Raw genomic sequence first — 72,089 nt, 5'->3', positions numbered from 1 at the left:
AAAGTCATCACATCAGCTGAGTGCCTCACTCAACAACAAGGTCATTGGAAATGTCCGGGAGATCTGGACCACCCACTGACCACTGAAGTAAAACTGCCCCAAAGGCAGATCTGAAACCTCATTTCAATTGTCCATCGGGACATTTACAGGGCCCACATTTCAGAGCAATAGGTGGAGCTGATTTTTATATTTGAAATTGTTCCATTGCTCCTCAATCCTGTAGAAAAATAAACTTACTACTATCTGGGTAAAGAACCTACCTCTGACATCTGTCTTATATCTATCTCCCCTCAATTTAAAGCTATGTGCCCTCGTGCTAGACATCACCATCCGAGGAAAAAGGCTCTCACTGTCCACCCTATCCAATCCTCTGATCATCTTGTATGCCTCAATTAAGTCACCTCTTAACCTTCTTCTCTCTAACGAAAACAGCCTCAAGTCCCTCAGCCTTTCCTCATAAGATCTTCCCTCCATACCAGGCAACATTCTGGTAAATCTCCTCTGCACCCTTTCCAATGCTTCCACATCCTTCCTATAATGCGGCGACCACAACTGCACGCAATACTCCAAATGCGGCCGCACCAGAGTTTTGTACAGATGCAACATGACCTCATGGCTCTGAAACTCAATCCCTCTACCAATAAAAGCTAACACACCGTACGCCTTCTTAACAACCCTCTCAACCTGGGTGGCAACTTTCAGGGATCTATGTACATGGACACCGAGATCTCTCTGCTCATCCACACTGCCAAGAATCTCACCATTAGCCCAGTACTCTGTCTTCCTGTTATTCCTTCCAAAATGAATGACCTCACACTTTTCTACATTAAACTCCATTTGCCACCTCTCAGCCCAGTGCTGCAGCTTATCTATGTCCCTCTGTAACTTGTAACATCCTTCCGCACTGTCCACTGGCTTGTCTTAGCAAACCACTCAGTTCCAGGGCAATTAGGGTCGGGCAACAAATGACGGCCCCGCCCAGCAACACCCACATCCCAAGAATGAATAAAAAAAGATTGGAGCTGGAGTAGATCAATCAGCCCCTCCAACCTGCTCCATCGTTCCATTAGATCATGTCTGATCAAACTGTGGCCTTAACTCCACTTTGCTGCCTGTCCCCATAACCCTCGACTTCCTTTCCCACCAGAAACCTGTCTAACTCAGGCAGGGGGGTCAATGCTGAGTGTGTGAACTGGAATCAATAGTGAAATATCTGCCCCGGGCGGTTCACATTTCCTGTCTAACTCAGGCAGGGGGATCAATGCTGAGTGTGTGAACTGGAAACAATAGTGAAATATCTGCCCCGGGCGGTTCACAGTTCCTGTCGAACTCAGGCAGGGGGGTCAATGCTGAGTGTGTGAACTGGAATCAATAGTGAAATATCTGCCCCGGGCGGTTCACAGTTCCTGTCGAACTCAGGCAGGGGGGTCAATGCTGAGTGTGTGAACTGGAATCAATAGTGAAATATCTGCCCCGGGCGGTTCACATTTCCTGTCTAACTCAGGCAGGGGGGTCAGTGCTGAGTGTGTGAACTGGAATCAATAGTGAAATATCTGCCCCGGGCGGTTCACAGTTCCTGTCGAACTCAGGCAGGGGGGTCAATGCTGAGTGTGTGAACTGGAATCAATAGTGAAATATCTGCCCCGGGCGGTTCACATTTCCTGTCTAACTCAGGCAGGGGGGTCAGTGCTGAGTGTGTGAACTGGAATCAATAGTGAAATATCTGCCGGGGGCGGTTCACATTTCCCGGTAAACGGCATCACAGAGATAATAATAATCTTTATTATTGTTACATGAAGGCTTACATTAACACTGCAATGAATTTACTGTGAAAAGCCCCTAGTCGCCACATTCCGGCGCCTGTTTGGGTCACAGAGGGAGAATTCAGAATGGCCAATTCACCAACAGCATGTCTTTCGGGACTTGTGGGAGGAAACCGGAGCACCCGGAGGAAACCCACGCAGACACGGGGAGAACGTGCAGACTCCACACAGACAGTGACCCAAGCCGGGAATCGAACCAGGGACACTGGAGCAGTGAAGCAACAGTGCTCTAACCACTGTGATACCGTGCCGCAAGTAATTTCTAAATGGTTTCTAAATTCCAGGCTGTGATCAAAACACCAAAAAACATTTCCATAGTTAATAAGCTGGGCGGTTCTTCAACATCTGATGTTCCCGTAGCTAAACTTTATTCAAAATCATCCCCTTAAAACTGTATAAAAATCCCTGAGCTCTCTGCTCAAACTGCAGATCGAGCTGAAGGTGCTGAGGGTCATTCAGTGAATTCACCAGTGACCTGTACCGACACCAAGATGCTGAGAATCTTCTTAACCGTGTCTGTCCTCTTCTGGAACCAACTCGCTGCACAGGATGCGGTAGACGAGGTGATCGGGGTCTGTGGAGAAAATGACTGCCTGAAACCCGCAGTATTCATTCAGGAAAAGGTAAGGATAATTAGAACAAGAATAATCTTTATTAGTGTCACAGGTAGGCTGACATTAACACTGCAATGTAGTTACTGTGAAAAGCCCCTAGTCGCCACATTCTGGCACCTGTTCGGGTCACAGAGGGAGAATTCAGAATGTCCAATTCACCTAATGGCACGTTTTTCGGGACTTGTGGGAGGAAACCGGAGCGCCCGGAGGAAACCCACGCAGACACAGGGAGAACGTACAGACAGTGCGCTAAGTCGGGAATCGAACCTGGGACCCTGGCGCTGTGAAGCAACTGTGCTAACCACTGTGCTACCGTGCTGCCCTTCAGAGTTTACTGCATTGTGTAACATTCGTACCAATGGAAATTATTTAATGCCTGTGTTATTGGGTCGAGTCCCCTTTACTCTCTTTACTGTCAAACATCTGTCTGACTCAGGCAGGGAGGATTGTCAATGCTGAGTGTGTGAACTGGAATAAACAGTGAAATATCTGCCCCGGGCGGTTCACACATCCCGGGACCCGGCACTCACACAGTTAATGATTTCTAAATTCAAGGCTGGGATCAGGAAAGTATTCTGAGGAGCAGAAACTATCGGTACTTTAGACACGGATTAATCAGGGATAGTCAGCGTGGAAGGTCTTTCTTGACAAACACAGTTGAATTATTTGAGGCGGTGAGCAGGAGTGTTGATGAGGGGAATGCATTTGGAGTGGTCGATATGGGCTTTAGCCAGGCTTTTGATAGGGTCCCTCGTGGCAGACTGATCCAGTCAGGGCCCATGGCACCCAAGGCAAAGAGACCCACAATTGGCTGAGAGGCAGGAAGCTGAGGGTGGTGGAGGGATGATTCTGTGACTGGAAGGGCTGGATTCTGCGGCCCGGGATATCCGGGATGTGTTCCCCAATGGGACGGAGAATTGGGGTAACATTGGGATTGGTGACAACGGGAACGCGATGCTCTGACCCCTCAGTGACGGTGGGAACGGGTTCCATGTCGCACGCCAGCGGGAGCATAAATAAATGGGAATGGATGGGAATGACCCCTTTGCTCTGCACTCCCGGGATTCTCTCTCCCCGGGAGTCACATCGGAGCGTTTGCCCCATTGGTGAGGCCCACCACACCTGGGCCGAGATTGTAGTGACCAACTGAGCCCATCCACAGCCCCCCCCCCATCAGCCCTCACCCTCCCTCCCCACCGCACAGCCCCCCCCCATCATCCCACACCCTCTCTCCCCACCACACCGCACAGCCCCCCCCCATCATCCCACACCCTCTCTCCCCACCACACCGCACAGCCCCCCCATCAGCCCTCACCCTCCCTCCCCACCACACCGCACAGCCCCCCCCCATCATCCCACACCCTCACTCCCCACCACACTGCACCCCCCCCATCATCCCTCACCCTCTCTCCCCACCACACCACACAGCCCCCCCCCATCAGCCCTCACCCTCCCTCCCCACCACACCGCACAGCCCCCCCCCATCATCCCACACCCTCACTCCCCACCACACTGCACAGCCCCCCCCATCAGCCCTCACCCTCCCTCCCCACCACACTGCACAGCCCCCCCATCATCCCACACCCTCCCTCCCCACCACACTGCACCCCCCCCATCATCCCTCACCCTCTCTCCCCACCACACCGCACAGCCCCCCCCCATCATCCCTCACCCTCCCTCCCCACCACACTGCACAGCCCCCCCATCAGCCCTCACCCTCCCTCCCCACCACACTGCAGCCCCCCCATCATCCCTCACCCTTATCCCCACCACACTGCACCCCCCCCCATCATCGCACACCCTCCCTCCCCACCACACTGCACCCCCCCCCCATCATCCCTCACGCTCCCTCCCCATCACACCGCACAGCCCCCCCCCATCATCCCTCACCCTCTCTCCCCACCACACCGCACAGCCCCCCCATCATCCCACACCCTCCCGCCCCACCACACCGCACAGCCCCCCCATCATCCCACACCCTCCCTCCCCACCACACTGCACAGCCCCCCCCCCATCATCCCACACCCTCTCTCCGGACCACACCGCACAGCCCCCCCCCATCATCCCTCACCCTCCTGCCCCACCACACCGCACAGCCCCCCCATCATCCCTCACCCTCCCTCCCCACCACACTGCACAGCCCCCCCCATCATCCCTCACCCTCCTGCCCCACCACACCGCACAGCCCCCCCATCAGCCCTCCCCCTCCCTCCGCGCCAGGACCGCACAGATCCCCCCCATCATCCCTCACCCTCCCTCCCCACCACACCGCACAGCCCCCCCATCATCCCTCACCCTCTCTCCCCACCACACCGCCCAGCCCCCCCCATCATCCCACACCCTACCTCCCCACCACACCGCACAGCCCCCCTCCATCATCCCTCACCCTCCCTCCCCACCACACCGCACAGCCCCCCCCATCATCCCACACCCTCCCTCCACACCACACTGCACAGCCCCCCCCCATCATCCCTCACCCTCCCTCCCCACCACACTGCACAGCCCCCCCCATCATCCCTCACCCTCCCTCCCCACCACACTGCACAGCCCCCCCCACATCATCCCTCACCCTCCCTCCCCACCACACCGCACAGCCCCCCCCCATCACCCCTCACCCTCTCTCCCCACCACACCGCAGAGCCCCCCCCATCATCCCACACCCTCCCTCCCCACCACACCGCACAGCCCCCCCCATCATCCCTCACCCTCTCTCCCCACCACACCGCACAGCCCCCCCCATCACCCCTCACCCTCTCTCCCCACCACACCGCACAGCCCCCCCCATCATCCCTCACCCTCCCTCCCCACCACACCGCACAGCCCCCCCCATCATCCCACACCCTCTCTCCCCACCACACCGCACAGCCCCCCCCCCACCCACCCTCCGGACCACACGTCAGCCCTGACCCCTCCCACCCACCACACCGCACTGCAGCCCCCAACCCCCTGGTTTGAAACGGGTCTCTCCTGACCCACACGTACAGGGGTGACCCAACCCCCTCCCCCCCACAGACATCCCTGTGATAGGGAGACCCCAACAGGGACCCCTTTGATAGGGAGACCCCCCCCCCCAACAGGGACCCCTGTGATAGGGAGACCCCCCACGGAGACCACTCTGATAGGGAGAACCCCCCACAGAGATCCCTGTGATAGAGAGACCCCCCCCCACAGAGACCCCTGTGATAGTGAGACCCCCCCCCCAACAGAGACACCAGTGATAGGGAGACTCCCCCCACAGAGATCCCTGTGATAGGGAGACCCCCCCCAACAGGGACCCCTGTGATAGGGAGACCCCCCACGGAGACCACTCTGATTGGGAGAACCCCCCATAGAGATCCCTGTGATAGAGAGACCCCCCCCACAGAGACCCCTGTGATAGGGAGACCCCCAAACAGAGGCCCCTGGGATAGGGAGACCCCCCACGGAGACCACTCTGATAGGGAGAACACCCCACAGAGATCCCTGTGATAGAGAGACACCCCCCACAGAGACCCCTGTGATAGGGAGCCCCCCCCCCCCGACAAAAACCCCTGTCATAAGGAGACCCCTCCCACAGAGACCTCTGTGATAGGGAGACCCCCCCCACAGAGACGCCAGTGATAGGGATCCCCCCCCACAGAGACACCTGTGATAGGGAGATCCCAACAGGGACCCCTGTGATTGGGAGACCCACCCCCACAGGGACCCCTGTGATAGGGAGACCCCAACAGGGACCCCTTTGATAGGGAGACCCCCCCCCCAACAGGGACCCCTGTGATAGGGAGACCCCCCACGGAGACCACTCTGATAGGGAGAACACCCCACAGAGATCCCTGTGATAGAGAGACCCCCCCCCACAGAGACCCCTGTGACAGGGAGACTCCCCCCCCCCACAGAGACGCCAGTGATAGGCAGACCCCCCACAGAGGCCCCTGGGATAGGGAGACCCCCGCACAGAGACCCCTAGGATAGGGAGACCCCACAGAGACCCCTGTGATAGGGAGCCCCCCACAGGGACCCCTGTAATAGGGGGGCACTAACTGACCCTGTTTGGACTGCTCTGAGCTTCCAGGCAGGGGTGGGTTCATCTTCTGTGTGTCTGTGGGGGGGGGGGGGGGGGTCTTTATGTGGGGAGGCGCCTGTGGAGGGGATTCCTGCAGGAAGGGGGTCAAAATAGGGGGGTCACCCTATCACAGGGGTCTCTGTGGGGGTCTCCCTATCACAGGGGTCTCTGTGGGGGTCTCCCTATCACTGGGGTCTCTGTGGGGGTCTCCCTATCACTGGGGTCTCTGTGGGGGGGGTCTCCCTATCACAGGGGTCTCTGTGGGGGTCTCCCTATCACTGGGGTATCTGTGGGGGTCTCCCTATCACTGGGGTCTCTGTGGGGGGGGTCTCCCTATCACAGGGGTCTCTGTGGGGGTCTCCCTATCACAGGGGTCTCTGTGGGAGTCTCCCTATCACTGGGGTCTCTTGGGGGGGGGTCTCCCTATCACAGGGGTCTCTGTGGGGGTCTCCCTATCACAGGGGTCTCTGTGGGGGTCTCCCTATCACTGGGGTCTCTGTGAGGATCTCCCTATCACAGGGGTCTCTATGTGGGGGTCTCCCTATCACAGGGGTCTCTGTGGGGGTCTCCCTGTCACAGGGGACTCTGTGGGGGTCTCCCTGTCACAGGGGTCTCTGTGAGGGGGGGGGGGTCTCCATATCACAGAACATGAATACTGCTCCCACACCTGGGAACCGAGGACAGTTCCCTCAACACTGATGTGTTTTGGTGCGAGTTCAGTTGTGTCACATGGTGATGGATTTTATTTTCTTGTTTTAGAATTACCTTGAGGTGCAATTCAAAGAACGCCGGAGGATTGAAACTGACGTTGATGCCGTGGATATTAAAAGTGCGCTGGCGATCGGTCTGGACAAACTATTCAGTTATGCACGTTGTGGGAATGTTGCAGGTATGTCAGATGTTCCTTCAAAGTAACAACAGATTCTAAAACAGCCACTCACTCTTTAACCTGTCACGTTTGAAACTTTCTGTACAGACTGACACACTGAGCAAAGAATTGTCAATCCCAGAGCGTTCCGCGGTCACATGTGACCAGTGGGTTGAGGCGCTGTTTGGGCTACTTACACACATAGAAACAAACCGGGAAAATAGAAGCAGGAGGAGGCCATTCGGCCCTCCGAGACTGCCCCGCCATTCATTCTGATCATGGCTGATCATCAAGTTCAATACCCTGATCCCACCTTCCCCCATCTCCCTCGATCCCTTTCGCCCCGAGAGCAAATCTAATTCCTTCTTCAAATTCCACAGATTCCCCGCTCTCTGGGGCGAGGGTGAGATCCCCTCTTGTCGGAGATGGTCATTGCCGGGCACTTGTGTGGCGCGAATGTAACATCTTTGGAAAACCCTCTCCAAATCCAACTCTGGGGAGGCCGGAAGTCACGGGAATGAACTGGAAACAAATGCAAGGCTAAAATTCAACAGAGAAATGTTTAACGAATGGGGAAAGTGAAGAGAGGGTCCGTGCAATTAAATGGATCAGTCCAATAGAGCAATGAGACCGACCTCACTCACAGCTCTGTTAAACCAGGGACCCCATTCTCCCAATTCTCTTCGTGCCGGCTGGATGCGGTGAATCTGGTGGGAGCCAGACCGTCGAATACCCGCTGGTGTAAAATTCCGTTACAAGTCTCCCAATGGCGGGTTAATGGTGATGAAGGCTGGCGTGAACAGGGGGCTCTCGGTTCACCCGAGATTTGAGGTGAATGCAACACTGCCACAGTGCTGCGTCGCTTCTGATGCATCGCTCACCACACTTCCTGCCCTCCGTCTCCATGCCCAGCTAGTCTTCATGGGCAGCACCGTGCTGCTGGACACATGGACACGCCTGTGTCACCGTTTCCCGTTCAGTATTGTGCCAGGGCTGCGAGTACAGGAGTCTCCTTCTCCCCCTCCAGCAGTGACACACACCAATGTCTATCTGGACAGCTCTGTGCTGTCTGTCCCTTCCAGCAGTGACACACCCCAGTGTCTATCTGGACAGCTCTGTGCTGTCTGTCCCTTCCAGCAGTGACACACCCCAGTGTCTATCTGGACAGCTCTGTGCTGTCTGTCCCTTCCAGCAGTGACACACGCCAGTGTCTATCTGGACAGCTCTGTGCTGTCTGTCCCTTCCAGCAGTGACACACACCAGTGCCTATCTGGACAGCTCTGTGCTGCCTGTCCCTTCCAGCAGTGACACACACCAGTGTCTATCTGGACAGCTCTGTGCTGTCTGTCCCTTCCAGCAGTGACACACACCAGTGTCTATCTGGACAGCTCTGTGCTGTCTGTCCCTTCCAGCAGTGACACACACCAGTGTCTATCTGGACAGCTCTGTGCTGTCTGTCCCTTCCAGCAGTGACACACACCAGTGTCTATCTGGACAGCTCTGTGCTGTCTGTCCCTTCCAGCAGTGACACACACCAGTGTCTATCTGGACAGCTCTGTGCTGTCTGTCCCTTCCAGCAGCGACACACACCAGTGTCTATCTGGACAGCTCTGTGCTGTCTGTCCCTTCCAGCAGTGACACACACCAGTGTCTATCTGGACAGCTCTGTGCTGTCTGTCCCTTCCAGCAGTGACACACACCAGTGTCTATCTGGACAGCTCTGTGCTGTCTGTCCCTTCCAGCAGTGACACACACCAGTGTCTATCTGGACAGCTCTGTGCTGTCTGTCCCTTCCAGCAGTGACACACACCAGTGTCTATCTGGACAGCTCTGTGCTGTCTGTCCCTTCCAGCAGTGACACACACCAGTGTCTATCTGGACAGCTCTGTGCTGTCTGTCCCTTCCAGCAGTGACACACACCAGTGTCTATCTGGACAGCTCTGTGCTGTCTGTCCCTTCCAGCAGTGACACACACCAATGTCTATCTGGACAGCTCTGTGCTGTCTGTCCCTTCCAGCAGTGACACACACCAGTGTCTATCTGGACAGCTCTGTGCTGTCTGTCCCTTCCAGCAGTGACACACACCAATGTCTATCTGGACAGCTCTGTGCTGTCTCCCCCTTCCAGCAACGACACACACCAGTGTCTATCTGGACAGCTCTGTGCTGTCTGTCCCTTCCAGCAGTGACACACACCAGTGTCTATCTGGACAGCTCTGTGCTGTCTGTCCCTTCCAGCAGTGACACACACCAGTGTCTATCTGGACAGCTCTGTGCTGTCTGTCCCTTCCAGCAGTGACACACACCAGTGTCTATCTTGACAGCCCTGTGCTGTCTGTCCCTTCCAGCAGTGACACACCCCAGTGTCTATCTGGACAGCTCTGTGCTGTCTGTCCCTTCCAGCAGTGACACACACCAGTGTCTATCTGGACAGCTCTGTGCTGTCTTCCCCTTCCAGCAGCGACACACACCAGTGTCTATCTGGACAGCTCTGTGCTGTCTGTCCCTTCCAGCAGTGACACACACCAGTGTCTATCTGTACAGCTCTGTGCTGTCTCCCCCTTCAGCAGTGACACACACCAGTGTCTATCTGGAGAGCTCTGTGCTGTCTGTCCCGTCCAGCAGTGAAACACAACAGTGTCTATCTGGACAGCTCTGTGCTGCCTCCCCCTTCCAGCAGTGACACACACCAGTGTCTATCTGGACAGCTCTGTGCTGTCTGTCCCTTCCAGCAGTGACACACACCAGTGTCTATCTGGACAGCTCTGTGCTGTCTGTCCCATCCAGCAGTGACACACACCAATGTCTATCTGGACAGCTCTGTGCTGTCTGTCCCTTCCAGCAGTGACTCACCCCAGTGTCTATCTGGACAGCTCTGTGCTGTCTGTCCCTTCCAGCAGTGACACACACCAGTGCCTATCTGGACAGCTCTGTGCTGCCTGTCCCTTCCAGCAGTGACACACACCAGTGTCTATCTGGACAGCTCTGTGCTGTCTGTCCCTTCCAGCAGTGACACACACCAGTGTCTATCTGGACAGCTCTGTGCTGTCTGTCCCTTCCAGCAGCGACACACACCAGTGTCTATCTGGACAGCTCTGTGCTGTCTGTCCATTCCAGCAGTGACACACACCAGTGTCTATCTGGACAGCTCTGTGCTGTCTGTCCCTTCCAGCAGTGACACACACCAGTGTCTATCTGGACAGCTCTGTGCTGTCTGTCCCTTCCAGCAGTGACACACACCAGTGTCTATCTGGACAGCTCTGTGCTGTCTGTCCCTTCCAGCAGTGACACACACCAGTGTCTATCTGGACAGCTCTGTGCTGTCTCCCCCTTCCAGCAGCGACACACACCAGTGTCTATCTGGACAGCTCTGTGCTGTCTGTCCCTTCCAGCAGTGACACACACCAGTGTCTATCTGTACAGCTCTGTGCTGTCTCCCCCTTCAGCAGTGACACGCACCAGTGTCTATCTGGAGAGCTCTGTGCTGTCTGTCCCGTCCAGCAGTGAAACACAACAGTGTCTATCTGGACAGCTCTGTGCTGCCTCCCCCTTCCAGCAGTGACACACACCAGTGTCTATCTGGACAGCTCTGTGCTGTCTGTCCCTTCCAGCAGCGACACACACCAGTGTCTATCTGGACAGCTCTGTGCTGTCTGTCCCTTCCAGCAGTGACACACACCAGTGTCTATCTGGACAGCTCTGTGCTGTCTGTCCCTTCCAGCAGTGACACACACCAGTGTCTATCTGGACAGCTCTGTGCTGTCTGTCCCTTCCAGCAGTGACACACACCAGTGTCTATCTGGACAGCTCTGTGCTGTCTGTCCCTTCCAGCAGTGACACACACCAGTGTCTATCTGGACAGCTCTGTGCTGTCTGTCCCATCCAGCAGTGACACACACCAATGTCTATCTGGACAGCTCTGTGCTGTCTGTCCCTTCCAGCAGTGACTCACCCCAGTGTCTATCTGGACAGCTCTGTGCTGTCTGTCCCTTCCAGCAGTGACACACACCAGTGCCTATCTGGACAGCTCTGTGCTGCCTGTCCCTTCCAGCAGTGACACACACCAATGTCTATCTGGACAGCTCTGTGCTGTCTGTCCCTTCCAGCAGTGACTCACCCCAGTGTCTATCTGGACAGCTCTGTGCTGTCTGTCCCTTCCAGCAGTGACTCACCCCAGTGTCTATCTGGACAGCTCTGTGCTGTCTGTCCCTTCCAGCAGTGACACACACCAGTGCCTATCTGGACAGCTCTGTGCTGTCTCCCCCTTCCAGCAGTGACACACACCAGTGTCTATCTGGACAGCTCTGTGCTGTCTGTCCCTTCCAGCAGTGACACACACCAGTGTCTATCTGGACAGCTCTGTGCTGTCTGTCCCTTCCAGCAGCGACACACACCAGTGTCTATCTGGACAGCTCTGTGCTGTCTGTCCATTCCAGCAGTGACACACACCAGTGTCTATCTGGACAGCTCTGTGCTGTCTGTCCCTTCCAGCAGTGACACACACCAGTGTCTATCTGGACAGCTCTGTGCTGTCTGTCCCTTCCAGCAGTGACACACACCAATGTCTATCTGGACAGCTCTGTGCTGTCTGTCCCTTCCAGCAGTGACACACACCAGTGTCTATCTGGACAGCTCTGTGCTGTCTCCCCCTTCCAGCAGCGACACACACCAGTGTCTATCTGGACAGCTCTGTGCTGTCTGTCCCTTCCAGCAGTGACACACACCAGTGTCTATCTGTACAGCTCTGTGCTGTCTCCCCCTTCAGCAGTGACACGCACCAGTGTCTATCTGGAGAGCTCTGTGCTGTCTGTCCCGTCCAGCAGTGAAACACAACAGTGTCTATCTGGACAGCTCTGTGCTGCCTCCCCCTTCCAGCAGTGACACACACCAGTGTCTATCTGGACAGCTCTGTGCTGTCTGTCCCTTCCAGCAGCGACACACACCAGTGTCTATCTGGACAGCTCTGTGCTGTCTGTCCCTTCCAGCAGTGACACACACCAGTGTCTATCTGGACAGCTCTGTGCTGTCTGTCCCTTCCAGCAGTGACACACACCAGTGTCTATCTGGACAGCTCTGTGCTGTCTGTCCCTTCCAGCAGTGACACACACCAGTGTCTATCTGGACAGCTCTGTGCTGTCTGTCCCTTCCAGCAGTGACACACACAAGTGTCTATCTGGACAGCTCTGTGCTGTCTGTCCTTTCCAGCAGTGACACACACCAGTGTCTATCTGGACAGCTCTGTGCTGTCTGTCCCTTCCAGCAGTGACACACACCAGTGTCTATCTGGACAGCTCTGTGCTGTCTGTCCCTTCCAGCAGTGACACACACCAGTGTCTATCTGGACAGCTCTGTGCTGTCTCTCCCTTCCAGCAGTGCCACACACCAGTGTCTATCTGGACAGCTCTGTGACACTCAGCAGCCACCACAATAAAGGTACAAAGTTTGACCAGGAGAGGAGTATGAGGTGCGTTCTGGGGTCATGGGAGGGGGGGGGTTTGGGGTGGGGGTGAACTAATGGCTTGACAAAGACGTGGGGGGTAATGTGGAAGGAGAGCTGTGCAACGGATGTGGAGGAGGTGTAAGGTCTCGTGTCGGCAGGGGGCGTTGTGGGGGTTGTAGGGCTCGGGGATAGGGAGGGGGGTGAGGGGGGTAGGGCTCGGGCGGCAGGGAGGGGTGTGTGGGGAAGGGCTCGGGGGGGGCAGGGAGGGGGGTGGTGTAGGGCTCAGGGGGCAGGGAGGGGGGTGGTGTAGGGCTCAGGGGGCAGGGAGGGGGGTGGTGTAGGGCTCTGAGGGCAGGGAGGGGAGTGTGGTGTAGGGCTCTGAGGGCAGGGAGGGGAGTGTGGGGAAGGAACCGGGGGGCAGGGAGGGGGGTGGTGTAGGGCACTGGGGGCAGGGAAGGTGGGTGGTGTAGGGCTCGGGGGGCAGGGAGGGGGGGTGGTGTAGGGCTCGGGGGGCAGGGAGGGGGGTGTGGTGTCGGTGTGCTGATGTGCATCACTGTAAACACACAAGGGGTTCATGTAAATACTCTGCAACTAAATAAACACTAGCGGGAGCTGACAGACATTCAACCGATAGGTCAGTAAGATAGGACACATCCAATGAGCAGTCAAGACACCCAGAGGTGACACTACCACAAGGTACCCGTATAAAAGGACACTCAGAGAGACAGGGGCAGATCAGGAAGCATCACACTCACCGCATGGCTGAGAGCAGACTGGTTAGTTAGACTGAGTTACTATAGCAAGATTAGCAGGAGAGTCGAACTCAAGGAGGAGAATTGTTAACCGTTCAATAAATGTGTTAAACCATCTCCAAGTCTGAACCTTCCTTTGTCAGAGCTGACATCAAGGAAGCAGCTTATGCTACATGAAGAAGCAGAACACAACAGTCGGCACTCACACTGCGAGTGGGACCATGCTGGTCACATGCTGCTCTCCATCCTGGCAACTTGGGCATTTGCATATTCCCTTAAAGTGATATCACAACATTTTCCACATGTCACCAAAGTGACCCTGCCCCCTGACCTGTAACCTCTGACTATCTATCAGCTGATCACCCAGTTAAATGCTGTAACAGTGTCTCTGTCCACAGGTACTATTGTTCCTCTCTCTGCACCTTGGGGAGTTTTTGGATACGTGAAAAATGGCGAAATACAGCAGAAATTCCGAGTATTTCTTGTGATTGTTCCTCAAGTCACCAACCCGCCTCAACCAACAGATCCAACAGTTGAAATAGTAACAGCCCCTCCTGTTTGGTTCTATGGCAGGTGAGTTTAGTGACTGATATATTGTGATTGATGTTCCTTTCTGTCAGCTCTTGTATCAACATCAGCCCGGGGAGCAATTCTCCCATTTTGAGACTAAGTGCTATTTTGCGGGCAGGAGCGTGGGCAGGAACATGGGCAGGAATGAGGGCAGGAGCGTGGGCAGGAGCAGGGGCATGAATGTGGGCAGGAATGTGGGCAGAAACGTGGGCAGGAGCTTGGGCAGGAACGTGGGCAGGAGTGTGGGCAGGAACATGGGCAGGAACGTGGGCAGGTATGTGGGCAGGAACAAGGGCAGGACCGTGAGCAGGAGCGTGAGCAGGAGCGTGGGCAGGAGCAGGGGCAGGAATGTGGCCAGAAACGTGGACAGGAGCGTGGGCAGGAACGAGGGCAGGAACAAGGGCAGGAATGTGGGCAGGAATGTGGGCAGAAATATGGGCAGGAGCATGGGCAGAAATGAGGGCAGGAATGTGGGCAGAAACATGGGCAGGTGTGTGGGCAGGAATGTGGGCAGGAACATGGGCAGGAGCGTGGGCTGGAACATGGGCAGGAACGTGGGCAGGAGCGTGGGCAGGAATGTGGGCAGAAACATGGTCAGGAACGTGGGCAGGAGCATGGGCAGGAATGTGGGCAGAAACATGGTCAGGAACGTGGGCAGGAATGTGGGCAGATACATAGGCAGTAGCGTGGGCAGGAACATGGGCAGGAATGTGGGCAGGAGCATGGGCAGCTACAAGGGCAGGATTGAGGGCAGGAATGTGGGCAGGAACGCGGGCAGTACTGTGAGCAGGAGCGTGAGCAGGAACATGGACCGGAACGTGGGCAGGAGCGTGGGCATGAATGTGGGCAGAAATGTGGGCAGAAACAGGGGCAGGAGCGTGGGCAGAAATGAGGGCAGGAATGTGGGCAGGAGCATTGGCAGTACTGTGAGCAGGAGCGTGAGCAGGAACAAGGGCAGGAACATGGGCAGGAGCGTGGGCAGGAGCAGGGGAATGAATGTGGGCAGAAACATGGGCAGGAGCGTGGGCAGGAACTTGGGCAGGAGCATGGGCAGGAACGTGGGCCGGAGTGTGGGGAGGAGCATGGGCATGAGCATGGGCAGGATTGAGGGCAGGAATGTGGGCAGGAATGTGGGCAGGAATGTGGGCAGTAACATGGGCTGGAGCGTGGGCAGGAACGTGGGCAGCAACATGGGCAGGAATGTGGGCAGGAACATGGGCAGTAGCATGGGCAGCTACGTGGGCAGGAACGTGGGCAGGAGCATGGGCAGGAATGTGGGCAGGAACGTGGGCAAGAACGTGGGCAGTACTGTGAGCAGGAGCGTGAGCAGGAGCAGGGGCATGAATGTGGGCAGCAACGTGGGCATGAGTGTGGGCAGGAACATGGGCAGGAATGTGGGCAGATATGTGGGCAGGATCACGGGCAGGACCGTGAGCAGGAGCGTGAGCAGGAACGTGAGCAGGAACGTGGGCAGGAGCGTGGGCAGGAGCGTGGACAGGAATGTGGGCAGGAGCGTGGGCAGGAGCGTGGGCAGGAGCGTGGACAGGAATGTGGGCAGTAACGTGGGCAGGAATGTGGGCAGGAGCAGGGGCAGGAACGTGGGCAGGAACATGGGCAGGAGTGTGGGCAGGAAGATGGGCAGGATTGTGGGCAGGAATGTGGGCAGGAATGTGGGCAGGAACATGGGCAGGAACATGAGCAGGAGCGTGGGCAGGAACGTGGGCAGGAATGTGGGCAGGTGCGGGAGCAGGAGCGTGTGCAGGAATGTGGGCAGGAACATGGGCAGGAACATGAGCAGGCACATGTGATGGAACGTGGGCAGGAGCGTGAGCAGGAATATGGGCAGGACTGTGGGCAGGAGCATGGGCAGGAGCGTGGGCAGGAATGTGGGCAGGAACGTGGGCAGGAACATGGTCAGGCGCGTGTGTTGGAACGTGGGCAGGAGCGTGGGCAGGAACGTGGGCAGAAACGTGAGCAGGAGTGTGAGCAGGAGCATGAGCAGGTGCGTGAGCAGGAGAGTGATCAGGAGCGTGAGCAGGAGAGTGAGCAGAAGAGTGGGCAGGAATGTGGGCAGAAATGGTGGCAGGAACAAGGGCAGGAATATGGTCAGAAATGTGGGCAGGAACATGGGTAGCAACGTGAGTAGCAACGTGGGCAGGAATGAGGGCATAAATGTGGGCAGGAACATGGGCAGGTAAATGGGCAGGAACATGTGCATGAACGAGGGCAGGAACATAGGTAGCAACATGGGTAGCAACATGGGCAGGAATGTGGGCAGGAAAGTGGGCAGGAAAGTGGGCATGAAAGTGGGCAGGAACGTGGCCGCTTGCCGGAAAACACTCTGAATCTTCCCACCCATCATTAATTATTCCCCTGGGTGTTTTCCGCTGTTTTCAGCAGTGGGTCAGGCCTGGATGGTGTGTAGTCCGCCCTCCTGCCCGGGTGTCATATTGAAAAGATGTCCAACAACACTGAACCATGTTGACAAAAGAAGGTGGACCTCCTGAAAATGCAGATCGATTTCCAGCAACATTGGTCACCCAGAAACAGGCCAGCAGAAGGACCCCCTCCAGAACACATGATACGGAAGATCCATGGTCCCAATCTCCCCCAACCCACTGCTGTGGTGCTCCAGGGTCCAGGGTTGTGAGCGCTCTCCATCCTCAACTCTGTGGGCAGCGCCAGGCATCCTGACTTTGGCACACTACATTGTGAAGAATGTTTCTCACACTGGCGTTTTTCCCGCCGGAATGGCAGAGAATCTACCCTGGGCGGGCACCCCGAGGTCCCTCTGCTACTGCACTCTCTTTAGATCTGAGCCATTAAGTCTGGATAGACTCTCTCCACCCTTTCTGTAAAATGCATCACCTCACATTTCTCTGTGTTAAACTCTATCTGCCACTTGTCTGCCCATTTGGCCACCTTCTCGATGATCTTACCCCAGCTGTGGACTAACTCAGTCTTCTTCAAACTTTTTTTCCGGGGACCCATTTTTACCAACCGGCCGACCTTCGGGACCCAGGCCAGCCGACCTTCGCGAACCATGCCGGCCGACATTCGCGACCCACGCTGGCCGACCTTCGCGACCCGCGTCGGCCGACCTTCGTGACCCACGCCGGCCAAACTGCGCGAGCCACCATTTTCTCTTCCCTTGTTTGCTGCTGATAAAAATGGAGGAAATGGTTTTGGGTCCCTTTGGCCCTCGTACGCGCTCCTCCAATGGAATCTGTTGGATGAAGGTGAAGCCTTCCGGTGTGGGAAAGTATGGAGTCTCCATCTGTCCAAAATTCCGCACATTTTTCCTGTAAAATTTGATCAAATAAACCCCCCCCCCACCCGAACTTGTAAAAATAAAAAAAAATTAAAAGAATAAAATAAATGAAAAAAAAAAATTAAATGAATAAAACCCCCCCGAACTTGTAAAACAAAAAGCTGCGACCGTTTAAAAAAAAAACGGCCGCACTGCACATGATCGCCATCGATCTGACACGCATGCACAGTGCATCGATCTGACACGCATGCACAGTGCATCGATCTGACACGCATGCACAGTGCATCGATCTGACACGCATGCACAGTGCATCGATCTGACACGCATGCACAGTGCATCAATCTGTCACGCATGCACAGTGCATCGATCTGACACGCATGCACAGTGCATCGATCTGACACGCATGCACAGTGCATCAATCTGTCACGCATGCACAGTGCATCGATCTGACACGCATGCACAGTGCATCGATCTGACACGCATGCACAGTTAATCGATCTGACACGCATGCACAGTGCATCGATCTGACACGCATGCACAGTGCAGCCGCTTTTTTTTAACATGTTCGCAGCCATTTTGAAGGCCGCTTGCAGCCGGCGTGATTAACAGTCGCGGTCGCTCCCCCGAGTTTGACAATGCCTGGAATAACTGACTGGCGGAGGCGACTCAATGGGCTGAATGGTCAACTCCTGTCCCTGTTGTCCTGGCAACCGACTTTCCAAACAGGTTTTGTCAGGAGGGTAAAAATTAAATTCCTCTGTTCTTAATTCTGTTGCAGGGCTTTTGACACGAAAGTTGATGAACAGCAAATGGAAGAGCACCTGTTTCAACTAATGAAGGATCTGGAACAGGACAACCAATCCTTCGATAGCACATATTTCATCATGGATATTTTTACCATAGACGGGCTAATGGGAATGGGTTTTGAAAAGACAGGAGAATCAAGGTTTTCTGGGAGGTTCTGTTGCAGTTCTGAACATGAAACAGTGAGATATGCTTAACTCTATTCTAAAACTGTTTAACTTTCCATTGGGTTTAATCTGGAATACTGAGCATAGTTTTAATCTCCTTACCTCAAGACGGTTATATTTACCTTTGAGGGAACGCAATGTCTGCTCATCAGACAGGTTACGTATATGTGTCAATATTGGCATTTTGGACAATTCCACCAATGTCCATCTCCAAATCCCTTTGACCCTGTTTAGAAATATTGCCCTCTACTGGCAGTTAGTAATTATGACTCCCACACACACACTGCAGCATTTATTCTAGATTCAAAATTATTCAGCGACATTCATATCAACAGTGAACATTTCTTCCTCATTTCCATACACTGTCCCATTGATTATTTAGCTCAATGGTTCTAAACAATGTTCTTTTCTGAACCAGTTTCTCCCCACATTGTCCGGTCATCTTGGTTCTCACCTGGGGGTGGACAGTTTTGTCTGCTCAAAATTAAATAAAAACAGAGACTCTTCAATCCGCTCCACCATTCAGGAAGATCATGGCTGACCTTCGACCTTAACTCCACCTTCCCACACTGTCCCTCGAGTGTGTAATCTGTTTGATAAACAGGGAATGCACTCCCACTAAACCCGGATCATCCACCCTTAACTAAGGAGCCCAAACATCACCACATCATATTCTACCTGCCATGTTCTTAACCACTCACTTAACCAACCAAATGTGGAGCAAACACGTGATCGTCCACCCACACGTTAACCGTACATGTGACTCCAGCCCTGATATATTTGACTGTCTCTGAGTCCCGCCTGCTCTATTTCCCCTTAATATTATTTATAATTCGGTTTCCCTTCAACACCTGAAATTCATTGCTGAACACGTCTCCACACTGCACAGATACAGGGCAAAACTCAATTGCACCGGGTGGTGGGCCCTCTATTGGGGAACGGAGATTAATCACTGCACTAATTTGCTTTTTCTGTAATCTTGCTTTCAATGAATTGTGAGACTGAGACTGAGATGGTCCTACTGTCAGATATAGTTCCAGAATTTTCTATCTTCACACAGCCATGGAATATATTCATATTTATCCATCATACTGCCCAGAATGTTTCAAGTTGATGTGAAAAGAGTTGGGATTTGTGACAGAGCACAGAGTATTGAAGCTGTTAAATGTGAAATCATGGAGTGATCAGATGTGGGACTGTTCCTGGGCTCTCTCACTCGGAGTTAGTTCCAGATGGAATTATTTAATTACAAGGGAATGTTTAAACTGTAAAGAGACAGTGTGTTCACCATTTGTAAAATAATGAGATTTTCATCACATCATCGGGAAGATTTTGCATCAATGTTTGAATAGTTCTGTGTCCTGTGCTCTGAAATATAATGGGAATGGACCATATAACAGACTGTGTGGAATAGACACTGGACACTGTAGGAAGAACACGTCACTCACTGGAGAAACCTGCGAATGGAGACCACACCCTGTGTGGGCAGTAAAATATTCCCTTTTCCTGCCAGTCCTGAGAATCAAACACTGGACATTGTGGTGGGGATGATTAAAAAGGTTGTTTCTCAATCCGGTTTGGTCTGACTCAGATCAGTCCAAGTTCAGGAAACAGATGGGCCCAGGTCAGGAAAGTGAAAGTGGGAGTTTTGTGACCCAGGTGTGAAGCAGCTGAAAACTGGTCCTTAAACCGGAGAAAGAATCCCAGTTTAAAATTAGAATCCAGAGACTGAAGATGGAATAAAGTTTCCATTCAGATCTCCTCAAACCCACACTGGGAGCTGTCTTTGGGAATATCGACAGACTGAATCTGTGACTGAGAAAATGACCGATTCAGATCTGACTCCCGTTAACAGGTGACCCATTCACAGGTTTGTCTGGTGCAGTAAATAATCCATCGTCTTCTAGTCTTTGTTTGTCTTTTGTTTTTCAAACTGCTGGGAATGGATTCTCACTGTGAAATAAAGAGGGTGATGCATTTACACATTTGGTCTCGTGTTAGATTCTTCCTCACAAATAAATCTGGGTCACTGATCACATCACTAGTTTCATATCAGATAAACTCTCCACATTTCAGTGAAATGATTCTGTGAAGATGTTGAGGTGTAAAGTTAAAGAATGAAGAGACAGAGAGTAATTTATTGGGAGATGTGACAATTGGAGAGTGGAAACATTCTCTCCACATCCACTCTATCCAGGCCTCGCAGTATCCTGTAAGTTTCAATAAGATCCCCCCTCATCCTTCTAAACTCCGAGTACCGACCCAGAGTCCTCAACCGTTCCTCATATGACAAGCTCTTCATTCCAGGGATCATTCTTGTGAGCCTCCTCTGGACCCTTTCCAAGGCTCCAGCACATCCTTCCTTAGATACAGGGCCCAAAACTGCTCACAGTACTCCAAATGGGGTCTGACCAGAGCCTTATACAGCCTCAGAAGTACATCCCTGCTCTTTAGCCCTCTTGACATGAATGCTAACATTGCATTTGCCTTCCTAACTGCCGACTGAACCTGCACATTAACCTTAAGAGAATCGTGAACAAGGACTCCCAAGTCCCTTTGTGCTTCTGACTTCCTAAGCATCTCCCCATTTAGAAAATAGTCTATTGTTATGGGTCAGGGTTTAGGGAACCCCAAAGTGTATCATGGAGTTCACCTGACCCACAACCATTAATAGATTGTGGTCTGGGGAGCACACGGCCCACTCTACAGGCGTGGTACAGCAGAAATGGAAAAGGATTGTTAAAAGCAAAACAATGTTTATTGTATGAACTCAAGTTAACCTTTCTAAAACAAACAGTGAACATCTTAGCAGCCAGTAAATCAAACCCCCCCCAAAGAATACAACACTAAGTAACCCTACAAGCTGCCTTTTGACATTCAAAAGACTTAACAAACCTTCAAACAGGAGCACATTAGGTTTACATTCAATATTGAGACCTTTTACAATTCTGGGTTCACCAAATGATCCATAGATAGTCTTTGGATGGCAGACTTCAGATGCAGCTCACTGAAAATACACAGACACACCCAAGTTTTTTCTCAAACTGAATCTAAAAAGCAGAAGTAGAGCTCAGCTCCACCCACACTCTGACATCACTCCAGTAACATGAGCAGATACATTTCTTAAAGGTACATTTCTTCAAAACTCATTACTTGAAGGCACTCTCACATGACACCTCCCCCCCAAGAATAAAAAAATAAACCATGAACTTCAAGATGGTTTCATTTTTCACCTTTGCACTATCCTTTAAGAAATGCACACTGTAAATACACTTTTCGTTTAAAAAAAAAAACAACACACTCAAACAGGTATAATAATATAGTCCATTTTTTTTCGTTCTTCTTCCTCCAACTGAAATCTTTCTCGATTGACAGTCCCTTTGAACAAGAAGGTCTCTGCACGATCTGTCCATTTCTCTATGCCTCAGCATTTCTCTTTAAAGTCAGATACTTTAGTTCAATCTGAACACAGAGTCCCTTGTAATTCTCCAACACAGGAGCATTGGTTATCGCAGCTTTCAGGCAGTCAAATGCCTGTTGAAAGTCCGCTGTCCATTGAAATTTTTCACGTTTCTTACGCAAGTCCATCAGTGGAGCAATCACGCTACAATATGTTTGCACAAATGTTCGATCAAATCCACTCATGCCAAGAAATCGCATTATTTCCCTTCGTCTCGAGGGTATCGGAAACTCCTCAAGGAAAATGTTTCGGGCTTTTCCAAATTCACTTTTGACTAGGTTTATCACCAAACCCGCCTTTTTAAATGTTCTGTCCATGTCTGGCTGAAAACTACCAGATCGTCCATGTATACCGCGCAATTGGGTAATCCTGAAACAAGTTTGTTAGTTAACCGTTGAAATGTGGCTGGGGTGTTTTTCATGCCAAATGGCATAATTTTGAATTGGTATTTACCACCTGGAGTCACAAAAGCTGAAATCTCCTTCGCCCTTTCGGATAAAGGTACCTGCCAGTAACCTTTAAGTAAATCCAATTTGGAAATAAAAGCGGACTGCCCCACTTTCTCAGTGCAATCCTCCAAACGTGGGATAGGATAAGAGTCCCTTCTTGTAACTGCATTAACCTTTCTATAGTCCACACACAACCGTTGGGTACCGTCTGGTTTAGGTACCATCACTATGGGTGAGCTCCATTGGCTGCAACCCGCTTCAATTATGCCATTTTGCACCATACTCTCAATCTCTTTGTTAACCTGTGCCAATTTTAAAGGATTAAGTCTATATGGTGTTGTTTGATTGGAACAGCATTTCCCACATCTACATCATGTGTAGCAATTTTAGTACTTCCCAATTTACCTCTACAAACTTGCCCATGTGTTATCAATAACTCTTTCAGGTCAGTTCATTTTTCCCCTGGAAGGTATCTCAACAATGTCTCCCAATTTTTAAGAACAACCTCATTTTTCAATTTAATTTGAGATGTGTCAAATTCACAGTCATCTGGACTTGTTTCGTCACTTTGAGTTAGAATCATTAAAACCTCCTCCTTTTTCTCCCCATCCCTTTCAAAGTACCTTTTAAGTATATTCGCATGACACACTCGGTGAGTCTTCCTTCTGCCTGGTGTTTTTCCCACATAATTCACCTCACTTAATTTTCTTTCAATCTGATAAGGTCCACAAAACCTAGCTTTAAAAGGTTCACCTACCAGTGGTAACAACACTAAAACTGTATCTCCACTGGCAAAACTACAAACTTTGGATTTCTTGTCCGCGACCCGTTTCATCACATTTTGTGCAACTTTTAAATGTTGTCTAGCCAATTCACCTGCTCTATTTAATCGTTTCGTAAAATTTGACACATAATCCAATCATGTAATTTCCGATTTCTCACCCACCAATTTTTCCTTAATCAATTTAAGTGGTCCTCTTCCCTCATGACCAAAAATTTGTTCAAAAGGACTAAATTTGGTTGCCTCATTAGGTGCATCCCTAATTGCAAACAGTACGAATGGAATTCCTTTATCCCAATCCTCTGGACAATCTTGACAATAAGCCCTCAACATTGTCTTTTATGTCTGATGCCACCTTTCTGATGCTCCCTGTGATTCTGGATGGTACGCAGTTGATTTAAATTGTTTTATTCCTAAACTGTCCATAACTTCTTTTAATAACCTTGAGGTAAAATTTGATCCTTGATCCGATTGTATTTCTGTGGGTAGTCCATATCCAGTAAAGAATTTAAGTAACTCCTCCACAATCGTTTTAGCTGTAATATTACGTACTGGAATAGCCTCTGGAAACCTAGTAGACACATCCATTATAGTCAAAAGATATAGATTCGCACTTTTTGTTTTAGGAAGCGGTCCTACGCAATCAATTAGGGCCCTTGTAAAAGGTTCCTCAAATGCTGGAATTGGTATTAAGGGCGATAGTTTTATCACTGCTTGAGGTTTCCCTATCACTTGACATGTGTGACATGATTGACAAAATTTAACTACATCTTTATGTAGTCCAGGCCAATCAAAATGTTTCTGGATTTTGGCTTGAGTTTTCCTTATTCCCAAATGACCTCCCACTGGTACCTCATGTGCAACTCGCACCACCCCCTTTCTATACCCTACCGGCAATACGACTTGATGAACGTCTGCCCACTTTTCATCCGCCTGCATATGTACAGGTCTCCATTTTCTCATCAAGACATGACTTTTACGGTAATAACACTCTGGTTTACTCTCAGATTCCTCTTCCGTATATGCTTTCTGATATATCCGTTTTATTTCTACATCTTTCTGTTGTAACTCCGCCAATTTTCGCCTCCGCCTCATCCTCCACCTGTTCTTGTTCTTTGTCAACCACCTGATCAAAAACCGTTTCTGATAATTGCACTTCAACTTCATCTTCACTCTTTGATTTCTCCTCTTGTCTTCACCTGTGACTTTGCGACCTTGTTACTACACAATCCGGACAAATCCCAGGATATTCGTACTTCAACCCTTCAGTTGTCTGATTTTCCAGTGGATAAATCTCCAGGGCCTGATAATCTTCATCCTGGAGTACTTCAGAAATGGCTCCAGAGATCGAGATTAATTGGTGGTCAGTTTGCTAAAATTCTTTGGATTCTGGAATGGTTCTTACAGATTGGAGGGTGGTGAATAGAACCCCGCTATTCATAAAGCCCATTCTCAAGGATTTCATAGCACAGCATTTGGAAAGCAGAGGTACAATCAGACAAAGTCAGCATGGATTTCTGAGAGGGAAATAAATCATGCTCGACAAATCTACTGGAATTCTTTGAAGATGTAACTAGCTGGTCTGATTAGCAAGTTTGCGGATGATACTAAGATTGCAGGAGTTGCGGATAGTGATGAAGATTGTCAGGGAATGCAGCAGGATATCGATAGGCTGTAAAATTGCGTGTTGAAATGGCAGATGGAATTTAACCCGGACAAATGCGAGGTGATGCATTTTGGGAGATCCAACTCAGGTGGGAGCTATAAAATAAATGGCAGAACCATCAGGAGCATAGAGACACAGAGAGATCTGGGCGTGCAGGTCCACAGACCCTTAAAAGTGGCAGCACAGGTAGAAATGGTGGTAAAGAAAGCAGAAGACATGCTTGCCTTCATCGGACAGGGTATCGAGTATAAAAGCTCGCAAATAATGTTACAGTTATATAGAGCGTTGGTTAGGCCACATTTGGAATACTGTGTCCAATTCTGGTCACCGCACTACCACAAGGACGTGGAGGCTTTGGAGAGAGTCCAGAAAAGGTTGACCAGCATGTTGCCTGGTATGGAGGGTATTAGCGAAGAGGGGAGATTGAATAAACTGGGATTGTTCTCCCTGGAGAGACAGTGGCTGAGAGGCGACCTGACAGAAGTTTATAAAATTATGAGGGGTATAGATGGGGTGAACAGTTGGAGGCTTTTTCCCAGGGAGGAAATGACAATTAAAGGGGGCACAAGTTCAAGGTGAGGGGGGAAAGGTTCAGTGGAGATGTGCGGGGGGAGTTTTTTACACAGAGGGTGGCGGTGGCCTGGAATGCACGGCCAAGTGAGGTGGCTGAGGCAGATATGTTCGAGACCTTTAAGTCATATCTGGATGGGCACATGAACAGACGGGGTATAGAGAGATACAGGCGGTTGGTCGAGATAGGACACGTGACTGGTCCAGGCTTGGCGGGCCGAAGGGCCTGTTCCTGTGCTATACTGTTCTTTGTTCTTGTTTTTTGTTCGTAGAGCTGACCAGGGAGGACCGGTGGATGTGGTTTATTTAGACTTTCTGAAGGCTTTCCACAGTTTCACATAGCAGATTATTATGTCTAGTTAAAGTGTGTGGGATTGCGGGTAGTGTCCTGAGATGGATAGCAGTCTGGTTAGCAGACAGGAAACAAAAGATTAGGATAAATGGGTCTTTTCCCAATTGGCAGACAGTGAATAGTGGGGTACCGCAGGGATCTGTGCTCGGACCCCAACTGTTCACATTATATATTAATGATTCAGACATTATCTCCAAATCTGAGGGCGGTATGGTAGCCTCGGGTTCCAGGTTCAATTCCCGGCTTGGGTCACTGTCTGTGCGGAGTCTGCACGTTCTCCCCGTGTCTGCGTGGGTTTCCTCCGGGTGCTCCGGTTTCCTCCCACAAGTCCCGAAGACGTGCTGTTAGGTGAATTGGACATTCTGAATTCTCCCTCTGTGACAAAGAACAAAGAACAAAGAACAAAGAAATGTACAGCACAGGAACAGGCCCTTCGGCCCTCCAAGCCCGTGCCGACCATACTGCCCGACTAAACTACAATCTTCTACACTTCCTGGGTCCGTATCCTTCTATTCCCATCCTATTCATATATTTGTCAAGATGCCCCTTAAATGTCCCTATCGTCCCTGCCTCCACTACCTCCTCCGGTAGTGAGTTCCAGGCACCCACTACCCTCTGCGTAAAAAAACTTGCCTCGTACATCTACTCTAAACTTTGCCCCTCTCACCTTAAACCTATGCCCCCTAGTAATTGACCCCTCTACCCTGGGGAAAAGCCTCTGACTATCCACTCTGTCTATGCCCCTCATAATTTTGTATACCTCTATCAGGTCGCCCCTCAACCTCCTTCGTTCCAGTGAGAACAAACCGAGTTTATTCAATCGCTCCTCATAGCTTATGCCCTCCATACCAGGCAACATTCTGGTAAATCTCTTCTGCACCCTCTCTAAAGCCTCCACATCCTTCTGGTAGTGTGGCGACCAGAATTGAACACTATACTCCAAGTGTGGCCTAACTAAGGTTCTATACAGCTGCAACATGACTTGCCAATTCTTATACTCAATGCCCCGGCCAATGAAGGCAAGCATGCCGTATGCCTTCTTGACTACCTTCTCCACCTGTGTAGCCCCTTTCAGTGATCTGTGGACCTGTACTCCTAGATCTCTTTGACTTTCAATACTCTTGAGGGTTCTACCATTCACTGTATATTCCCTACCTGCATTAGCCCTTCCAAAATGCATTACCTCACATTTGTCCAGGTTAAACTCCATCTGCCATCTCTCCGCCCAAGTCTCCAGACAATCTAAATCCTGCTGTATCCTCAGACAGTCCTCATCGCTATCCGCAATTCCACCAACCTTTGTGTCGTCTGCAAACTTACTAATCAGACCAGTTACATTTTCCTCCAAATCATTTATATATACTACAAAGAGCAAAGGTCCCAGCACTGATCCCTGTGGAACACCACTGGTCACAGCCCTCCAATTAGAAAAGCATCCCTCCATTGCTACCCTCTGCCTTCTATGGCCTAGCCAGTTCTGTATCCACCTTGCCAGTTCACCCCTGATCCCGTGTGACTTCACCTTTTGTACTAGTCTACCATGAGGGACCTTGTCAAAGGCCTTACTGAAGTCCATATAGACAACATCTACTGCCCTACCTGCATCAATCATCTTAGTGACCTCCTCGAAAAACTCTATCAAGTTAGTGAGACACGACCTCCCCTTCACAAAACCGTGCTGCCTCTCACTAATACGTCCATTTGCTTCCAAATGGGAGTAGATCCTGTCTCGAAGAATTCTCTCCAGTAATTTCCCTACCACTGAAGTAAGGCTCACCGGCCTGTAGTTCCCGGGATTATCCCTGCCACCCTTCTTAAACAGAGGAACAACATTGGCTATTCTCCAGTCCTCCGGGACATCCCCTGAAGACAGCGAGGATCCAAAGATTTCTGTCAAGGCCTCAGCAATTTCCTCTCCAGCCTCCTTCAGTATTCTGGGGTAGATCCCATCCGGCCCTGGGGACTTATCTACCTTAATATTTTTTAAGACACCCAACACCTCGTCTTTTTGGATCACAATGTGACCCAGGCTATCTACACCCCCTTCTCCAGACTCAACATCTACCAATTCCTTCTCTTTGGTGAATACTGATGCAAAGTATTCATTTAGTACCTCGCCCATTTCCTCTGGCTCCACACATAGATTCCCTTGCCTATCCTTCAGTGGGCCAACCCTTTCCCTGGCTACCCTCTTGCTTTTTATGTAAGTGTAAAAAGCCTTGGGATTTTCCTTAACCCTATTTGCCAATGACTTTTCATGACCCCTTCTAGCCCTCCTGACTCCTTGCTTAAGTTCCTTCCTACTTTCCTTATATGCCACACAGGCTTCGTTTGTTCCCAGCCTTTTAGCCCTGACAAATGCCTCCTTTTTCTTTTTGACGAGGCCTACAATATCACTCGTCATCCAAGGTTCCCGAAAATTGCCGTATTTATCTTTCTTCCTCACAGGAACATGCCTGTCCTGTATTCCTTTCAACTGACACTTGAAAGCCTCCCACATGTCAGATGTTGATTTGCCCTCAAACATCCGCCCCCAATCTATGTTCTTCAGTTCCCGCCTAATATTGTTATAATTAGCCTTCCCCCAATTTAGCACATTCATCCTCGGACCACTCTTATCCTTGTCCACCAGTACTTTAAAACTTACTGAATTGTGGTCACTGTTACCGAAATGCTCCCCTACTGAAACATCTACCACCTGGCCGGGCTCATTCCCCAATACCAGGTCCAGTACCGCCCCTTCCCTAGTTGGACTGTTTACATATTGTTTTAAGAAGCCCTCCTGGATGCTCCTTACAAACTCTGCCCCGTCTAAGCCCCTGGCACTAAGTGAGTCCCAGTCAATATTGGGGAAGTTGAAGTCTCCCATCACCACAACCCTGTTGTTTTTACTCTTTTCCAAAATCTGTCGACCTATCTGCTCCACTATCTCCCGCTGGCTGTTGGGAGGCCTGTAGTATACCCCCAACATTGTGACTGCACCCTTCTTATTCCTGATCTCTACCCATATAGCCTCACTGCCCTCTGAGGTGTCCTCTCGCTGTATAGGCGCCTGAACAGGCGCCGGAATGTGGCGATGAGGGGGTTTACACAGTAACTTCATTGCAGTGTTACTGTAAGCCTGCATGTAATACTATTAAAGATTATTATTATTACGATGTAAAGTTGGCTGGGAGGGTGAGCTGTGAGGAGGTTGCAGAGACAGGCTGAGTGAGTGGGCAGATGCATGGCAGATGCAGTATAATGTGGATAAATGAGGGGCAAAATTCTCCCCAAACGGCGCGATGTCCGCCGACTGGCGCCCAAAACGGCGCCAATCAGACGGGCATCGCGCCGCCCCAAAGGTGCGGAATGCTCCGCATCTTTGGGGGCCGAGCCCCAACATTGAGGGGCTAGGCCGGTGCCGTAGAGATTTCTGCCCCGCCAGCTGGCGGAAACGGCCTTTGTTGCCCCGCCAGCTGGCGCGGAAATGACATATCGTGGCGGCGCATGCGCGGGAGTGTCAGCGGCCGCTGACAGTTTCCCACGCATGCGCAGTGGGGAGATTCTCTTCCGCCTCCGCCATGGTGGAGACCGTGGCGGAGGCGGAAGGGAAAGAGTGCCCCCACGGCACAGGCCCGCCCGCGGATCGGTGGGCCCCGATCGCGGGCCAGGCCACCGTGGGGGCACCCCCTGGGGTCAGATCGCCCCGCGCCCCCCCCAGGACCCCAGAGCCCGCCCACGCCGCCTTGTCCCGCCGGTAAATAGGTACTCTAATTTACGCCGGCGGGACAGGCAATTTATCGGCGGGACTTCGGCCCATCCGGGCCGGAGCATCCAGTGGGGGGGCCGCCAACCGGCGCGGCCCGATTCCGCGGAATTCACTCCCATAGAAAGTAATTGAGGCCAAAACGAGAGTCACTCGGGATGATTTAAACTAGTACGGCAGGGGGTGGGAACCAGAGCGTGAGCTTAGAAGGTGTAATAACTGAGGGGAAATAGAGAACCAAAATAAGAGAACAACATCACCCTCAGGCAGAGCAGAAAAGGTGACGAGTGTGAGACGGGAGGTGGTCAATGCAGGACTGAGGGTGTTGGACCTAAATGCGCGCAGTATACGGAACATGGTAAATGAGCTTGTTGCACATATTGAAATTGGCCGGTACGATGTTGTGGGCATCACAGAGACGTGGCTGCAAGGGGATCAGGGCTGGGATCTAAATATCCAAGATATGTGTCCTATCGAAAGGACAGGCAGATGGGCAAAGGGAGCGGGGTTGCATTGTTAGTAAGGAATGAAGTTAAATCGATAGCAAGGAGCGATATAGGATCAGAAGGCATAGAATCTCTGTGGGTAGAGTTGAGGAATCGCAAAGGTAAAAAGACCCTGATGGGAGTTATGTACAGGCCCCCGAGCAGTAGTCAGGATGTGGGGCAGAAAATAACTCAGGAGATAGAAAAGGCAATATTACAATAATCATGGGAGACTTCAATATGCAGGCGGACTGGGAAAATCAGGTTGGTCGTGGATCCCAAGAAAAGGAATTTGTGGAATGTCGAAGAGATGGTTTTTTGGAGCAGCTTGTGACAGAGCCCACGAGGAAACAGGCAATTCTGGATTTGGTGATGTGTAGTGAGGCAGACTTGATCAGGGAACTTAAGGTGAAGGAACCCTTAGGGAGCAGTGACCACAATATGATAGAATTTACCCTGCAGTTTGAGAGGGAGAAGCTACAATCAGCCCTTAGGATGCCCTTAGTGTTGGGTGGGGTTACTGGGTTATGGGGATAGGGTGGAGGTGTTGACCTTGGGTAGGGTGCTCTTTCCAAGAGCCGGTGCAGACTCGATGGGCCGAATGGCCTCCTTCTGCACTGTAAATTCTATGATAATCTATGATAATCAGATGTAACGCGATTACAATTAAATAAGGGTAACTACAAAGACATGAGGGAGGAGATGGCCAGAGTTGATTGTAAAAGGAGCCGAGCAGGGAAGACAGTGGAACAGCAATGTCAGGGGTTTTTGGGGGTTATTGGGGCGGCACAACAGAAATTCATCCCAAGGCGGAGGAAATACGCTGAGGGGAGGACAAGGCATCCATGGCTGACGAGGGAAGTCAAGGACAGCATAAAAGCTAAAGAAAAAGCAGACAAAGTGGCGAATATTAGTGGGAAGCCAGAGGATTTGGAATCATTTAAAAGTGAGCAGAGGACAACTAAAAAAGCAACAGGGGGGGCGAAGATGAAATATGAGTGCAAGCTAGGTTGAGAGGTTGAATAAACTTGATTTGTTCTCACTGGAACGAAGGTAGTTGAGGGGAGACCTAATAGAGGTCTACAAAGTTATGAGGGACATAGACAGAGTGGAAAGTCAGAGACTTTTTCCCAGGGTAGAGGGGTCAATTACTAGGGGGCATAGGTTTAAGGTGCGAGGGGCAAGATTTAGAGGAGATGTACGAGGGAAGTTTTTTACACAGAGGGTAGTGGGTGCCTGGAACTTGCTGCCGGAGGAAGTGGTGGAAGCAGGGACGATAGTGACGTTTAAGGGGCATCTTGACAAATACATGAATAGGATGGGATTATCGGGATACGGACCCCGGAAGTGTGGAAGATTTTAGTTTAGACGGGCAGCATGGTCGGTACGGGCTTGGAGGGCCGAAGGGCCTGTTCCTGTGCTGTACTTTTCATTGTTCTTTGTTCTTTGTTCTAGCTAGTAATATTAAAGAAGATCGTAAGAGATTTTTTCAATATATAAAAGGTAAGAGAGGCAAAAATAGACATTGGGCCACTGGAAAATGTGGCTGGAGAAGGAAAATAGGAAACAAAGAACTGGCAGAGGAACTGAGTAGTTACTTTGCATCAGTCTTCACGGTGGAAGACACCAGTGGGATGCCAGAGCTCCAGATCCAGGGGGCAGAGGTGATGCAGTGACCATTACTCAGGAGAAGGTTTGGGGAAACTGAAAGGTCTGAAGGTGGATAAGTCACCTGGCCCGGATGGACAACACCAAAAGAGATAGCTGAGGAGATAATAATAATAATATAAGAATCGCTTATTGTCACAAGTAGGCTTCAATGAAGTTACTGTGGAAAGCCCCTAGTTACCACATTCTCAGCCTGTTCGGGGAGGCTGGTACGGGAATTGAACCCATGCTGCTGCCCTTGTTCTGCATTACAAGCCAGCTGTTTAGCCCGCTGTGCTAAACCAGACCCTTGTGGAGGCATTGGTGGTGATCTTTCAGGAATCACTGGAGGCAGGGAGGGTCCCAGAGGACTGCAAAGTGGTTAATGTAACACCCCTGAAAAAGAAGGGAGGGAGGCAGAAGACGGGAAATGATAGGCCGGTTAGCCTGACTTCGGCCATTGGTAAGATTTTAGAGTCTGTTATTAAAGATGAGATTGCGGAGTACTTGGAAGTGCATGGTAAAATAGGACTGAGTTAGCACGGCCTCGTCAAAGAGAGATCCTGTCTGACAAATCTGTTAGAGTTCTTTGAGGAAGTAACAAGCAAGTTAGACAAAGGAGAACCAGTGGACGTGATGTATTTAGATTTCCAGAAGGCCTTTGACAAGGTGCTACATAGGAGGCTGTTAAATAAGTTAAGAGCCCTGGTGTTCAGGGTAAGGTCCTGGCATGGACAGAGGATTGGCTGACTGGCAGAAGGCAGAGAGTGGGGCTAAAGGGGTCTTTTTCAGGATGGCAGCCGGTGACTAGTGGTGTGCCTCAGGGGTCTGTGCTGGGACCACAACTTTTCACAATATACATTAATGATCTGGAAGAATCTGTTGCTACGTTTGCAGATGATACAAAGATCTGTCGAGGGACAGGTAGTATTGAGGAAGCAGGCGGGCTGCAGAAGGACTTGGACGAGCTTGGAGAGCGGGCAATGAAGTGGCAGATGGAATACAATGTGGAAAAGTGTGAGGTTAAGCACTTTGGAAGGAGGAATTTATGCAGAGACTATTTTCTAAATGAGGAGATGCTCAGGAAATCAGAAGCACAAAGGGACTTGGGCGTCCTTGTTCACGATTTTCTTAAGGTTAACGTGCAGGTTCAGTCGGCAGGTAGGAAGGCAAATGCAATGTTAGCTTTCATGTCAAGAGGGCTAGAATACAAGACAAGGGATGTACTTCTGAGGCTGTATAAGGCTCTGGTCAGACCCCATTTGGAGTATTGTGAGCAGTTTTGGACCCCGTATCTAAGGAAGGATGTGCTGGCCTTGGAAAGGGTCCAGAAGAGGTCCACAAGAATGATACCTGGAATGAAGAACTTGTCGTATGAGGAACGGTTGAGGACTCTGGGTCTGTACTCGTTGGAGTTTAGAAGGATGAGGGGAGATCTTATTGAAAATTACAGGACACTGCGAGGCCTGGATAGAGTGGATGTGGAGAGAATGTTTCCACTCTCCAATTGTCACATCTCCCAATAAATTACTCTCTGTCTCTTCATTCTTTAACTTTACACCTCAACATCTTCACAGAATGATTTCACTGAAATGTGGAGAGTTGATCTGGTATGAAACTAGTGATGTGATCAGTGACCCAGATTTATTTGTGAGGAAGAATCTAACACGAGACCAAATGTGTAAATGCATCACCCTCTTTATTTCACAGTGAGAATCCATTCCCAGCAGTTTGAAAAACAAAAGACAAACAAAGACTAGAAGACGATGGATTATTTACTGCACCAGACAATCCTGTGAATGGGTCACCTGTTAACGGGAGTCAGATCTGAATCGATCATTTTCTCAGTCACAGATTCAGTCTGTCGATATTCCCAAAGTCAGCTCCCAGTGTGGGTTTGAGGAGATCTGAATGGAAACTTTATTCCACCTTCAGTCTCTGGATTCTAATTTTAAACTAGGATTCTTTCTCCGGTTTAAGGACCAGTTTTCAGCTGCTTCACACCTGGGTCACAAAACTCCCACTTTCACTTTCCTGATCTGGGCCCATCTGTTTCCTGAACTTGGACTGATCTGAGTCAGACCAAACCGGGTTGAGAAACAACCTTTTTAATCATCCCCACCACAATGTCCAGTGTTTGATTCTCAGGACTGGCAGGAAAAGGGAATATTTTACTGCCCACACAGGGTGTGGTCTCCATTAGCAGGTTTCTCCAGTGAGTGACGTGTTCTTCCTACAGTGTCCAGTGTCTATTCCACACAGTCTGTTATATGGTCCATTCCCATTATATTTCAGAGCACAGGACACAGAACTATTCAAACATTGAAGCAAAATCTTCCCGATGATGTGATGAAAATCTCATTATTTTACAAATGGTGAACACACTGTCTCTTTACAGTTTAAACATTCCCTTGTAATTAAATAATTCCATCTGGAACTAACTCCGAGTGAGAGAGCCCAGGAACAGTCCCACATCTGATCACTCCATGATTTCACATTTAACAGCTTCAATACTCTGTGCTCTGTCACAAATCCCAACTCTTTTCACATCAACTTGAAACATTCTGGTCAGTATGATGGATAAATATGAATATATTCCATGGCTGTGTGAAGATAGAAAATTCTGGAACTATATCTGACACTAGGACCATCTCAGTCTCAGTCTCACAATTCATTGAAAGCAAGATTACAGAAAAAGCAAATTAGTGCAGTGATTAATCCCCGTTCCCCAATAGAGGGCCCACCACCCGGTACAATTGAGTTTTGCCCTGTATCTGTGCAGTGTGGAGACGTGTTCAGCAATGAATTTCAGACATTGAAGGGAAACCTAATTATAAATAATATTAACGGGAAATAGAGCAGGCGGGACTCAGAGACAGTCAAATATATCAGGGCTGGAGTCACATGTACGGTTCACGTGTGGGTGGACGATCACGTGTTTGCTCCACATTTGGTTGGTTAAGTGAGTGGTTAAGAACATGGCAGGTAGAATATGATGTGGTGATGTTTGGGCTCCTTAGCTAAGGGTGGATGAACCGAGTTTTGTGGGAGTGCATTCCCTGTTTATCAGACAGATTACACACTCGAGGGACAGTGTGGGAAGGTGGAGTTAAGGTCGAAGATCAGCCATGATCTTCCTGAATGGTGGAGTGGACTTGAAGAGTCTCTGTTTTTATTTAATTTTGAGCAGACAAAACGGTCCACCCCCAGGTGAGAACCAAGATGACCGGACAATGTGGGGAGAAACTGGACATCGAGAAAAGAACATTGTTTAGAATCATTGAGCTAAATAATCAATGGGACAGTGTATGGAAATGAGGAAGAAATGTTCACTGTTGATATGAATGTCGCTGAATAATTTTGAATCTAGAATAAATGCTGCAGTGTGTGTGTGTGGGAGTCATAATTACTAACTGCCAGTAGAGGGCAATATTTCTAAACAGGGTCACAGGGATTTGGAGATGGACATTGGTGGAATTGTCCAAAATGCCAATATTGACACATATACGTAACCTGTCTGATGAGCAGACATTGCGTTCCCTCAAAGGTAAATATAACCGTCTTGAGGTAAGGAGATTAAAACTATGCTCAGTATTCCAGATTAAACCCAATGGAAAGTTAAACAGTTTTAGAATAGAGTTAAGCACATCTCACTGTTTGATACCATGAAAGGTACAGAACCTTCCAGAAAACCTTCATTCTCCTGTCTTCATAAAAACTATTGCCATTAAACCTTGTGTGTTCAAATAAGCGATGCGAAAAAATGTGCTATTGAAGGGCTGGTTGTCTTGTTCCAAATCCTTCAGGAATTGAATCACACGTTCTTCAATTTGTTGTTCATCAACTTTCTTGTCAAAAATCCTGCAACAGCATTAAGAACAGAGGATTTAATTTTTATCCCCCTGACAAATCCTGTTTGGAAAGTCGGTTGCCAGGACAACAGGGACAGGAGTTGACCATTCAGCCCATTGAGGCGCCTGCACCAGTCAGTTATTCCACAGCTGGAGTAAGACCATCGAGAAGCTGGCCAAATGGGCAGACAAGTGGCAGATAGAGTTTAACACAGAGAAATGTGAGGTGATGCATTTTACAGAAAGGGTGGAGAGAGTCTATCCAGACTTAATGGCTCAGTTCTAAAGAGAGTGCAGTAGCAGAGGGACCTCGGGGTGCCCCCCCAGGATAGATTCCCTGCCATTCCGGCGGGAAAAACGGCAGTGTGAGAAACATTCATCACAATGTAGTGTGCCAAAGTCAGGATGCGTGGCGCTGCCCACAGAGTTGTGGATGGAGAGCGCCCACAACCCTGGACCCTGGAGCACCACAGCAGTGGGTTGGGGGAGATTGGGCCCGTGGATCTTCTGTATTATGTGTTCTGGAGGGGGTCCTTCTGCTGGCCTGTTTCTGGGTGACCAATGTTGCTGGAAATCGATCTGCATTTTCAGGAGGTCCACCTTCTTTTGTCAACATGGCTCAGTGTTGTTGGACATCTTTTCAATATGACACCCGGGCAGGAGGGTGGACTACACACCATCCAGGCCTGACCCACTGCTGAAAACAGCGGAAAACACCCAGGTGAATAACTAATGATGGGTGGGAAGATTCGGAGGGTTTTCCGGCAAGAAGCCACAGCAGGAACATTCCATATTCCCACCCACACCACAGCACTTAGTCTCAAAACGGGAGAATCCCGCCCCAGACTGATGTTGATACAAGAGCTGACAGAAAGGAACATCAATCCCAATATATCAGTCACTAAACTCACCTGCCATAGAACCAAACAGGAGGTGCAGTTTGTAATGTAACTGCTGGATCTGTTGGTTCCGGTGGATTGATGACTTCGGGAACTATCCGGACATATACACTGAATCTTTGTTGTATTTTGCCATTTTTCAAGTATCCAACAACTCCCCAAGATGCAGAGAGAGGAATAACGGTACCTGTAGACAGAGAGACACAGCATTTAACTGGGTGATCAGCTTACGGGGAGTAAAAAGTTACAGGTGAGGGGGTAGGGTGACTTTGTTGAAATGTGGAAAATGTTGTGATATCACTTTAAGGGAATATGCAAATGAACAAGTAGCCAGGATGTAGAGCAGCACGTGACGAACTAACTCCACCATCAACAACCAAGAAACAAATCACCCCGAAGCCCTGACAATCGTGGCTGGAGACTTCAACCAGGCCAACCTCAGGAAGGTTCCACCCAAACTCCATCAACATATCTCCTGCTCCACCAGAGGTGCGAACACGCTGGACACTGCTACACGGGCATCAAAGGGGCCGACCGCTCCATTCCCCAACCACACTTTGGCAAATCCGAAGAAAAGCGCGCCGTGCTGGTCCGAGGAATCTGAGGACATTCTCCGCGACTGCTTGGACACTGTGGATTGGTCCATATTCAAGGCCCCGGCAGCGAACCTGGACGAAGACGCAACCACCGTCACAGACTTCACCAGGAAGTGTGTCGAGGACGGTGCAGCAAAGAAGACAATACGGGTGTCCCCCAATCGGAAACCCTGCTCAACCAAAGGGTTCACTCCCCGCTGAAGTCCCGGACGGAGGCGTTCAAGTCTGACCCCCCTGACCTCGATCAGAAATCCTGGTACGACGTACGGAAACCATCAGGGACGGCAAAAGGCAATACCGGATCAAACCAGAGTCCCAGGCCAACGACACTAACCCACGGCGACTGTGGCAGGGTCTACACAAGATCACAGGTTATAAAGCAAGGCCAGGTGGAATCTCTGGGGCTGGAGCATCTCAACTCGAAGAACTGAACAGGTTCAATGCCCGCTTTGAGCAGTCAGCCAATGTATCAGTGCCACCCGCCCCAACAGCCCTGGACACACCCGTACCCACTATTACAGCCTCAGAGGTAAGAGCTGCCTCCTTGAAAGTGAATCCGCGGAAAGCGACGGGTCCCGACGGAGTCCCTGGGCGAGCACTCAGAGCCTGCACAGACCAGCTGGCGAGTGTATTCGCAGATATCTTCACCACCTCACTCCCCCGCTCTGAGGTCCCCTCCTCCTTCAAGAAGACCACCACAATACCAGCACCAAAGAAGAACAAGGTAGCCTGCCTCAACGACTACCGACCGGTGGCCCTGACGTCTGTTATCATGAAATGCTTTGAGCGGCTAGACATGAGACGGATCCACGCCAGCCTCCCAGACGGTCTCGATCCACTGCAGTTCGCCGATCACCGCAACCGGTCCACAGCAGATGCTGTTTCCCTGGCTCTGCAATCAACACTCGAACACCTCGGCATGGGGGCACCAGGACAGGTTGTTTCCTGTCCTTGTCTGTGATTGGTTGTGGTGTTGTGTGTTCTGATTTGTCTGTTTGCGTGTCTATCATGATGTGTGTGTTTGAATATCATGACATGGGGGGAAAGGCGGGAACTTGATGATCAGCCATGACCAGAATGAATGGCGGGGCAGGCTCGAAGGGCCGAATGGCCTCCTCCTGCTTCTATTTTCCCGGTTTGTTTCTATGTGTGTAAGTAGCCCAAACAGCGCCTCAACCCACTGGTCACATGTGACCGCGGAACGCTCTGGGATTGACAATTCTTTGCTCAGTGTGTCAGTCTGTACAGAAAGTTTCAAACGTGACAGGTTAAAGAGTGAGTGGCTGTTTTAGAATCTGTTGTTACTTTGAAGGAACATCTGACGTACCTGCAACATTCCCACAACGTGCATAACTGAATAGTTTGTCCAGACCGATCGCCAGCGCACTTTTAATATCCACGGCATCAACTTCAGTTTGAACCCATTCGCGTTCTTTGAATTCCATCTCAATATAATTCTAAAACAAGAAAATAAAATCCATCACCATCTGACACAACTGAACTCGCACCAAAACACATCAGTGTTGAGGGGACTGTCCTCGGTTCCCAGGTGTGGGAGCAGTATTCATGTCCTGTGATAGGGAGACCCCCCAACAGAGACCCCTGTGATAGGGAGACTCCCCCACAGAGACCTCTGTGATAGGGAGACCCCCCACAGAGACCCCTGTCATAGGGAGACCCCCACAGAGACCCTTTGATAGGGAAACCCCCACAGAGACCCCTGTGATAGGTGAACTCCCCCCCACAGAGACCCTGTGATAGGGAGAACCCCCCCCCCCACAGAGACCCCTGTGATAGGTGAACTCCCCAGATCGACCCCCTTCCAGCAGGAACCCCCTCCACAGATGACTCCCCACACAAAGGCCCCCTGCACATACACACACAGAGCCTTCCCAGAAGATGGACCTGCCTGGAAGCTTAGAGCAGTCCAGACAGGGTCAGTTAGCGCCCCCCTATTACAGGGGTCCCTGTGGGGTGGGGTTCCCTATCACAGGGGTCTCTGTACGGGGGGGCCCTATCACAGGGGTCTCGGTGGGGGGAGGGGGTTCTCCCTGTCACAGGGGTCCCTGTGGGGAGGGGTTCCTTATCACAGGGTCACTGTGGGGAGGGGTCTCCCTAACACACGGGTCTCTGTGCGGGGGACACACCTATCAGAGGGGTCTCGGTGGGGGGGGGTTCTCCCTATCACAGGGGTCCCTGTGGGGAGGGGTCTCCCTATCACAAGGGTCTCTGCGGGGGGGGGACTCCCTATCACAGGGGTCTCTGTGGAGGGGGGTCTCCCTATCACAGGGGTCTCTGCGGGGGAGGATCTCACATCACAGGTGTCTCTGTGGGGGGGTCTACCTATCACAGGGGACCCTGTGGGGGGGACTCCCTATCACAGGGGTCTCTGTGGAGGGGGGTCTCCCTATCACAGGGGTCTGTGGAGGGGGTTCGCCCTATCACAGGGGTCTCTGCGGGGAGGATCTCCCTATCACAGGTGTCTCTGTGGGGTGGGGTCTCCCTAACACAGGGGTCTCTGTGGGGGGCTTTCCCTATCACAGGGGTCTCTGTGGGGGGGGGGGGGTCCCTATCACAGGGTCTCTGTCTGGGGTTCTCCCTATCACAGGGGTGTCTGTGGGGAGGGGGCTCTAGCAGAGGGGTCTCAGTGGGGGGTGGTCTCCCTATCACAGGGGTCTCCGCGCGGGTGGGGGCCCTAGCACAGGGTTCTCTGTGGGGGGTCTCCTTTTCACAGGGGTCTCTTGTGGGGGGGGGGACCCTATCACAGGGGTTTCTGTGGGGGGTCTCTCTATCACAGGGGTCTCTGTGGGGAGGGGTCTCCCTATCACAGGGGTCTCTGTGGGAGGGGTCTCCCTATCACAGGGGTCTCTGTGGGGAGGGTCTCCCAATCACAGGGGTCTCTGTGGGGGGGGGGGGGGGGTACCTATCACACGGGTCTCTGTGGATGTCTCCCTTTCACAGGGGTCTCTGTGGGGATGGGTCTCCCTAACACAGGAGTCTCTGTGGGGAGGGGTCTCATTATCACAAGGGTCTCTGTGGGGAGGGGTGTCCCTATCACAGGGGTCTCTGTGGGGAGGGGTCTCCCTATCACAGAAGGTCTCTGTGGGGAGGTCTCACTATCAAAGGGGACTCTGTGGGGGAGGGGGTCTTCTTATCACTGGGTCTCTGTGGGAGGCCTCCCTATCACAGGGGTCACTGTGGGGAGGGGTCTCCCTATCACAGGGTTCGCTGGGGGGGGGGGCTCCCTATCACAGGGGTCTCTGAGGGGGGTCTCCCAATCACAGGGGTCTCTGTGGGGAGGGGCCTCCCTATCACAGGGGTCATTGTGGGGAGGGGTCTCCCTATCACAGGGGTCTCGGCGGGGAGGGGTCTCCCTACCACAGGTGTCTTTGTGGGGGTGTCTCCCTATCACACAGTGCCTCTGTGGGGCTCTCCCTATCACAGGGGTCTCTGTGGGGGGGGGGGGGGGGGGGCTCAATATCACAGGGGTCTCTGTGGGGGGTGGGGGATCCCTATCACATGGGTCTCTGTGGGGGTGTCTCCCTATCACAGGGGTGTCTGTGGGGAGGTGTCTCTAGAAGTGGGGAGTCTCCCTATCACAGGGGTCTCTGTAGGGGGGGGCTACCACAGGGGTCTCTGTGGGGGGTCTCCCTATCACAGGGGTCTCTGTGGGGAGGGGTCTCCCTATCACAGGGGTCTCTGTGGGGAGGGGTCTCCCTATCACAGGGGTCTCTGCGGGGGGGGGGGTTCCTATCACAGGGGTCTCTGTGGGAGGGGTCTCCCTTTCACAGGGCTCTCTGTGGGAGGGGTCTCCCTATCACAGGGGTCTCTGGGGGGGGGCTCCCTATCACAGGGGTCTCTGTGGGGAGGTGTCTCTGTGGGAGGTGTTTCCCTATCACAGGGATCTCTGTGGGGGGGGGGGGGGGGAGGGTGGTACCTCTTACAGGGGTCACTGTGGGGGGGGGTCTCATTATCACAGGGGTCTCTGTGGGGGGGGTCTCATTATCACAGCCGTCTCTGTGTGGGGGTCTCCCTATCACAGAAGGTCTCTGTGGGGGTCGCCCTATCACAGGGGTCTCTGTGGGGGGGGGGGTCTCCCTATCACAGGGGTCTCTGTGGGTGGGGGTCTCCCTATCACAGAAGGTCTCTGTGGGTGGGGGTCTCCCTATCACAGGGGTCTCTGGGGGGGCTCCCTATCACAGGGGTCTCTGTGGGTGGGCGTCTCCCTATCACAGGGGTCTCTGTGGGTGGGCGTCTCCCTATCACAGGGGTCTCTGGGGGGGGCTCCCTGTCACAGGAGTCTCTGTGGGGGGTCTCCCTATCACAGGGGTCTCTGTGGGTGTTGCCCATATTACAGGAGACCCTGCGGGGGTGGGGGGGGGGGGGTTGGGTCACCCCTGTACGTGTGGGTGAGGAGAGTCCCGATTCAAACCAGGGGGTTGGGGGCTGCAGTGCGGTGTAGTGGGGAGGGAGGGGTCAGGGCTGATGGGGGGTGGGTTGGGCTGTGGATGGGCTCAGTTGGTCACTATTATCTCGGCCCAGGTGTGGTGGGCCTCACCAATGGGGCAGGACGGTAGCACAGTGGTTAGCACAATTGCTTCACAGCTCCAGGGTCCCAGGTTCAATTCCGGCTTGGGTCACTGTCTGTGCGGAGCCTGCACATCCTCCCCGTGTGTGCGTGGGTTTCCTCCGGGTGCTCCGGTTTCCTCCCACAGTCCAAAGATGGGCAGGTTAGGTGGATTGGCCATGAAAAATTACCCTTAGTGTCCAAAATTGCCCTTAGTGTTGGGTGGGGTTACTGGGTTATGGGGATAGGGTGGAGGTGTTGACCTTGGGTAGGGTGCTCTTTCCAAGAGCCGGTGCAGACTCGATGGGCCGCATGGCCTCCTTCTGCACTGTAAATTCTATGATAAACTATCAACGTGACTCCCGGGGAGAGAGAATCCCGGGAGTGCAGAGCAAAGGGGTCATTCCCATCCATTCCCATTTATTTATGCTCCCGCTGGCGTGCGACATGGGACCCGTTCCTGCCATCACTGAGGGGCTCAGAGCATCGCGTTCCTGTTGTCGCCAATCCCAATGTAACCCCAATTCTCCGTCCCATTGGGAACACATCCCGGGTATCCCGGGCCGCAGAATCCAGCCCTTCCAGTCACAGAATCATCCCTCCCCCACCCTGCCTCTCAGCCAATTGTGGGTCCAATGTGTCTCTTTGCCTTGGGTGCCATGGGCCCTGACTGGATCAGTCTGCCACGAGGGACCATATCAAAAGCCTGGCTAAAGCCCATATCGACCACTCCAAATGCATTCCCCTCATCAACACTCCTGCTCACCGCCTCAAATAATTCAACTGTGTTTGTCAAGAAAGACCTTCCACGCTGACTATTCCTGATTAATCCGTGTCGAAAGTACAGATAGATTCTGCTCCTCAGAATACTTTCCTGATCCCAGCCTTGAATTTAGAAATCATTAACTGTGTGAGTGCCGGGTCCCGGGATGTGAGAACCGCCCGGGGCAGATATTTCACTGTTTATTCCAGTTCACACACTCAGCATTGACAATCCTCCCTGCCTGAGTCAGACAGATGTTTGACAGTAAAGAGAGTAAAGGGGACACGACCCAATAACACAGGCATTAAATAATTTCCACTGGTACGAATGTTACACAATGCAGTAAACTCTGAAGGGCAGCACGGTATCACAGTGGTTAGCACTGTGGCTTCACTGCTCCAGGGTCCTGGGTTCAATTCCCGGCTTGGGTGACCGGGTACTCCGGTTTCCTCCCACAAGTCCCAAAAGATGTGCTGTTAGGTGAATTGGACATTCTGAATTCTCCCTCTGTGACCCGAACAGGCGCCGGAATGTGGCGACTAGGGGCTTTTCATAGGAACATCATTGCAGTGTTAATGTCAGCCTACTTATTACACGAATCAAGATTATTCTTGTTCTAATTATACTTACGTTGTCCTCAATGATTACTGCGGGTTTCAGGCAGTCATCTTTTTCACAGAGTTCGAGCCCCTCGTCTAACGCATCCTGTGCAGCGAGTTGGTTCCAGAACAGGACAGACACGGTTAAGACGATTCTCAGCATCTTGGTGTCGGTACAGGTCACTGGTGAATTCACTGAATGACCCTCAGCACCTTCAGCTCGATCTGCAGTTTGAGCAGAGAGCTCAGGGATTTTTATACAGTTTTAAGGGGACGATTTTGAATAAAGTTTAGCTACGGGAACATCAGACGTTGAAGAAACGCCCCAGCTGATTAACTATGGAAATGTTTTTTGGTGTTTTGATCACAGCCTGGAATTTAGAAACCATTTAGAAATTACTTGCAGCACGGTAGCACAATGGTTATCACTGTTGCTTCAGTGCTCCAGGGTCCCAGGTTCGATTCCCGGCTTGGGTCACTGTCTGTGTGGAGTCTGTACGTTCTCCCCGTGTCTGCGTGGGTTTCCTCCGGGTGCTCCAGTTTCCTCCCACAAGTCCCGAAAGACGTGCTGTTAGGTGAATTGGACATTCAGAATTCTCCCTCTGTGACCTGAACAGGCGCCGGAATGTGGCGACTAGGGGCTTTTCACAGTAACTTCATTGCAGTGTTAGTGTAAGCCAGCTTGTGACAATAATAAAGATTATTATTATCTCTGTGATGCCGTTTAACGGGAAATGTGAACCGCCCGGGGCAGATATTTCACTATTGATTCCAGTTCACACACTCAGCATTGACCCCCCTGCCTGAGTTAGACAGGATTTGTGAACCGCCCGGGGCAGATATTTCACTATTGATTCCAGTTCACACACTCAGCATTGACCCCCCTGCCTGAGTTAGACAGGAAATGTGAACCGCCCGGGGCAGATATTTCACTATTGATTCCAGTTCACAAACTCAGCATTGCCCCCCCCTGCCTGAGTTAGACAGGAAATGTGAACCGCCCGGGGCAGATATTTCACTATTGATTCCAATTCACACACTCAGCATTGACCCCCCTGCCTGAGTTAGACAGGAAATGTGAACCGCGCGGGGCAGATATTTCACTATTGATTCCAGTTCACACACTCAGCATTGACCCCCAGCCTGAGTTAGACAGGAAATGTGAACCGCCCGGGGCAGATATTTCACTATTGATTCCAGTTCACACACTCAGCATTGACCCCCCTGCCTGAGTTAGACAGGAAATGTGACTCGCCCGGGGCAGATATTTCACTATTGATTCCAGTTCACACACTCAGCATTGACCCCCCTGCCTGAGTTAGACAGGAAATGTGAACCGCCCGGGGCAGATATTTCACGATTGATTCCAGTTCACACACTCAGCATTGACCCCCCTGCCTGAGTTAGACAGGAAATGTGAACCGCCCGGGGCAGATATTTCACTATTAATTCCAGTTCACACACTCAGCATCGATCCCTCTGCCTGAGTTAGACAGGAAATGTGAACCGCCCGGGGCAGATATTTCACTATTGATTCCAGTTCACACACTCAGCGTTGACCCCCCTGCCTGAGTTAGACAGGAAATGTGAACCGCATGGGGCAGATATTTAACTATTGATTCCAGTTCACACACTCAGCATTGACCCCCCTGCCTGAGTTAGACAGGAAATGTGAAACTCCCGGGGCAGATATTTCACTATTGATTCCAGTTCACACACTCAGCATCGATCACCCTGCCTGAGTTAGACAGGAAATGTGAAACTCCCGGGGCAGATATTTCACTATTGATTCCAGTTCACACACTCAGCATCGATCACCCTGCCTGAGTTAGACAGGAAATGTGACTCGCCCGGGGCAGATATTTCACTATTGATTCCAGTTCACACACTCAGCATTGACTCCCCTGCCTGAGTTAGACAGGAAATGTGAACCGCCCGGGGCAGATATTTCACTATCGATTCCAGTTCACACACTCAGCACTGACCCCCCTGCCTGAGTTAGACAGGAAATGTGAACCGCCCGGGGCAGATATTTTACTATTGATTCCAATTCACACACTCAGCATTGACCCCCCCTGCCTGAGTTTGACAGGAAATGTGAATCGCCCGGGGCAGATATTTCACTATTGATTCCAGTTCACACACTCAGCATTGATCCCCCTGCCTGAGTTAGACAGGAAATGTGAACCGCCCGGGGCAGATATTTCACTATTGATTCCAGTTCACACACTCAGCATTGATCCCCCTGCCTGAGTTAGACAGGAAATGTGAACCGCCCGGGGCAGATATTTCACTATTGATTCCCGTTCACACACTCAGCATTGACCCCCCTGCCTGAGTTAGATAGGAAATGTGAACCGCCCGGGGCAGATATTTAACTATTGATTCCAGTTCACACACTCAGCACTGACCCCCCTGCCTGAGATATACAGGAAATGTGAACCGCCCTGGGCTGATATTTCACTATTGATTCCAGTTCACACACTCAGCACTGACCCCCCTGCCTGAGTTAGACAGGAAATGTGAACCGACCGGAGCAGATATTTCACTGTTGATTCCAGTTCACACACTCAGCATTGACCCCCCTGCCTGAGATAGACAGGAAATGTGAACCGCCCGGGGCAGATATTTCACTGTTGATTCCAGTTCACACACTCAGCATTGATCCCCCTGCCTGAGTTAGACAGGAAATGTGAACCGCCCTGGGGCAGATATTTCACTGTTGATTCCAGTTCACACACTCAGCATTGATCACCCTGCCTGAGTTAGACAGGAAATGTGAACCGCCCGGGACAGATATTTCACTATTGATTCCAGTTCACACACTCAGCATTAACCCCCCTGCCTGAGTTAGACAGGAAATGTGAACCACCCGGGGCAGATATTTCACTATTGATTCCAGTTCACACACTCAGCATTAACCCCCCTGCCTGAGTTAGACAGGAAATGTGAACCGCCCGGGGCAGATATTTCACTATTGATTCCAGTTCTCACACTCAGCATTGACCCCGCTGCCTGAGTTAGACAGGAAATGTGAACCGCCCGCGGCAGATATTTCACTATTGATTCCAGTTCACACACTCAGCATTGACCCCCCCTGCCTGAGTTAGACAGGAAATGTGAACCGCCAGGGACAGATATTTCACTATTGATTCCAGTTCACACACTCAGCATTGACCCCCCTGCCTGAGTTAGACAGGAAATGTGAACCGCCCGGGGCAGATATTTCACTATTGATTCCAGTTCACACACTCAGCATTGACCCCCCTGCCTGAGTTAGACAGGAAATGTGAACCGCCCGGGGCAGATATTTCACTATTGATTCCAGTTCACACACTCAGCATTGATCCCCCTGCCTGAGTTAGACAGGAAATGTGAACCGCCCGGGGCAGATATTCCACTATTGATTCCAGTTCACACACTCAGCATTGACCCCCCCTGCCTGAGTTAGACAGGAAATGTGAACCCCCCGGGGCAGATATTTCACTATTGATTCCAGTTCACACACTCAGCATTGATCCCCCTGCCTGAGTTAGACAGGAAATGTGAACCGCCCGGAGCAGATATTTCACTATTGATTCCAGTTCACACACTCAGCATTGACCCCCCTGCCTGAGTTAGACAGGAAATGTGAACCGCCCGAGGCAGATATTTCACTATTGATTCCAGTTCACACACTCAGCACTGATCCCCCTGCCTGAGTTAGACAGGAAATGTGAACCGCCCGGGGCAGATATTTCACTATTGATTCCAGTTCACACACTCAGCATCGATCACCCTGCCTGAGTTAGACAGGAAATGTGAACCGCCCGGGGCAGATATTTCACTATTGATTCCAGTTCACACACTCAGCATTTAACCCCCCTGCCTGAGTTAGACAGGAAATGTGAACCGCCCGGGGCAGATATTTCACTATTGATTCCAGTTCACACACTCAGCATTGACCCCCCTGCCTGAGTTTGACAGGAAATGTGAACCGCCCGGGGCAGATATTTCACTATTGATTCCAGTTCACACACTCAGCATTGACCCCCCTGCCTGAGTTAGACAGGAAATGTGAACCGCCCGGGGCAGATATTTCACTATTGATTCCAGTTCACACACTCAGCATTGACCCCCCTGCCTGAGTTAGACAGGAAATGTGAACCGCCCGGGGCAGATATTTCACTATTGATTCCAGTTCACACACTCAGCATTGACCCCCCTGCCTGAGTTAGACAGGAAATGTGAACCGCGCGGGGCAGATATTTCACTATTCATTCCAGTTCACACACTCAGCATTGACCCACCTGCCTGAGGTAGACAGGAAATGTGAACCGCCCGGGGCAGATATTTCACTATTGATTCCAGTTCACACACGCAGCATTGATCCCCCTGCCTGAGTTAGACAGAAAATGTGAACCGCCCGGGGCAGATATTTCACTATTGATTCCAGTTCACACACTCAGCATTGATCACCCTGCCTGAGTTAGACATTAAATGTGAACCACCCGGGGCAGATATTTCACTTTTGATTCCAGTTCACACACTCAGCATTGATCCGCCTGCCTGAGTTGGACAGGAAATGTGAACCGCCCCGGGGCCGATATTTCACTATTGATTCCAGTTCACACACTCTGCATTGACCCCCCTGCCTGAGTTAGACAGGAAATGGGAACCACCCGGGGCAGATATTTCACTGTTGATTCTAGTTCACACACTCAGCATTGATCCCCCTGCCTGAGTTAGACAGGAAATGTGAACCGCCCGGGGCAGATATTTCACTATTGATTCCAGTTCACACACTCAGCATTGATCCCCCTGCCTGAGTTAGACAGGAAATGTGAACCGCCCGGGGCAGATATTTCACTATTGATTCCAGTTCACACACTCAGCATTGATCACCCTGCCTGAGTTAGACATTAAATTTGAACCACCCGGGGCAGATATTTCACTATTGATTCCAGTTCACACACTCAGCATTGATCCGCCTGCCTGAGTTGGACAGGAAATGTGAACCGCCCCGGGGCCGATATTTCACTATTGATTCCAGTTCACACACTCTGCATTGACCCCCCTGCCTGAGTTAGACAGGAAATGGGAACCACCCGGGGCAGATATTTCACTGTTGATTCTAGTTCACACACTCAGCATTGATCCCCCTGCCTGAGTTAGACAGGAAATGTGAACCGCCCGGGGCAGATATTTCACTATTGATTCCAGTTCACACACTCAGCATTGATCCCCCTGCCTGAGTTAGACAGGAAATGGGAACCACCCGGGGCAGATATTTCACTGTTGATTCTAGTTCACACACTCAGCATTGATCCCCCTGCCTGAGTTAGACAGGAAATGTGAACCGCCCGGGGCAGATATTTCACTATTGATTCCAGTTCACACACTCAGCATTGATCCCCCTGCCTGAGTTAGACAGGAAATGGGAACCACCCGGGGCAGATATTTCACTGTTGATTCTAGTTCACACACTCAGCATTGATCCCCCTGCCTGAGTTAGACAGGAAATGTGAACTGCCCAGGGCAGATATTTCACTATTGATTCCAGTTCACACACTCAGCATTGATCCCCCTGCCTGAGTTAGACAGGAAATGTGAACCGCCCAGGGCACATATTTCACTATTGATTCCAGTTCACACACTCAGCACTGATCCCCCTGCCTGAGTTAGACAGGAAATGTGAACCGCCCGGGGCAGATATTTCACTATTGATTCCAGTTCACACACTCAGCATTGATCCCCCTGCCTGAGTTAGACAGGAAATGTGAACCGCCCGGGGCAGATATTTCACTATTGATTCCAGTTCACACACTCAGCATTGACCCCCCTGTCTGAGTTAGACAGGAAATGGGAATAGTGTAGATGGGCTTTAGAGGGGTTTCACAGTTCGGCGCAACATCAAGGGGCCTGTACTGCGCTGTAATGTTCTATGTTCTAAGAGGAAACCACACTGCTGTGGGTCTGGAGTCACGTGTAGGCCAGACCGGGTAAGGGCGGCAGATTTCCTTCCCTAAAGGACATGAGTGAACCAGTTGAGATTTTATCAATCATTAGACTTTAAATTTCCGATTTTCTTTATTGAATTAAAATGTCACCAGCTGCCAGAGTGGGATTCGATCCGGGGATCCCAGAGCATTCCCCTGGATTACTTGTCCAGTGACAAGGCCACTGTGCCACCTCCTCCTCTAATGATTTGGTGCCAGCACCTGTTGTGATGCAGCATCCTCTGTATTTAGCCGTGAGAATCCATTCCCAGCCTTTTGAAAAACAAGACAGATAAAGTGAGAAGACATTGTTTAATTTACTCCACAAGAAATACCTGGCAATGGACAGCCTTTTATCGGAGCATTGACCACACAGAGAATCCCTATAGTGCAGAATGATGCTATTCGGCCCATTGAATCTGCACCGACCCTAACTAGGCCCACTCCCCACCATATCCCCATAACCCCAGCTAATCTTTGGGGACTAAGGGGCAATTAACATGACCAATCCCCCCAACCTGCACATCTTTGGACTGTGGGAGGAAACCGGAGCACCCGGAGGAAACCCACGCTGACACGGGGAGAACGTTCAGACTCCACAGTCACCCGAGGCTGGAAATGAACCCGGGTCCCTGGCTCTGTGAGACAGCAGTGTTAACCCGGGTCCCTGGCTCTGTGAGACAGCAGTGTTAACCCGGGTCCTTGGCACTGTGAGACAGCAGTGTTAACCCGGGTCCCTGGCTCTGTGAGACAGCAGTGTTAACCCGGGTCCCGGGCTCTGTGAGACAGCAGTGTTAACCTGGGTGCCTGGCTCTGTGAGACAGCAGTGTTAAACCAGGTCCCTGGCACTGTGAGTCAGCAGTGTTAACCCGGGTCCCTGGCACTGTGAGACAGCAGTGTTAAACCAGGTCCCTGGCACTGTGAGACAGCAGTGTTAACCCGGAACCGTGCCGTGGCCACTGCAGTACCACTCCTGGCCACTGCAGTACCGCGCCTGGCCACTCCAGTACCACTCCTTGCCACTGCAGTACCACTCCTGGCCACTGCAGTACCGCTCCAGGCCACTGCAGCACCGCGCCTGGCCACTGCAGTACCGCTCCTGGCCACTGCAGTACCGCTCCTGGCCACTGCAGTACCGCGCCTGGCCACTGCAGTACCGCTCCAGGCCACTGCAGTACCGCTCCTGGCCACTGCAGTACCGCTCCAGGCCACTGCAGTACTGCTCCAGGCCACTGCAGTACCGCTCCTGGCCACTGCAGTACCGCTCCTGGCCACTGCAGTACCCCGCCTGGCCACTGCAGTACCGCTCCAGGCCACTGCAGTACCGCTCCTGGGCACTGCAGTACCGCTCCAGACCACTGCAGTACCGCTCCTGGCCACTGCAGTACCGCTCCTGGCCACTGCCGTACCGCTCCTGGCCACTGCAGTACCGCTCCTGGCCACTGCAGTATTGCTCCTGGCCACTGCAGTACTGATCCTGGCCACTGCAGTACTGCTCCTGGCCACTGCAGTATGACTCCTGGTCACTGCAGTACCGTGCCTGGCCACTGCAGTACCGCGCCTGGCCACTGCAGTACCGCTCCTGGCCACTGCAGTCCCGCTCCTGGCCACTGCAGTCCCGCTCCTGGCCACTGCAGTACCGCTCCTGGCCACTGCAGTCCCGCTCCTGGCCACTGCAGTACTGCTCCTGGCCACTGCAGTACCGCTCCTGGCCACTGCAGTACCGCTCCTGGGCACTGCAATACCTCTCCTGGGCACTGCAGTACCGCTCCTGGCCACTGCCGTACCGCTCCTGGCCACTGCAGTACCGCTCCTGGCCACTGCAGTACTGCTCCTGGCCACTGCAGTACCGCTCCTGGGCACTGCAGTACCGCTCCTGGCCACTGCAGTACCGCTCCTGTCCACTGCAGTACTGCCCCTGGCCACTGCAGTACCGTGCCTGGCCACTGCAGTACCGCTCCTGGCCACTGCAGTACCGCTCCTGGCCACTGCAGTACCGCTCCTGGCCACTGCAGTACTGCTCCTGTCCACTGCAGTACTGCCCCTGGCCACTGCAGTACTGCTCCTGTCCACTGCAGTACCGCTCCTGGCCACTGCAGTACTGCTCCTGGGCACTGCAGTACCGCTCCTGGGCACTGCAGTACCGCTTCTGGCCACTGCAGTACTGCTCCTGTCCACTGCAGTACCGTGCCTGGCCACTGCAGTACTGCTCCTGGCCACTGCAGTACTGCTCCTGTCCACTGCAGTACCGTGCCTGTCCACTGCAGTACCGCTCCTGGCCACTGCAGTACCGCTCCTGGCCACTGCAGTACTGCTCCTGGGCACTGCAATACCGCTCCTGGGCACTGCAGTACCGCTTCTGGCGACTGCAGTATTGCTCCTGGCCACTGCAGTACCGCTCCTGGCCACTGCAGTACTGCTCCTGTCCACTGCAGTACTGCTCCTGTCCACTGCAGTACCGTGCCTGGCCACTGCAGTACTGCTCCTGGCCACTGCAGTACTGCTCCTGGGCACTGCAATGCCGCTCCTGGGCACTGCAGTACCGCTTCTGGCCACTGCAGTATTGCTCCTGGCCACTGCAGTACCGCTCCTGGCCACTGCAGTACTGCTCCTGGCCACTGCAGTACCGCTCCTGGGCACTGCAATGCCGCTCCTGGGCACTGCAGTACCGCTTCTGGCCACTGCAGTATTGCTCCTGGCCACTGCAGTACCGCTCCTGGCCACTGCAGTACTGCTCCTGGCCACTGCAGTACCGCTCCTGGCCACTGCAGTACCACTCCTGGCCACTGCAGTATTGCTCCTGGCCACTGCAGTACTGATCCTGGCCACTGCAGTACTGCTCCTGGCCACTGCAGTATGACTCCTGGTCACTGCAGTACCGTGCCTGGCCACTGCAGTACCGCGCCTGGCCACTGCAGTACCGCTCCTGGCCACTGCAGTCCCGCTCCTGGCCACTGCAGTCCCGCTCCTGGCCACTGCAGTACCGCTCCTGGCCACTGCAGTCCCGCTCCTGGCCACTGCAGTACTGCTCCTGGCCACTGCAGTACCGCTCCTGGCCACTGCAGTACCGCTCCTGGGCACTGCAATACCTCTCCTGGGCACTGCAGTACCGCTCCTGGCCACTGCAGTACCGCTCCTGGCCACTGCAGTACCGCTCCTGGCCACTGCAGTACTGCTCCTGGCCACTGCAGTACCGCTCCTGGGCACTGCAGTACCGCTCCTGGCCACTGCAGTACCGCTCCTGTCCACTGCAGTACTGCCCCTGGCCACTGCAGTACCGTGCCTGGCCACTGCAGTACCGCTCCTGGCCACTGCAGTACCGCTCCTGGCCACTGCAGTACCGCTCCTGGCCACTGCAGTACTGCTCCTGTCCACTGCAGTACTGCCCCTGGCCACTGCAGTACTGCTCCTGTCCACTGCAGTACCGCTCCTGGCCACTGCAGTACTGCTCCTGGGCACTGCAGTACCGCTCCTGGGCACTGCAGTACCGCTTCTGGCCACTGCAGTACTGCTCCTGTCCACTGCAGTACCGTGCCTGGCCACTGCAGTACTGCTCCTGGCCACTGCAGTACTGCTCCTGTCCACTGCAGTACCGTGCCTGTCCACTGCAGTACCGCTCCTGGCCACTGCAGTACCGCTCCTGGCCACTGCAGTACTGCTCCTGGGCACTGCAATACCGCTCCTGGGCACTGCAGTACCGCTTCTGGCGACTGCAGTATTGCTCCTGGCCACTGCAGTACCGCTCCTGGCCACTGCAGTACTGCTCCTGTCCACTGCAGTACTGCTCCTGTCCACTGCAGTACCGTGCCTGGCCACTGCAGTACCGCTCCTGGCCACTGCAGTACTGCTCCTGGGCACTGCAATGCCGCTCCTGGGCACTGCAGTACCGCTTCTGGCCACTGCAGTATTGCTCCTGGCCACTGCAGTACCGCTCCTGGCCACTGCAGTACTGCTCCTGGCCACTGCAGTACCGCTCCTGGCCACTGCAGTATTGCTCCTGGCCACTGCAGTACCGCTCCTGGCCACTGCAGTACATAGAACATAGAAAATACAGCACAGAACAGGCCCTTCGGCCCACAATGTTGTGCCGAACCTTTGTCCTAGATTAATCATAGATTATCATTGAATTTACAGTGCAGAAGGAGGCCATTCGGCCCTTTGAGTCTGCACCGGCTCTTGGAAAGAGCACCCTACCCAAACCCAACACCTCCACCCAACACCAAGGGCAATTTGGACATTAAGGGCAATTTAGCATGGCCAATCCACCTAACCCGCACATCTTTGGACTGTGGGAGGAAACCGGAGCACCCGGAGGAAACCCACGCAGACACGGGGAGGACATGCAGACTCCGCACAGACAATGACCCAAGCCGGAATCGAACCTGGGACCATGGAGCTGTGAAGCAATTGCGCTATCCACAATGCTACCGTGCTGCCCTTAAGAACAAATAAATCTACACTATATCATTTTACCGTCATCCATGTACCTATCCAATAGCTGCTTGAAGGTCCCTAATGTTTCCGACTCAACTACTTCCACAGGCAGTGCATTCCATGCCCCCACTACTCTCTGGGTAAAGAACCTACCTCTGATATCCCTCCTATATCTTCCACCTTTCACCTTAAATTTATGTCCCCTTGTAATGGTGTGTTCCACCCGGGGAAAAAGTCTCTGACTGTCTACTCTATCTATTCCCCTGATCATCTTATAAACCTCTATCAAGTCGCCCCTCATCCTTCTCCGCTCTAATGAGAAAAGGCCTAGCACCCTCAACCTTTCCTCGTAAGACCTACTCTCCATTCCAGGCAACATCCTGGTAAATCTTCTTTGCACCTTTTCCAGAGCTTCCACATCCTTCCTAAAATGAGGCGACCAGAACTGTACACAGTACTCCAAATGTGGCCTTACCAAAGTTTTGTACAGCTGCATCATCACCTCACGGCTCTTAAATTCAATCCCTCTGTTAATGAACGCGAGCACACCATAGGCCTTCTTCACAGCTCTATCCACTTGAGTGGCAACTTTCAAAGATGTATGAACATAGACCCCAAGATCTCTCTGCTCCTCCACATTGCCAAGAACTCTACCGTTAACCCTATATTCCGCATTCATATTTGTCCTTCCAAAATGGACAACCTCACACTTTTCAGGGTTAAACTCCATCTGCCACTTCTCAGCCCAGCTCTGCATCCTATCTATGTCTCTTTGCAGCCGACAACAGCCCTCCTTACTATCCACAACTCCACCAATCTTTGTATCGTCTGCAAATTTACTGACCCACCCTTCAACTCCCTCAATTAAGTCATTAATGAAAATCACAAACAGCAGAGGACCCAGAACTGATCCCTGCGGTACGCCACTGGTAACTGGGATCCAGGCTGAATATTTGCCATCCACCACCACTCTCTGACTTCTATCGGTTAGCCAGTTCGTTATCCAACTGGCCAAATTTCCCACTATCCCATGCCTCCTTACTTTCTGCATAAGCCTACCATGGAGAACTTTATCAAATGCCTTACTAAAATCCATGTACACTACATCCACTGCTTTACCTTCATCCACATGCTTGGTCACCTCCTCAAAGAATTCAATAAGATTTGTAAGGCAAGACCTACCCCTCACAAATCCGTGCTGACTATCCCTAATCAAGCAGTGTCTTTCCAGATGCTCAGAAATCCTATCCTTCAGTACCCTTTCCATTACTTTGCCTACCACCGAAGTAAGACTAACTGGCCTGTAATTCCCAGGGTTATCCCTAGTTCCTTTTTTGAACAGGGGCACGACATTCGCCACTCTCCAATCCCCTGGTACCACCCCTGTTGACAGTGAGGACGAAAAGATCATTGCCAACGGCTCTGCAATTTCATCTCTTGCTTCCCATAGAATCCTTGGATATATCCCGTCAGGCCCGGGGGACTTGTCTATCCTCAAGTTTTTCAAAATGCCCAACACATCTTCCTTCCTGACAAGTATTTCCTCGAGCTTACCAATCTGTTTCACACTGTCCTCTCCAACAATATCGCCCCTCTCATTTGTAAATACAGAAGAAAAATACTCATTCAAGACCTCTCCTATCTCTTCAGACTCAATACACAATCTCCCGCTACTGTCCTTGATCGGACCTACCCTCGCTCTAGTCATTCTCATATTTCTCACATATGTGTAAAAGGCCTTGGGGTTTTCCTTGATCCTACCCGCCAAAGATTGTTCATGCCCTCTCTTACCTCTCCTAATCCCTTTCTTCAGTTTCCTCCTGGCTATCTTGTATCCCTCCAATGCCCTGTCTGAACCTTGTTTCCTCAGCCTGACATAAGTCACCTTTTTCCTTTTAACAAGACCTCTCTTGTCAACCATGGTTCCCTCACTCGACCATCTCTTCCCTGCCTGACAGGGACATACATATCAAGGACACGTAGCACCTGTTCCTTGAACAAGGTCCACATTTCACTTGTGTCCTTCCCTGCCAGCCTATGTTCCCAACTTATGCACTTCAATTCTTGTCTGACAACATCGTATTTACCCTTCCCCCAATTGTAAACCTTGCCCTGTTGCACGTACCTATCCCTCTCCATTACTAAAGTGAAAGTCACAGAATTGTGGTCACTATCTCCAAAATGCTCCCCCACTAACAAATCTATCACTTGCCCTGGTTCATTACCAGTACTAAATCCAATATTGCCCCTCCTCTGGTCGGACAATCTACATACTGTGTTAGAAAAGCTTCCTGGACACACTGCACAAACACCACCCCATCCAAACTATTTGATCTAAAGAGTTTCCACTCAATATTTGGGAAGTTAAAGTCGCCCATGACTACTACCCTATGACTTCTGCACCTTTCCAAAATCTGTTTCCCAATCTGTTCCTCCACATCTCTGTTACTTTTGGGGGGCCTGTAGAAAACTCCTAACAAGGTGACTGCTCCTTTCCTATTTCTGACTTCAACCCATACTACCTCAATAGGGTGATACTCCTCGAACTGCCTTTCTGCAGCTGTTATACTATCTCTAATTAATAATGCCACCCCCCCACCTCTTTTACCACCCTCCCTAATCTTATTGAAACATCTATAACCAGGGACCTCCAACAACCATTTCTGCCCCTCTTCTATCCAAGTTTCCGTGATGGCCACCACATCGTAGTCCCAAGTACCGATCCATGCCTTAAGTTCACCCACCTTATTCCTGATGCTTCTTGCGTTGAAGTATACACACTTCAACCCATCTCCGTGCCTGCAAATACTCTCCTTTGTCAGTGTTCCCTTCCCCACTGCCTCATTACATGCTTTGGCGTCCTGAATATCGGCTACCTTAGTTGCTGGACTACAAATCCGGTTCCCATTCCCCTGCCAAATTAGTTTAAACCCTCCCGAAGAGTACTAGCAAAGCTCCCTCCCAGGATATTGGTGCCCCTCTGGTTCAGATGCAACCCGTCCTGCTTGTACAGGTCCCACCTTCCCCAGAATGCGCTCCAATTATCCAAATACCTGAAGCCCTCCCTCCTACACCATTCCTGCAGCCACGTGTTCAACTGCACTCTCTCCCTATTCCTAGCCTCGCTATCACGTGGCACCGGCAACAAACCAGAGATGACAACTCTGTCTGTCCTGGCTTTCAACTTCCAGCCTAACTCCCTAAACTTGTTTATTACCTCCACACCCCTTTTCCTACCTATGTCGTTGGTACCAATGTGCACCACGACTTCTGGCTGCTCCCCCTCCCCCTTAAGGATCCTGAAGACACGATCCGAGACATCCCTGGCCCTGGCACCCGGGAGGCAACATACCTTCCGGGAGTCTCGCTCGCGACCACAGAATCTCCTATCTATTCCCCTAACCATTGAATCTCCTACAATTATTGCTTTTCTATTCTCCCCCCTTCCCTTCTGAGACCCAGAGCCAGACTCAGTGCCAGAGACCTGACCGCTAGGGCCTTCCCCCGGTAGGTCATCCCCCCCCCAACAGCATCCAAAACGGTATACTTGTTTTGAAGGGGAACGGCCACGAGGGATCCCTGCACTGTCTGCCTGTTTGTTTTTTTCCCCCTGACTGTAACCCAGCTATTCTTGTCCTGTACCTTGGGTGTGGTTACCTCCCTGTAACTCTTCTCAATCACCCCCTCTGCCTCCCGGATGATCCGAAGTTCATCCAGCTTCAGCTCCAGTTCCCTAACACGGTCTTTGAGTAGCTGAAGTTGGGTGCACTTCCCACAGGTATAGTCAGTGGGGACACCGGTGGTATCCCTCACCACCCACATCCTACAGGAGGAGCATGTAACTGGCCTAGCCTCCATCCCCTCTTACCTTAAAGAATATAGCTGCTGTGTGGACTAACTAGATCTCCGCCCTTCGACTCTGCTCCCAGTCAGCTACACTTCCTGTAAACTCCTGGCTCTCTTCACACTCTTTGCGGAAATGTCGGAAACAAAATGAAAGGAGCACCTTACTCCCTCCTCACCTAACTCCCTCGGTCACCAAACTCTCACTATCGCACTCAAAAAGCACCAAATTCAGCACTCCCTCGGTCACCAAACTCTCACTATCGCACTCAAAAAGCACCAAATTCAGCACTCCCTCGGTCACCAAACTCTCACTATCGCACTCAAAAAGCACCAAATTCAGCACTCCCTCGGTCACCAAACTCTCACTATCGCATACAAAAAGCACCAAATTCAGCACTCCCTCGGTCACCAAACTCTCACTATCGCACTCAAAAAGCACCAAATTCAGCACTCCCTCGGTCACCAAACTCTCACTATCTCACTCAAAAAGCACCAAATTCAGCACTCCCTCGGTCACCAAACTCTCACTATCGCACTCAAAAAGCACCAAATTCAGCACTCCCTCGGTCACCAAACTCTCACTATCGCACTCAAAAAGCACCAAATTCAGCACTCCCTCGGTCACCAAACTCTCACTATCGCACTCAAAAAGCACCAAATTCAGCACTCCCTCGGTCACCAAACTCTCACTATCGCACTCAAAAAGCACCAAATTCAGCACTCCCTCGGTCACCAAACACTCACTATCGCACTCAAAAAGCACCAAATTCAGCACTCCCTCGGTCACCAAACTCTCACTATCGCACTCAAAAAGCACCAAATTCAGCACTCCCTCGGTCACCAAACTCTCACTATCTCACTCAAAAAGCACCAAATTCAGCACTCCCTCGGTCACCAAACTCTCACTATCGCACTCAAAAAGCACCAAATTCAGCACTCCCTCGGTCACCAAACTCTCACTATCGCACTCAAAAAGCACCAAATTCAGCACTCCCTCGGTCACCAAACTCTCACTATCGCACTCAAAAAGCACCAAATTCAGCACTCGGTGCAAACAAAGTCTGCACTGTAGGGGATCACTTTTATACTGTGAATCTAGCCTCTGAAAAACTGGCCTAATCCAATTAACTAATGAACAAGCTCCAGCTGCAAGTGCCTACAAGTAGAAGCCTGTTTAAAGCTGATTGAAAATTCACCTTCTTCTAAACCAAACAGCAACTTTTAAGTTAATTAACTAAATAAAAATGAAGCCTTGGACACTGCTCCTGGACACTGCAGTACCGCTCCTGGACACTGCAGCGCCGCTCCGGGCTGCAGCGCCGCTCCTGGACACTGCAGTACCACTCCTGGCCACTGCAGCGCCGCTCCTGGCCACTGCAGCGCCGCTCCGGGCCACTGCAGTACCCCTCCTGGCCACTGCAGTACCACTCCTGGCCACTGCAGCGCCGCTCCGGGCCACAGCAGTACCGCTCCTGGCCACTGCAGCGCCACTCCGAGCCGGGTTGGAGATCTGGTGACCAATCCCACAGGCAGGACTTCCTTTGAAGGGTAGGACGGGAATGCCGTCCTCTACCAAGTCGGCCAAAGCTCACTGTCCAGTGGGAATTCGAGAGTCAGCGGGAGCCCCTTTCCTTAAAATCCTCCCCACTGTCACTTTCCAGTCTGGAACTAACACAGCGAGAGCTCAGGGACAATCCAGCAGCTGGTTTAGCACAGGGCTAAATCGCGGGCTATGAAAGCAGACCAAGGCAGGCCAGCAGCACGGTTCAATTCCCGTACCAGCCTCCCCGAACAGGTGCCGGAATGTGGCGACTAGGGGCTTTTCACAGTAACTTCATTTGAAGCCTCCTTGTGACAATAAGTGATTTTCATTTTTTCATTTCATCCCACACGGACCTCTCCGTGATTTCACATTGAACAACTTCGATACTCTGCGCTCTGTGTCGAGGGCAGCAAAACGCCTGCAGCCGCACACTGTGACCGTTCTATATAAACCCAGATGGAAACGGGGTAGTGTGGACACCGTGGATCCTCTCGTGGTGGCAGATTGCTTTTTCTGGGTCCAGGGGTCCCATTAATCCTTTCTTCCATCGGGAGAATTTCAGTGGGAGCTCAGTTAGGGACACAGCCAGAAGCAGAAAGCCTATTCCCGCCAGTGAATTTGGATGAATCCTAATCGCAGAGGTCCTCCGGCCAGTAGACAATTGGGTCCCAATTTCTTGTAGATTTTCGGGCAGAAGTGTATCAACTTTTTAAAGTACTTCCCCAAAGTCTGTCTAAATTCCTGGCTACGTTTCTCAGTGTTTTCTCTCTCCTGTGTGTGTCCACCAACTCAACTAATCCAATCAAAGAACAAAGAACAAAGAAAAGTACAGCACATGAACAGGCCCTTCGGCCCTCCAAGCCTGTGCCGACCATGCTGCCCGTCTAAACTAAAATCTTCCACACTTCCGGGGTCCGTATCCCTCTATTCCCATCCTATTCATGTATTTGTCAAACATAAGAACATAAGAACTAGGAGCAGGAGTAGGCCATCTGGCCCCTCGAGCCTGCTCCACCATTCAATGAGATCATGGCTGAGCTTTTGTGGACTCAGCTCCACTTTCCGGCCTGAACACCATAACCCTTAATCCCTTTATTCTTCAAAAAACTGTCTATCTTTATCTTAAAAACATTTAATGAAGGAGCCTCTACTGCTTCACTGGGCAAGGAATTCCATAGATTCACAACCCTTTGGGTGAAGAAGTTCCTCCTAAACTCAGTCCTAAATCTACTTCCCCTTATTTTGAGGCAATGCCCCCTAGTTCTGCTTTCACCCGCCAGTGGAAACAACCTGCCCGCATCTATCCTATCTATTCTCTTCATAATTTTATATGTATCTATAAGATCCCCCCTCATCCTTCTAAATTCCAACGAGTACAGTCCCAGTCTACTCAACCTCTCCTCGTAATCCAACCCCTTCAGCTCTGGGATTAACCTAGTGAATCTCCTCTGCACACCCTCCAGTGCCAGTACGTCCTTTCTCAAGTAAGGAGACCAAAACTGAACACAATACTCCAGGTGTGGCCTCACTAACACCTTATACAATTGCAGCAGAACCTCCCTAGTCTTAAACTCCTTCCCTCTAGCAATGAAGGACAACATTCCATTTGCCTTCTTAATCACCTGTTGCACCTGAAAACCAACTTTTTGCGACTCATGCACGAGCACACCCAGGTCTCTCTGCACAGCAGCCTGTTTTAATATTTTATCATTTAAATAATAATCCCTTTTGCTGTTATTCCTACTAAAATGGATAACCTCACATTTGCCAACATTGTATTCCATCTGCCAGACCCTAGCCCATTCACTTAGCCTATCCAAATCCCTCTGCAGACTTCCAGTATCCTCTGCACTTTTTGCTTTACCACTTATCTTAGTGTCGTCTGCAAACTTGGACACATTGCCCTTGGTCCCCAACTCCAAATCATCTATGTAAATTGTGAACAGTTGTGGGCCCAACACTGATCCCTGAGGGACACCACTAGCTACTGATTGCCAACCAGAGAAACACCCATTAATCCCCACTCTTTGCTTTCTATTAATTAACCAATCCTCTATCCATGCTACTACTTTCCCCTTAATGCCATGCATCTTTATCTTATGCAACAACCTTTTGTGTGGCACCTAGTCAAAGGCTTTCTGGAAATCCAGATATACCACATCCATTGGCTCTCTGTTACCTACTGCACTGTTAATGTCCTCAAAAAATTCCACTAAATTAGTTAGGCACGACCTGCCCTTTATGAACCCATGCTGCGTCTGTCCAATGGGACAATTTCCATCCAGATGCCTCGCTATTTCTTGCTTGATGATAGATTCCAGCATCTTCCCTACTACCGAAGTTAAGCTCACTGGCCTATAATTACCCGCTTTCTGCCTACCTCCTTTTTTAAACAGTGGTGTCACGTTTGCTAATTTCCAATCCGCCGGGACCACCCCAGAGTCTAGTGAATTTTGGTAAATTATCACTAGTGCATTTGCAATTTCCCTAGCCATCTCTTTTAGCACTCTGGGATGCATTCCATCAGGTCCAGGAGACTTGTCTACCTTTAGCCCCATTAGCTTGCCCATCACTACCTCCTTGGTGATAACAATCCTCTCAAGGTCCTCACCTGTCATAGCCTCATTTCCATCAGTCACTGGCATGTTATTTGTGTCTTCCACTGTGAAGACCGACCCAAAAAACCTGTTCAGTTCCTCAGCCATTTCCTCATCTCCCATTATTAAATCTCCCTTCTCATCCTCTAAAGGACCAATATTTACCTTAGTCACTCTTTTTTGTTTTATGTATTTGTAGAAACTTTTACTATCTGTTTTTATATTCTGAGCAAGTTTACTCTCATAATCTATCTTACTCTTCTTTATAACTTTTTTAGTAGCTTTCTGTTGCCCCCTAAAGATTTCCCAGTCCTCTAGTCTCCCACTGATCTTTGCTACTTTGTATGTTTTTTCCTTCAATTTGATACTCTCCCTTATTTCCTTAGATATCCACGGTCGATTTTCCCTCTTTTTACGGTCCTTCCTTTTTGTTGGTATAAACCTTTGCTGGCACTGTGAAAAATCACTTGGAAGGTTCTCCACTGTTCCTCAACTGTTTCACCATAAAGTCTTTGCTCCCAGTCTACCTTAGCTAGTTCTTCTCTCATCCCATTGTAATCTCCTTTGTTTAAGCACAAAACACTAGTGCTTGATTTTACCTTCTCACCCTCCATCTGTATTTTAAATTCCACCATATTGTGATCGCTCCTTCCAAGAGGATCCCTAACTATGAGATCCTGAATCAATCCTGTCTCATTACACAGGACCAGATCTAGGACCGCTTGTTCCCTCGTAGGTTCCATTACATACTGTTCAAGGAAACTATCATGGATATATTCTATAAATTCCTCCTCAAGGCTGCCTTGACCGACTGGTTAAACCAATCGACATGTAGATTAAAATCCCCCATGATAACTGCTGTACCATTTCTACATGCATCTGTTATTTCTTTGTTTATTGCCTGCCCCACCATAATGTTACTATTTGGTGGCCTATAGATTACTCCTATCAGTGACTTTTTCACCTTACTATTCCTGATTTCCACCCAAATGGATTCAACCTTATCCTCCATAGCACCGATGTCATCCCTTACTGTTGCCCGGATGTCATCCTTAAATAACAGAGCTACACCACCTCCCTTACCATCCACTCTGTCCTTCCGAAAAGTTTGATACCCTCGGATATTTAACTCCCAGTCGTGACCATCCTTTAACCATGTTTCAGTAATGGCCACTAAATCATAGTCATTCACGATGATTTGCGCCATCAACTCATTTACCTTATTCCGAATACTACGAGCATTCAGGTAAAGTACACTTATGTTGGCTTTTTTACCTCTGTTCTTAATCTTAACACCTCGATCAGTAACCTCTCCTAAGTTATATTTCCTCTTAACCTTTCTCCTAATTTTCCTTGTCGTCGAACCCATATCTTCCTGTAACAACCTGCCGCGTCGCTTACCATTAATGTTTTCACTTCCCGTTTTATTTCTTTTAGTATTCCTGGTCCTATTCACTGAGCTCCCCTCAGTCACTGTACCTTGTACTGTCGCCCTTTTGGATTTTTGACTATGGCTTCTCTGCCTTACACTTTCCCCCTTACTGCCTTTTATTTCTGTCCCTGTTTTACTACCTTCCAACTTCCTGCATCGGTTCCCATCCCCCTGCCACATTAGTTTAAACTCTCCCCAACAGCTCTAGCAAACCCCCCCCCCCCCCAAGACATCGGTTCCAGTCCTGCCCAGGTGCAGACCGTCCGGTTTGTACTGGTCCCACTTAAGATGCCCCTTAAACGTCACTATCGTCCCTGCTTCCACCGCCTCCTCCGGCAGCGAGTTCCAGGCACCCACTACCCTCTGTGTAAAACACGTTAAAAAGAAGCAAAGAAAGGCCTTCCAGCATGACAGCAAAACACAAAATATCCAAATGCCTGACACCTGTAAGGCTGATAAATTTCCCAGCGAGACAGATAGAACTTTGGTGAAGGGTCAGGAGGGGCTTGTTCTCTATCTGACTTTCCAAACACACACAACAAATCCCACTCCCTATTGTCAGTGTAACAGGCAGCTCCCAGTATATAAGATGGAGACAAGGTGATAAAAGGTGTGGATAAAGTAGACATGGAGCAGATGCTTCCTCTTATGGGGAATTCGGAAACGAGACGTCACAGACTTTAGATCAGAGGAAGAAAGTTTAAAACAGATTTGAGGTGAAACTACTTCTCCCAAAGTGTTGTGAATCTGTGGAATTCGCCCCCACACCCAAAGATGTGCAGGTTCGGTGAATTGGCCACACTAAATTGCCTCTAAATTGGAAAAAATGAATTGGGTACTCTAAACGTATTTATTTTATTAAATTTAAGGGGGAGTTAGACAGATTTTCAATTGGTAATGGGGTGAAGGGTTATGGAGAACGGGCAGGACGGTGGAGTTGAGGTCAGGATGGCATCAGCCATGATCGAATGGCGGAACAGGGTCAAAGGGCAGATGCCCAAATTCTGCTCCTTTATATCTGATCGAATCTTATTAGCAACGCCACCCCTCAGGGAGATGAAATGAAATGAAAATCCCTTACTGTCACAAGTAGGCTTCAAATGAAGTTACTGTGAAAAGCCCCTAGTCGCCACATTCCGGCGCCTGTTTGTGGAGGCTGTTACGGGAATTGAACCGTGCTGCTGGCCTGCCTTGGTCTGCTTTAAAAGCCAGCTCTTTAGCCCTGTGCTAAACCAGCCCCAATGTGGACATTGGGGGATTGTGTGCAATGGGCTCCGTCAGCTCAGTTGCATCTCTTCAATATTCAAACTGTCTCAATGTGTCTCTGAAATCCAGCCCGGTCCCAGTTAGTGAGTTGTCCTGTGATGTGGACCAGTGTCATGGAGACCAGGATAGAGCCATGGGGAGGGGGTTGTTTTGGGCAGTACGACAGATTGGGTGATAGTGGATCAGGGCCTGATTTACACTCCAATCCATTCCACCAGAGTCAATGGGAATGAAAATGGAGCTGCTGCCCAGGATGGGTTTCAGGCCCTGCTTTACCCTCCAGCCTGTGCTGTCTTATTGGATCTCAGCTGGCCCAATAGGTGGCTGGTGTACGCTCACACATTGGTGCTCCTGTCCAAGACAAATTTAAACTGCTGCTGGAATCTTCACTGAGTTATCCAATCACACCTCAATGTCAATGAGGCTACAACAGGCAGATTAACCTCGCAGGTCTGGGAAGTGGGAACAATCCACGTTCCTCTCCAAAAACTCAATCTCCATTTTCCCACTGCCGCTGGCTTGAAATCCTGGAACTGACAACTTAACGATGTTGGTGTATCTGCACCACATGGAACGCAGCGTTTAAAAACAGGGCTCATCGCCATCTTAGAACACCAAGGAAAGGGTCATAAAAACCAACCTTGTCGACAACTCCCACATCCCAAGAAGCAATAATAAATACCATGTGACCACAATCTGCAATGACTCAACCAAATATGTTCCTGGTTAAAGTTTTTTACAGCTTCATTTTTCTACAGGATTGAGGAGCAATGGAACAATTTCAAATATAAAAATCAGCTCCACCTATTGCTCTGAAATGTGGGCCCTGTAAATGTCCCAATGGACAATTGAAATGAGGTTTCAGATCTGCCTTTGGGGCAGTTTTACTTCAGTGGTCAGTGGGTGCCCCAGATCTCCCGGACATTTCCAATGTCCTTGTTATTGAGTGAGGCACTCAGCTGATGTGATGACTTTGCATTGACAGAGCCACACACCATCGCCTGGCCTCTCTTCACAGTAACATTTACATGGTGCTTTGCAACTTCTGATGTTGAACTCATGAGAGACGAAGAAAAACATTATCACAAGCTCAAAGTGACTTCACCTGCAACTGGACAAACTAAATTGCTGGATTTTCTACCCTGATATTCAAAATGGAACTGTAATTCTCTCTGACTCTTTATTCCCGGGATTAGTTACACAGATTGTCACAAGCCAGAAGCTGACAGGAATGAGGAGGTGGGTGGTGGGTGTGAGTGTGATTCCTCACAGCAGAGACTGGAGGGAATGATCCCGGGCATCCGGAAAGGGGGCAGGGAAAATATCTGGAAGTTATTGCAGCTGGGAAAGGTGAAGAGAATTCTGCACCAAAGAATGGCCAAGAGTTTCGATTTTGCCCTGGAGTGACTCAAATAGACCAGGGGCTCTGATTGGACAGACAGTCGGCGGGGATTGAACTATCTGTTCCTGCCCCCCTGTCCAATAGGAGCCCTTCAAAACATTAAAAAGATGTGTTGGAGGGCATTTTGTGATACTGGACTATGATATAAATTATAGGTGGCCCTGTCACTACATTTGTGCTCCTATATTACTTTTGAATAGTTCTGATGAAACAAAAGGTACTCATTGGCTTCGATGCCTGTTTAGAAGAGGCAATGTGTAGAAATAGAGAGTGTATTCACAATGCTGTTAATATCAGAAAAGACACGAAAAGGCCGTTAGCTATTTCCGCGTATCCGGTGTGACGAGGTGACTGTGCTCAGAGGCTTTACCGATCGTCCACTCCCGTTGGGTGGCGGTCCTGGCTTGGCACTGTGTCACGATAAATTTCACCACCCGTTATTCACTCAACAGTCTGTGCGCCTCGGATTCCCAACTAACTCTGGCCGTCACGTGAGAGCTCAATTGCCCCCTTAATTCAGGCTCAGCATGGGGCCTCGAGCCGCCAATTAGTACGAAAGAAAATGGTATCGCGGACCAACAAAACAAAACCATAAAAATACATTTTAAACTGAGTCTGTTACTCACTTGGCCTTGATACCAGATTCGTTGGATGTGACCTCACCGTCCGTCCGCCTCGCCGTGTGACTCTAATTTCTGGCGGTCAACGGTTTGACTACTCGCCTTGTCCACCGGCTCGAGCGGCGTCCGGCTCAGCAACACCCCGCCAGACTACGCCAAGTGTTAGAGGTGAAAATATTCCCACGAAGGCCTGAGTATCAGTAACAAAAAGCAGTTTGTGTCAGAATTCTGGGAGACAAGCCCTGGGGACTCCGCAGCCTATTGACAGCACCCTTTCTCACTTGAGCTAAGGCTCACACGGGTTAATATACAGATTGAAGGGGCGGAATTAGTTGTTTTCTCATTTACATACAATCAATCAACTATATTCGTGTCACACTTATTACATGCGGTCAATCAATTTTCCAAGCATCCCCAATTATCACATATATGGTTAAAGTGGGTGTTGTCTTACCCGCCCCTAACTTCATACAGAAGTCATTGAAAACTAACATCATGATGAGTCCTGTCTACAGCTGTAGACCTTGAGCTTATCAAGGATACATTGCAAGTCTTGTTCTGTGAAGCTGTTATCAGCGGCTGTTGGGACACTCTCTATACAGACCCACGCTTGGCTCTCATGAGACAGTTTACAGGGAATGAGGCTTGTTCAGCCATTTTATATCAGGGTGACAGAGACGACACGGTTAACACATCATGGAAAAGCGAGGCACAAGGCCGCTTTTCTGGGGTCCCCCCGGGGAGCCATGAGTCTGGCGTTCGGGTAAGAGCAAAATACTCTGGTAGAAAATAAACACTGATGAAAGACGGGTGGGATCCCACGCAGCCCCTGTGGAACAGAGACAATGGTGAGATACACAGAAGTGAGATCAGACAAATAAAACAGGAGTCATCTTAGTTCACCAGTTAGAAGAACAAATGACTGAAATGAAGCCTTCACACCGTTGGGAAAACAGGCTAGTTTCAAGGAATTGAGCTCTGACTCCTTTAAGCACAGCAATAAAGCGAGTAAAGATAGCGGCAGTACAGACTGTGCAAACTGGCAACGACATCACAGAAAACTGCTCCAATTACGGCTAAAGACTGTCCTGGAATGTCTCAAGGAGAGGGGAAAGAATTAGGCTCCCTGGAAATGGACATTTTAAATCAACTAAAAGTTTAGACATATCCAAAGGACAGGGAGGGAAAAAAATCAAATAAAGTAAAGTCCAGATGATCAGAAAGGGGCTGAAACGCTCAATCAGCTTTTGTTCAGAAATATCTGAGGTTGACAAATCCCCCTCCCAAAACGGAAAATGGGGAGTAAAGTCAATACAAGATTATGGTTCGAAACTTAACAATGGATTCTTGTCCAGAATAACTTCAGATCGTTTCGAGCCGTCCAGATAAACTCGGCAGTAACTCAATTCAATTGAAGCAAAAATAACCATCCAGTCACATCTCTTTCAAACACTGGTTAAATAGCGAACATTGAAAATTGAATTCAGTTTGAAGACCAAGAAAGAAATTTGAGTAACATTGAAGGAAAGAATAAATAAAGTTTGAGGTCACGTACCAGATAAAAATGGCATCATGCCAAGTTCTCCGCCTCTTTCGATTCTGCACAAAAATGTAACCATTTCAGCAAGCAGGTCACCTGTACAAAGAAATATACGTCTCTCAGAATAGCTAATGCCTAGAAAGTTAATCAGTGGCAATCGACTGAAATGGAATAACATAGATAAAGTTTCATGCCGAATGAGAATGGTAGATTTTGTTCAGTATTTTAATGAAGCGATTGTGAAATTGCTGTCTCTTTACGCTGATATTTGCGACCTGTGAGAATGTGTGTGTTTGGTCTGTGAATGTTAATTTCTCTCTGCTAAGGTTTATCTTCGAAGAAAGTATCCTTGGGTTTATAATCTGGAATTTTAGAATAGGCTCCAGAAGGATTGTTACCTAACTTATTTTGGTGTGTCGGCTGACATTGTGATTTAAAAGATCATAGTTTGAGTGTAGTTAGCAATGACATTTCCAGGGTAATTTTGATACACAAGGGATTTTAATCAGGGTACAAAATCAAGTATGTAAGAATAATATTAGTTTTATGGTGTTCATTGGAAGTTCGGACAGTTGAAATACATATGGCATATGACCAAGCCGGTGTTTCATTAGTTCAGGGTTAAAACTTCCCTGACACAAATACTTTGTGATCATCAGTAGGGTAAAACTAACCTGTCTCACAACGGAGATGTTTTAATTCTGAGACTGCAGGATTAGGTGTAAAGGACAGATGGGTAAATAAAATATGTCCATGATCATGTTTCTTGTTTAAACAAAAGTAGGCTGGTGACAACATGCCGTCTGGTAGAGAGCCCCGATACAGCGCAAAATTGGTTCAGTCATATATTCAACAACTTATTGTGTTTGATAATTTAAAATAAATGTTTAAAATTAGCTTGGAAATTAAAACTGCAGACAATGTGGAAGCTGGTTTTAAAAGGAAAAACACCCAACTCTGATTGAAAGCAAATCTATATTCCAAAAAACACATCGTTCTCAGATACTTGATCACAGGAACTTGGCAGCAATCCAACTTTTACTCCACCCCCTTTTCAAACCAGCAGAGAATTGCCCCGGGCTGGGTTTGCCTGTCCACACTCTGAGCTCAGGCTTCGTCATTCTGATAAAGTAATAAAAGACAAAACAGCTGAAGATGTATTTTTAACTGGAACTGACAAATCTTAAGTTTTGAATTGTCAGATATATTCAGATGAGTTAAGCCACTCTGTCCCATGCAGAATGGATCTTTGGTGTTAGAACATAGACATAGAACATGCAGTGCGGAACTTTACAAGTAACTATAAGTGCCTGGATATTTGCAGCAGCTTCAGGAATTTGAGACAGTTGAGTTATTGTAAACGGGCTAATTAACCAGGCAAATGCACGTCAAGGTCGGGTTCAAACCCAACAGAACGAGGAAAATGGATATGAACGGGTTGGAATATATATAAGGACAACTAACCCCTGCATAACCCACGTGTTCGCCCAGACAGGAAAAGCTTTATACGGACAACACCTGGTGACGACCAGGACACTTTTCCAATTTTCCTTTAAATTTTGAGGTTAAACATTCAAGAAGGGCTGGAACGGCAGCAGCAGCTGTGGGGACTCGTGAGGGCTCTTGAGACCTCAGAACAACTACAAGCACTTCAAGGCGCTTGAACATCATTGGCTTGACAACGTACACAGGATGCAGGTAGATATATGAACTATGGTGCTTTATATAATTTTAGTGACGGGATGTGCATCCCAGCAGCCAGAGACTGGACCAATGATATAGTTTATTTGAATGTTTGGTTACAGCTACATTCGGGGAAAGACATCGGATGCGAATACAACTTGTGTCTGTACTTCTCGCGTGTTCCGGTATTGTTTATAACATGAAATAAATCTGCGCAGTGTGTTTAGTCAGGTTGGTATGAAGCAGGCTGCCAATGACACGGGCTAGATTTTTAGGACATGACAACCTACACAGGGTTAGAAGAGGCAGAATCAATGATGCAGTGACTTGACTGAACACAGAAACTTCGATGGTAAAGTCACCGGACATACGGAGGTTAAATGCGAAGGTGGAACAACTTACAGGAATAAAGAAGAGAATATTAGGGAAAGCAGAGAAAGGTCTAGCCAGCTTGGGGAAGAGGGCCTGGATATACAATTGAATAGGACAACAGTGTTAGGTACACACACTGAGACATTCAACAATAATTAACAAACACATCGACCGAGAGAGGGAGACAGCCGGAAGGCTCTGACAGGGGCAGCTAAGACACAACCTTGATCTGATCTAAAGGGGGGAGGTGCCTGATTGAATGGACAGCCCGCTACTGGCTAAGCTAGCCAAATGACAAGGGACGCTGGACAACCGTACTCTGAAGGGAGTAACCAGAGTATACTCAGCGATCCCCGACTGTAAAATGGACGAGATGACGGGGGTACAGATGGTCCTGATGATCCCGATCATCACACTGGACTCAGGGCCATGCCCTCACAACCAACTGGAGGACATTGGAATGGTACAGGCTAACCCCTCCCTCAGGTACTATCTCATCGAGACCATAAAACCATAAGACATAGGAACGGAAGTAAGGCCATTCGGCCCATCGAGTCCACTCCACCATTCAATCATGGCTGATTTCAACTCCATTTACCCGCTCTCTCTCCGTTGCCCTTAATTCCTCGAGAAATCAAGAATTTATCAACTTCTGTCTTAAAGACACTCAACATCCCGGCCTCCACCGCCCTCTGTGGCAATGAATTCCACAGACCCACCACTCTCTGGCTGAAGAAATTTCTCCTCATCTCTGTTCTAAAGTGACTCCCTTTTATTCTCAGGCTGTGCCTTCGGGTCCTAGTCTCCCCTGCTAATGGAAACAACTTCCCTACATCCACCCTATCTAAGCCATTCATTATCTTGTAAGTTTCTATTAGATCTCCCCTCAACCTCCTAAACTCCAATGAATATAATCCCAGGATCCTCAGACGTTCATCGTATGTTAGGCCTACCATTCCTGGGATCATCCGTGTGAATCTCCGCTGGACCCGCTCCAGTGCCAGGATGTCCTTCCTGAGGTGTGGGGCCCAAAATTGCTCACCGTATTCTAAATGGGGCCTAACTAATGCTTTATAAAGCTTCAGAAGTACATCCCTGCTTTTATATTCCAAGCCTCTTGAGATAAATTACAACATTGCATTTGCTTTCTTAATTACAGACTCAACCTGCAAGTTTACCTTTAGAGAATCCTGGACTAGGACTCTCAAGTCCCTTTGCACTTCAGCATTCTGGTGGTATACAAAGAACAAAGAACAAAGAAATGTACAGCACAGGAACAGGCCCTTCGGCCCTCCAAGCCTGTGCCGACCATGCTGCCCGACTAAACTACAATCTTCTACACTTCCTGGGTCCGTATCCCTATATTCCCATCCTATTCATGTATTTGTCAAGATGCCCCTTAAATGTCACTATCGTCCCTGCTTCCACCACCTCCTCCGGTAGCGAGTTCCAGGCACCCACTACCCTCTGCGTAAAAAACTTGCCTCGTACATCTACTCTAAACCTTGCCCCTCTCACCTTAAACCTATGCCCCCTAGTAATTGACCCCTCTACCCTGGGGAAAAGCCTCTGACTATCCACTCTGTCTATGCCCCTCATAATTTTGTATACCTCTATCAGGTCTCCCCTCAACCTCCTTCGTTCCATGAGAACAAACCGAGTTTATTCAACCGCTCCTCATAGCTAATGCCCTCCATACCAGGCAACATTCTGGTAAATCTCTTCTGCACCCTCTCTAAAGCCTCCACATCCTTCTGGTAGTGTGGCGACCAGAATTGAACACTATACTCTAAGTGTGGCCTAACTAAGGTTCTATACAGCTGCAACATGACTTGCCAATTCTTATACTCAATGCCCCGGCCAATGAAGGCAAGCATGCCGTATGCCTTCTTGACTACCTTCTCCACCTGTGTTGCCCCTTTCAATGACCTGTGGACCTGTACTCCTAGATCTCTTTGACTTTCAATACTCTTGAGGGTTCTACCATTCACTGTATATTCCCTACCTGCATTAGACATTCCAAAATGCATTACCTCACATTTGTCCGGATTAAACTCCATCTGCCATCTCTCCGCCCAAGTCTCCAAACAATCTAAATCCTGCTGTATCCTCTGACAGTCCTCATCGCTATCCGCAATTCCACCAACCTTTGTGTCATCTGCAAACTTATTAATCAGACCAGTTACATTTTCCTCCAAATCGTTTATGTATACTACAAAAAGCAAAGGTCCTAGCACTGATCCCTGTGGAACACCACTGGTCACAGCCCTCCAATTAGAAAAGCATCCTTCCATTGCTACGCTCTACCTTCTATGACCTAGCCAGTTCTGTATCCACCTTGCCAGCTCACCCCTGATCCCGTGTGACTTCACCTTTTGACTAGTCTACCATGCGGGACCTTGTCAAAGGCCTTACTGAAGTCCATATAGACAACATCCACTGCCCTACCTGCATCAATCATCTTAGTGACCTCCTCGAAAAACCCTATCAAGTTAGTGAGACACGACCTCCCCTTCACAAAACCATGCTGCCTCTCACTAATACGTCCATTTGCTTCCAAATGGGAGTAGATCCTGTCTCGAAGAATTCTCTC

At 50.3% G+C, this 72,089-nt stretch overlaps 2 protein-coding genes across 2 annotated transcripts; one reads left to right on the top strand and one right to left on the bottom strand.

Annotated features, from left to right (window-relative positions):
- The first annotated feature begins 2,235 nt into the window (after positions 1–2,235).
- On the top strand, positions 2,236–20,283 carry LOC140411782 (uncharacterized). The gene is made up of 4 exons (XM_072500764.1): positions 2,236–2,446; positions 7,239–7,368; positions 13,937–14,111; positions 18,158–20,283. The coding sequence occupies exons 1-4, from the start codon at positions 2,315–2,317 to the stop codon at positions 18,378–18,380; spliced, it is 660 nt and encodes a 219-aa protein (XP_072356865.1). The 5' UTR covers positions 2,236–2,314; the 3' UTR covers positions 18,381–20,283.
- A 12,965-nt stretch (positions 20,284–33,248) lies between these two features.
- On the bottom strand, positions 33,249–67,522 carry LOC140411781 (uncharacterized). Its single transcript, XM_072500763.1, has 6 exons — positions 67,457–67,522; positions 65,908–66,091; positions 42,815–43,008; positions 38,182–38,311; positions 36,271–36,445; positions 33,249–35,369 (listed from the first exon to the last, which is right to left on the bottom strand). Exons 3-6 carry the CDS (start codon positions 42,944–42,946, stop codon positions 35,204–35,206), a joined length of 603 nt encoding a protein of 200 aa, XP_072356864.1. The 5' UTR covers positions 42,947–43,008; positions 65,908–66,091; positions 67,457–67,522; the 3' UTR covers positions 33,249–35,203.
- Between the last annotated feature and the right edge of the window lie 4,567 nt (positions 67,523–72,089).

The sequence above is a fragment of the Scyliorhinus torazame genome, chromosome 4 (genome assembly GCF_047496885.1).
Source record: "Scyliorhinus torazame isolate Kashiwa2021f chromosome 4, sScyTor2.1, whole genome shotgun sequence".
NCBI classification, from domain to species: Eukaryota; Metazoa; Chordata; class Chondrichthyes; order Carcharhiniformes; family Scyliorhinidae; genus Scyliorhinus; species Scyliorhinus torazame.
The sequence above is the reverse complement of the archived record's forward strand: the minus strand, read 5'-3'. Positions and strand labels throughout refer to the sequence as shown.

Coding starts and splice junctions, on each gene's coding strand:
- LOC140411782 (XM_072500764.1), top strand. CDS start 2,315: ATGCTGAGAATCTTCTTAACCGTGTCTGTCCTCTTCTGGAACCAACTC. Junction 2,447..7,238: donor CAGTATTCATTCAGGAAAAG/GTAAGGATAATT, acceptor TTCTTGTTTTAG/AATTACCTTGAGGTGCAATT. Junction 7,369..13,936: donor ACGTTGTGGGAATGTTGCAG/GTATGTCAGATG, acceptor CTCTGTCCACAG/GTACTATTGTTCCTCTCTCT.
- LOC140411781 (XM_072500763.1), bottom strand. CDS start 42,946: ATGCTGAGAATCGTCTTAACCGTGTCTGTCCTGTTCTGGAACCAACTC. Junction 38,312..42,814: donor CAGTAATCATTGAGGACAAC/GTAAGTATAATT, acceptor TTCTTGTTTTAG/AATTATATTGAGATGGAATT. Junction 35,370..36,270: donor CCTGTTTGGTTCTATGGCAG/GTGAGTTTAGTG, acceptor ATGCTGTTGCAG/GATTTTTGACAAGAAAGTTG.